This window comes from Equus quagga, chromosome 18 (genome assembly GCF_021613505.1).
Source record: "Equus quagga isolate Etosha38 chromosome 18, UCLA_HA_Equagga_1.0, whole genome shotgun sequence".
Classification (NCBI taxonomy): Eukaryota; Metazoa; Chordata; class Mammalia; order Perissodactyla; family Equidae; genus Equus; species Equus quagga.
The window spans coordinates 22376715-22448803 of NC_060284.1; the positions used below are offsets into that span (position 1 = coordinate 22376715).

Genomic DNA, 72089 nt, shown 5'->3' on the forward strand with positions numbered 1-72089 from the left:
ATTGTGGTGACCATTTAACAATGTATACAAATAGTGAATCACTATGTTGTACACTTAAAACTAATATAATGTTACATGTCAATTATACCTCAATTTTTTAAAACAGAAGATAAACGTGAGAAACAGTTTAGAGAAAAAAAAAAATTGCCAGGACCTGATCAATTGGACATGAGAAATAAGAAGAAATAATCAAAGGACTCATATTTCTAGCTTAGGCAACTTGTTGCATATAATTCAATTAACCATTATAGGAAACCCAAGAAAAGCAACTTTAAGGAAAAGCAAACTACAACAGGCTCACCACTGAAAATACTGACTCTGTAGTTGGAAATTTAGATTGGGAGAAAGAGTCACAACAAAAGTGTATACAGCTTAATTTGATTATTTTATTAATTTAGCAAATTATTTGAGGATCCACTATGTTGCCAGGAATGTAGACCAAAAAAATATAAAAATGGATAAGAAATGGTTGCTGCCCTTGAGGGTCTCAATCCAGTATGAGAAATGGAATCTATCTGTAGGCAAAGGGTAGAGACTGGTAAAGCAAGTTCTCAGAGGATGATGGGTTCATTCTTTTTTTTTTTTTTCTCCCCAAATCCCCCCAGTATATAGTTGTATATTTTTTTTAGTTGTGGATCCTTCTAGTTGTGGCATGTGGGACACCACCTCAACATGGCCTAATGAGTGGTGCCACACCCACGCCCAGGATCCGAACCCTGAGCCGCCAAAAGGGAGCACGTGAACTTCACCACTCAGCCACAGGGCCGGCCCCTGATGGGTTCATTCTCAACCATGGCCACATGTTAGAATCATCTGGGGTAACTTCTAAACATCCCAATGCCCAGTCCACACTCTGGGGGTGAGGTCTAGGCACCAGTGGTTGCTTAAACTCTCCAGGTGATGCCAATGTGCAGCCAAGATTAAGAAAGCAGGAGCTCAACTCAGAAAAGAACACCTGGGACATCTCTTCCTTTAAAACACTTGGCAATAATGGGGGGACGAGTGTGGATAACGATAAGAGGTAGAAATAAGGGAACTCCGTTGAAGGTGTTCCTGCTTGATGATTTACAGATTATCTGTAAAGAAAAAGTATCAAACGCTAAGAATAAGGGTGTATGAGAATAAGTAGGCATCTTAAGGTTAGTAGCAAATTTTTGCAGAAGGTTCTGGAGAGAGTGTGCAAAAGAGTTGATTAGGAAGAAGTAAAAGTATTTCTAGGCAGTTATAAAGGTCTAATGGAAGTAGGCAATCATGCATTGATAGAAGCATCCATTTACAAGGTTGTTCAATTTTCCCTAACAATGCTTGGCAGTCTGAGAGCTTGAACAGAGAAAACATTCACCCGAGAATGTAGATTGATGGGTCAGAAGGATGGAGGGAACTGAGAGTGCTGGTGAGAGTTAAAAATAGAATAAGAGTGAGGCGTGGGATTGCAGGCGTTGATGATGATTACACACTAAATGCATAAAGGAGTCAGAGAGATCAAAGGAGAGAGAATTTTGGTCAAAATGAGATTTCCAAATTTAAGATTTCAAGATAGCAGAATATACGGTGAGTTATGGCATAAGACTCCTAACTGGTCTTCCTAATCTGTCTTTGCCCTTCTCCAATCCATTATCCACACTGCCCAAAACGCAGTCTTTCTAAATTAAAAAGTCTGATCATCTCTCCCCACCCTCAAACCTCAATCGGCCAGATGAATTCAATCAAAAGCCAGCTCAAGAAGTCCTAATTATCACCTCCCCTATCCTGATAGTTAATACCCCATTCCTCTACACTCTCTCACTCTCGCCCAACCTTACACAAACTTTTCTACTTATAGTTCTCATACTAGACAGTATTTACAAGTCTGTTTCCTCCACTAGATTCTGAGTTCCTTGAAGGCTGGAACCAAGTTCTAATCATCTTTTAACCCATATTTAAACAGTCTTCCTGAAAATTCAACAAGTAAATGTATCAGCTCTGGCATTTCTTGCTTGCTTATGCATGTATTATTACCTTTAATAATGGTTTCTTTGGAGAAAACTCTTTAGGCTACTTGTCCACTTTTGTGAAGGCATATTTAGTTAAAACTAGACAGATAATATAACCTACAAATACACTCAACCAGTCACACTGTATTATGCGACCATATGCTGAAGCAAATAATCAAAGGAAAGTACTAATTTCAACTCTTCCAAGTGGTGCAATTCCCATTCTTCCCCTAGGACACTTCATTTACTGTCTGTGACATATGTCTATCTGATAAATGCAAAGTGAGGACATCAGTGTCCATTTTTTTTAATTAACGAAACAAAATTTCTTTTATATTTATTAGATAAAAATTAATACAAACCAAACTTCTAATATTTCTTTCTGCACCCCAGTGGATCATCTTGCACACGCCATGATGTATATATAGCTCCATTTTAGACATCGTTGGTCTAGATATGAGGTTACGACCACCTTGTCAGTCACTACCAAAAAAAAATTAATTAAAATACATATCACACTACCTAAAATGCCATTTTTATAAAGGTTTTTTTTAAGCTAAAAACTTTTCAGAGGACTTCAGATATTCAGCACTTTGTATGAGCTTAAAAAGATTGCTTTCCCAATACCTTGTACTATTGGAATAAGAAGGTAGTATAGGGGACGGAAAAAGAAAGCATTAAAAGGTAATTTGAAACCTTACAGAAATACTGAGCCTTCAAATCAGAATTCAGGTGATTAGATGCAGGCTGTAAGTGAACATTTCATAGTTCTCTGGATTCCTCCTTGGCATTTCATCACACTTTACTTATTCAATTTCTGTCTTACAGACTAGTTATGAGCTCCCATGTGAGGCTGTCTGTCTTGTTGCCTGCTGTATTCCTAGCCACAAGAACAATGTACAGTGTGCCACATGTGGATGCTCACTGTAGAGGTACACTGTATATGCTCAAAAAATATTTACTAAACAAACGAATTAAAGAATGAAGTGGTTTAACTGAAGTCGTGATTAAGAAACTAACCAAAGAAAAGAGAACAAAAAAAGTGCTAAACATTGAGCTTTGAGGATTACCTATAGCAAAGCCATCAGAAGTGCCAGCAAAATAGAATGGGAAAGTCAAGGAGGCAGCAGGAAAACCAGGAAACAATAAGGCCCTGGAAAGGGGTGTGCTGTTGGGAAGGGGCTGAGTAGAGTTGCTGTGGAAGTCTGAGAAAAGGCCATTCGATTTACCAAGAAGATAATTGGCAACCTCAAAAATGCTATTTAAGCATAGTTACAGAAGTGAAAGTCAACTGCATGGAAGCAGGCAGAAAACCAGTGCTAAAGAAATAGAGGCAATACACTAGTCTTATGAATTCAGCAGTGAAACAAGAAAAACAGTATTACAGCTATAGAGGCTCAACAGGAAGAAGTGAAGTTTTTTCAAATCAGGAAGATCTACACGTTTGAGGAAGAGGATCCAGAGTTTTTTCTTCTAACGGTGGACACAGTGTTGTGATCCTTCTGCAGAAATGGACATAAATTATGGCAAGTATACTTATTTGCTTTTCCACATAAAAATCTAAAAAGGACAATAAATGAAAAACAAGATTACTGATTATCTATTTCCTTTTCCATATTTCTGGGAAAAATAGGTTGAGATGAAAGATACATGGACTATTTTTGGTCTGGCAGACTCATTCTACTGGAGTTACCTTTGAAAGAAGTGGTTATTTCTGTCACCACCACAAAGAACAAAAGAACACAAATATTTACGTTATCTGCTGTTACTTATAATGCTTTTATTAACTAATTTTTCAGCCTTTAACAACTGCCACTGCTTTTGTGACTGCTGTTTCAGTAAAACACGGAAGCCTGAATGTGAGCTCATTTCATTGCCTGCTGGGCCTGCATTTTCCCAGCCCTAACGTAACAAAAGGGCACGGCGACACAAAAAAATACATAGGGCGTTTTCTTATTCTTGAAATAGTAATGTCTTTCCATCCGTGTTTGCACCTGTTTTAACTTAGTTCAAGCACAGTGTGTCATGAGACTGCTAAGAAGTTACTAGGAATTACCGTATAGGTTTTTGAACAGATTTCACATCATACAATCATTTGTCCTTAAAATTCGCCACGCTGAATCTTAAGGGTTATTCTGTCTCACTCACCATCTTAAACTTCTTTGTGTCCTCCATCGGGCACTTTGTGTCCCCGGCACCATGCTTTGCACCCAATAAGCACCTAGTGTTGATCCTGTAATCCAGTGTGTGCATGCTGCCAATCACAAAGTCCTTGCGGCAGCAGATAGTTACAGAGCTTTTGGTGGGGGTGGCTAAGTCCCCAAGAGATGTCAAGTAATCGAACTGAGAGCTTCTTGAGGGCAGGGACAGGGTCTTGTTCAGCATGTTATCTCCAGCGCCTAATTCAGTCCTCGTACACAGTCGATACTCAAAAATGCTGAATGAATGAACAACAGACTCGGTGCGGACATTAAATTCAACTCTATTCTGCAAACTTACGCCGAGCGCCATCCAGGCGTCAGGGACCACCCCGGCGCGGGTGCTACAAGATGCCTGGGAGCTGCTGGTTCTAATTTCACAGATGTTGTAATTCTATGCTATAACTTCCATATTTTCTCTTAAAACACAAAGGACATTTGAGTTGTCTCTGCTCTTGGTTTTCAGGGGCTTAACGGCAAACACGCCACGTCCCCGCGGCGGGCAGCTCTCCGCGAACGCGACCCTCCCTCGGGTGGGGTAGGCCGAGCTCCCGGCGCCCCCCGCGGCTGAGCCGCCGCGATCCTGAAGGGGTCGCTGTTCCCGCGATAACCTCTTTAAGGTTCCGCCCCGCGACCGGCGCTCGCTTCCTCCGTTGGGGACCCAGCCCCAGACGGCCTGAACGCCCGGCCGTTTGCGTCGTGCTCGCCCATCGCGGCCAGAGCCGCCGTTAGCGGCCGCAGTCCCAGCGGACAGGCGCTGCTCTCGGCCTCCGCCGCCGCCTGGGCACGCGGCCCGCTCCGAGTCGCTCGTTCTCGCCCCACCCTCTCTCTCCCCCTTCACGGAAACGACAGCTGCGGCGGCGGGGCTGGCGCCGCCTCCCTCCACCTACCACGTCTGCCCCCGCCACTGTCGCCCGGCGCCCCAGCCCGGCCGCGGCGCCCCTGCCTCCCCGCTAGGTCAGCCGGCAGCTCGGCCCGGCTGCAGCCCAGGATGAACATCATGGACTTCAACGTGAAGAAGCTGGCGGCCGACGCGGGCACCTTCCTCAGTCGTGCCGTGCAGGTACCGCGGTGGGGGAAGGGGTGGCGGCGCCGGGCAGGACCAGGGAGGGGCCGCCGCAGCGCCCGGCCTGAGGCGGCTGAGCCCTCCGCACCTGGCCTCGCCTGCCGCCCGGCGGGCCTGTGGCGGCCGGCGGCCCTGGTGATGGGCGCGGCCTGGTGCTCCTCTGCACCCGGCGGCCGTTTTCCTGCCCAGCCGCCACTCCACGGGAAGCGAGGCGGGATAGGGACGGGGCCCGGAGCCTACTCCCGCCCCTGGAGGACACCTTGAGTTCGGCCTCCGGTTTCTGACCTCACGGCGCCGGTGCTTGGGTGACCTCCACCCACCCCTACCCCGGCGGGCGGAGGCCTTGCGAGTCCCGCGCGGAGACAGACCATTCTTGCACCGCCCCCACCCTTGCCTTTCGTTTCTCTCACCCTCCTCGCCAAGTCCAAGAAGGAAGTTTCCTTTTCCTGCCCCTCAACCCAGAGAGCTGCCAACTCAGTTCCCTCCAGCCCTCCCTCTCCCTGAAAGGACCGTCCCTGGGCTTGGCAGTCCGTGGGAGAAATGGAGATCGCCAGTTGGCGTCCAAACTTTGCCAAGGCCATGAGAAACCTAGAGTTTGGGGGTTCCCACCCATTCTCGGAATGGGAAGCGCCGGCAGTAGGGTGAATCTCTCCTGGTTCATGCGTGCCTATAGTCGGTGGTATGTTTCAAATACACTTTAAGGGGAGAAGTTAACTATCTCGTAGTATTCCGCAGTCAGGGAAGCGTCAGTACGAGGCAACTGGGACGGTTTCCTACAGTCATCACCCACATTATGCGAGCTCAGTTAAATCTATGAACAGATGTAAATTTTGCCACAACATGGGTTATAAACAATCTGGTGTCTGAGTTAATGACATAGTCACGGTAGCAACAACATTCTCTTATGTAAAGTGAAAACAAAAATAGTTTTCCAGTATGCATACCAAATTGATACAGAAATGTAAATCAGTTGTTTTGCTTTACTACTTTCCTTGTCTCTTTCACCCCAATTTCATTGGCATAGTCCATCTTACATTGCACTATTCCTGGGAAAAGTGTGGTAGAACTAGAGCAAGGTAATAGCTGCCCATTGTGAAAAAACTGTGTCAAACATTTTGCTAGGCATTTGACGGATTATCTCCAGTCCTTTCTGTAACTTTGCCAGATCAATGTTATTAACCCCTTTGATGTATAAGGAAGCAGCCTCAGAGTGGTAAAGTAACTTGCTTAACTTGCAGTCTAGTAAATAGCCAAGTGCTGTTTGACCTACTACTGCAAGTTGCTTTTCTCTTCCTGGATAAGCATTGCGGGTTTAGGGCACACTGTAGAATAATAGAATGTTACAGCCTGGAGAGACCTTCTAGTACAATGTGAGCATTTCAGTAACACTTAAGCAAATAATACTTAAGAGATGGGAAATTCCTTCTAGGTTTTGATTTCCAAATTACAAAATCTACATGATGAGTAATAAGCTAGCTGCCTTAACCCTCTTCTCCCCCTCCTCCACTAAAATATAGGGTATATTGTAAAGACATTAAACTGTATAGTTAAAATAATTTCTTGATTTAAATTTAGCCTACTTCTAATACTTCAAAGACAAGGTGCAAGAAGAATGAGTGATTGAGGGTCTGAAATAAATTATGATTTGTGAGACTTAATGTTGACTGCAAAGGAGGCAGAACCTTTGGTATTATTTTTTTTAGGACTGATTTCCTGTGATTCTAAATGCTGAATGCAGATTTGACACTATATAATGCCACTCTTTTAAATACGGTTAGATTTGTTTTCAGGCGCATAATCCACAGTGCTTACTTAGGACACGTGTACTAGAATTTGATTTAAATTGTCTACAGACTGGATTTAAAAAATAAATGTGGCAAAACTCTCAAAACATGTACAGGTACTTCCCAAATGAATTTTAATTACTAATTGTTTCAGATTCTTTAGGAAAATGTTCTTAAGTTCTGTCCTAATCTGTTATCTATCAAATAATTTTCAGTCTTTAATACTTAAATGCCTACTCCATGTCTGCCTGTCACTACTACAGGCATCCCTCATTATAAGCAGGGTGTTGGTTCCAGACTCTTCGGTGGATGTGGATACCAAAATCTGCAGATAAAATGGCATAATATTTGCATATAACCTACACACATCTTCCCATATACTTTAAATCATCTCTAGATTATTTGTAATACCTAGTGAGATGTAAATGCTGTGGAAATAGTTATCATACTTGTATTGTTCAGGGAATAATGACAAGAAAAAAAGTCTGTACATGTTCGGTACAGATGAAACCATCATAGACTTTTTGATCTGCACTTGGTTGAGTGTACAGATTCAGAACCTGCGGATATGGACGGCCCACTGTATTTTGGATACTGGTGATAGAGCAACGAATAAAATCAAGAAAACCAGTGAATTAAATCAACTCCAAAATGTCTGCCCACCCAGACCTTACAGTCTAGCAAGAGACGACGAACTAGTAAATACATCAGATGGTGATGGAGAAAAAGACCATAGGGGATAGCTTAATGGCAGAGGTGGCAGGTGTTGCCATGTTGTCTAGATATGATGGTCAGGGCCAGCCTTTCTAATAGGATCAGATTTGAAGAGACCTCAAGGAAGTGACCGATTCCCAGTTTTTTGAAGGAAAAGCATTTCAGGCAGAGGGAACAAGTGCAAAGACTGTGGTTGCAGGGGTACTAGGGAGACCAGTTAGGGAGCTGTGGCCATAGGACAGGCAAAAGGTGATGTGACTGAGATAAGAGTTACAGCAGGGGAGGTTCAAAACCTGTCCAGTATTGCTTGTCAGATTGTCTGGGGTTCAAGAGAAAGGTGAGTCAAGGATGACTCTGAGGTTTTGCCTTGAGTCATTTACTAAGTGAAAAATTTCAGGAGGAATAGGCTCCTTTAATGTGTCTTTTTATATTGTCTGTTAGAGATATGTTCTGAAATACTTATGTATAAACTGTATCATATCTGAGAATTGCTTAAAAATATTTCAGAAGAAAAAAGGGATAGTTGAAACAACGTTGGCAGAATGTTGATAGTTATTGAACCTGGGTTATGGGTTCATGAGATTTCGTTATACTATTATGGTTTTGTGTTTGTCATTGCCACAATACTTTTTTAAAAATAAAATATGTGAGAAAGGAAAGATGGTTCCAAAATGTAACATATGAAATTTGGAATACATTATGGTAATTTTCAACAAAACACTACATCCTCATGTCAGTAACTGAGTTCCAACTCTAAATTGAGTTGACATCCGTATAGTGCCAAGTGTCGTCCTAAGAAGAGCATTAAGACCTATGCCAGTTATTCATTATAAGCAATAAGAACAGTAGGAATGGAGTTCATCTTCCACATTTCTAAATAATTTCTATTCAAATTATACCTTAAGGAAGGCCCTTCTCTGGCTGGCCAACTGCCATACATTTTTTCCATTTTACTTAAAAATTTTTAAGTTAGTGGCTGGCCCCTTAGCCAAGTGATTAAGTTCGTGCGCTCAGCTTTGGCGGCCCAGGGTTTGGCCAATTTGGATCCTGGGCGCAGACATGGCACCCCTCATCAGGCCATGCTGATGTGATGTCCCACATAGCACAACCAGAAGGACCTACAACTAGAATACAACTAGGTACTGGGGGGCTTTGAAGAGAAGAAGAAGAAGAAGCAAAAAAAAAAGATTGGCAACAGATGTTAGCTCAGGTGCCAATCTTTAAAAAAAAAAAATTTTAAGTTAAAAATTAAACATATTCTCTGTTTTAAAAAGTAAAATCAAACTATTAAAGCATATAAATGAGTCTCATCACTCCACTTTCACCCTTCAAAAATTTGTTTATATACCTTGGTACTTAAAAAGAATGTTAAGGTGAAATGTATAAGTGAAAATGAATATTCCTTTTCACATTCATTCATTAACAGTCCATTTGGGTGCTTTGTTCTTAATCCCTCAAAACAGAATACAGAAGCATCAGGTAATTTATCCTTGATAAATCGTTACTTTATTAGCGTCTTAAAAAGACATTTATTAGTTCTTAGAATCTGTCTTTTCCATCTAAACTCCTTAGTAGAAGTACTCCCTTCTGGGCTTGTCTTTTCTCTCATTCCTATATAAACTCTGTATTCTTACCAAATTATTTTTTTAATTTCCGAAGTACCTTGTACTTTTCTAGCTCTAGGCTTTTCTTCATACAGTTAAACTCATCTTGAATGCCCTCCACCCCATCTTGGTATAGTCTTTCCTTGCCTCAAGATACAGCTTCAAGTCCCATCTCAGAACACAGGAGCTTGATATGAAATCCTGTGTCATTTTTCAGTTCTGTATGATCATGTGGCATTTTTCTTCTAATGAACTGTTATGTAAGGTCCCTTGGAGCTCTAAAATTCTTGTTACTCCATAGCTTTCACATCTTCAATAAGATTGTCTGTCCTAAGGAATCAGCTGTTTCTTTTTTATTCTTCTCTCACAACGCCCAACTTGGTTCTTTTTAATTTTTTATATCATTTTAGGAAAGCAAGGTAGTATACATATGGAAAGTTTGCTCTTTGAATCATTTAGCCTATTGAATAATTTTGTTTTTATTAATACTTTTCTAGCATTGTATCTGCTGACCTTGAAGTTGATTAATGCCAGTCTAAAATATTAAACTATTTAGTTCAACCTATATTTATTGAGTAGCTCCTAGGTCTTTACATTGAAGGATACCGAGATGAATGAGACCCAGTTGCTACCCTCAAGGACTTCATAGTCTAGTTGCAATTTGTCATAATTTAGATATTTTATTCTTTGTGGTAAATACCCATTTTGTGAATTACTGTTCTCTTACTTTACTTGATAAATCTTTCAAGTGAGCACATTTTTAATTCAGAATTGATATTAAAGCAAAGTTTTGCTCACAATCTTTGAAATAAGAGCCTATACTTCCTTAAAAAAGTATTTTCAAACTAAATTAATTAGGGAAGGGGTTCATTTTAGCTTTCTGACATTTTCTTTGAACTGACTTCTAAAGTTACACCATGAACTTCATGAATGCCAGCTATTCTCTGAGGGACAAAAGGTCTTTAAAATTTAGTTGCAAGCTTGGCCTTGATCTGCTGTTTAATTCAGCAAGCATAGTAGTGTGTCTAAGCTGGAGATGTAAAGATGAATATGTTGCTGCCCTCAACTAGCTCGTGTCAAGAGTGGCAGATCCTGTCTGGATGGAATTCTAACTTGGCCAAACATTCTCTCTTAAGCCCTTCTCAAATCCCATTTCTTTTATAGAATTTAAACTGCAATAACTTCACTAGGTCTCTAAAATTCTAATAAACATAGCGTGTTCAAAGTCCCTATGTTTTTCTCATTATGTAAAAACTCTGCCTATTTAGTGTTTCCCAAAACTATGTTGGCATGCTTTGGTGCTCTTGGCATTAATTTAGTAAACTACTAGATAGAAGGTGGTTTGTTAACCTGATGTTGAAATAATTATGTATAAGCCTAGAACAGTGATGCTCAGTCTTAGCTGCACTTAAAATTACCTGAGGAATCTTTACAGGCTGCAGCCCAGTCCAGTTGAATTAGAATCCTTGGGGTTGGATTTGGCATCAGTGTTTTTGAAACCTCCCCCAAGTAATTGCAGAGAACAGCCAAAATTGGGAACCAGTTGAGAAGGATCTGCTTTACAGTTTACTAAAGAATATTCAGAATTTGTGTTATACATTTTCCCCCAAGAAGTTTAGACTACTTTTGAAATATTACTCTTACCCAGTCAGAGAACTGATGGTTTGAGTTTTTATTAAATAGATGTCTTTGATCACCCACCCTTTTCACTTAGAGTTCTTTTTTCTTTCTAGTAAAGCAGGGTATGGAATCCAGGCTACTATTTCTTACTGTAGGCTACATTCCTCTCTTGTAGTAAAGGAAGGATTACAGTGCCTGGCATAATGTGGCTGACTCAAAGACAATCCTTCCCTTAAAGGAGTGTTTAGAGAAAATATACAAGGAGGGGGATTAAGCTTTCTATTCTCATGTTGTTTTACTGTATTACTAATGAAATATTGTGAAAGAATTATACATCATATTACAGTTTACAGAACACTGGGTTTGGGTTTCTATGACTTATTTACATTCTGACTTTTATAGTACGTTGTTTTCACAAAAATTTTAATTATTAAATGCTACTGCTATACTTTCATTAAAATACATGCTTAAAATCAACTGTAGTTTCTCATTAACAGCTATTATCATCAAGAAACTACACAGTTAAAAACTAAAACTTTTTAAGGATAAAATATAAAATTTTTGGTTATTAGGAAAGGGATCTTTTTTAAAAGAAAATTAATATGTCTTTTTGTCCTTCTGAAAATGGTACCATTATTATAATTTTATGTTTGTGTTTAGGCAGTATTATTAAGATCATAAAATCTTTGAAGGCAAGAACCATGTCATATGCTGATTATACATCTTACATACAGTAGATGAAAATATATATACTCCATAAATATTTTTTATTAATAATTTAAACTTCCTTAATTTAGTTGCTATAATGCATTATTTTCAGTAGTAGATGCATTCTTAAAAGTGTTTTAGAGAAAAATGTTACGTATTACATATTGTACTATTGTAATATGTTGTACCTCCTGAATAACAATGGAAAAAATCCTTAAGCCCCCACAATGATAAAATATGGGAAATAGTATATCTTTTACAATTGTACATTTAAGTAATAAAATTTAACTTTATAATTTTAACTTAAATATATATAACATTAGCAAAGTTCTTATGTCCCCCCCGCCCCCTCCCCCCCGCTTTTTTTGGTTCGTTCTAGATAGGATTAAGGTTGCCCTTAATTTGATGATTATTGAATATTTTGTAAGAAGCAGAGGTGGACTATAGGATAAAGCTGACCAGAGTGCTATGAACAAAGACACAGAGACAGGGAAGCACAGCATATGTTTGGATAATGGCAGTAGAAAATATTAATTTACTGGAAGGGTAGAGTAGTGTACTAATACTGATTCAAACAGATGTGAGATTGAATCACAATGCCAACACCTTGGGCAAAATGTTTAACCACTGTGAGCCTCAACTTCTTCATCACTAAAATTATGATTCTTACCTATATAAGAAGATTTTTTTGAGTATTTTAGATAAAATGCACAACTGAGTGTATGGCACTTTCTAATGTATACTAAGCCCTAACACTGTTAAGGATACAGAAGTATAAAAAAGGTCTTATAAATGATCTTAATTGAGAAAAGAAAACACTAAAAAAAAAATTACAAGATAAAACAAGACCATATATAACATACTGAGATGTGAAACACAATGTAGTTAGAGTGAAAAAAAATAGTAACTCTTTTCACTCTCAGAGAATTCAAGTAAACGTCAGATAGAATTTATTATTGGTACTTCAGAACATTGTTCATGTGGGCCTTATTGCAGAACTGCTATTTTCTAAACAGGTTTTCTATAATCAGACTCTCTATCTCACTTATGCTTAGTGTTCCTTATATTGCTTTTTGTGTTTTTTTTTTATCCTTCTGAACTAAGAGTAAAAAACCTACTCATTGTGTTTGTAGAATCTTACTTTGTAAGTCAGTTTACATATTTTCTTTGTTTCTTGCTCAGACTTATACAAAAAAAATGACGTTGCAAATACTCATCTTTGGTCTATTACACTTTCACACACTGTCTTTTTCACTAAAAAATGTTTATTTAGGGGCCAGCCCGGTGGCACAGCAGTTAAGTTCACACGTTTCACTTTGGCGGCCTGGGGTTCACTGGTTTGGATCCCAGATGCGGACCTATGCACCACTTGTCAAGCCATGCTGTGGCAGGCATCCCACATATAAAGTGAGGAAGATGGGCATGGATGTTAGCTCAGGGCCAGTCTTCCTCAGCAAAAAGAGGAGGACTAGTGGCAGATGTTAGCTCAGGGCTAATCTTCCTCAAAAAAAAAAAAATGTTTATTTAGTGAGATACCTATAAGGAAGTGTCATGACAATCAGAAAATATTAGTTAATTAAGTGAGCAGGACTTTTGACCGGAACATTGAAGTGTTTTATTTTCCTAATAATTGCCTTTTTAATTGTTGGTTCTCTGAAATATTATTGGGAGAAACTTAGTCTAAAACATAATTTGTATCAGATAAACTCAGTGACTTTTTATTTAATTGCTATGTATAAACATTTTTTAGTAATTTCTAGCCTGTACCTTTAATTCCAGTGTGTTTCTAAAACATCTAAATCATTAACATGATTTTATGTACTGAAAAAAATAAGCATATAGGTTTATATCGTTTAGGTAATATTTGTCATTTAGCTCTTGTATAACCGAGAACTATGTCTTTAGTTCTTAGCAGAGTGCCTTGCACAAAGACTGACCTAATAAATACTGATTTTTAAATGTGGATCTGTTGATTGTTGTACTAATCTGTTCTTGGACGTTAAATATAAATTAAGGATTTATACCAAAAAATAATATTTAATATGCATGAAGGTAGTGCTAGTGATTGTGTAGTGTAGAGGAGGAAGAACATTTCCTCCACCCACTGGGTCTTTCTGGCTGGGCTGCAAATTAAATTGACATGAGACAGAATAACAGGAGAAAATCAAACAAAGCTCTATAACATTTATACATGGGAGAGACCCCCGAAAACTAAGTAACTCACCAGAATGGCAGAGGCTCTCATCTTAAATACCATCTTCAGCTAAAGACAAAGGAGGATGTTGGGGGGGAGTGTTTGGGGCCTCAAAGGGGAGGAACACAGTTCACATGGAAATGGAAAAGCAAATGTTTGTAAATAGAACTTTGATAAGAGTGGGCTTAGCAAGGGTCCTCCCAGTCCGCAGTTCTGTGGTGTTGGCCTGTCCTGGGGGCAGGCCTTTATTTTGAATTTCTTTTAGGCAGTTGGGGGGAGTTTCTTTCAGAGTGTTTTGTTCTTAAAAATAATCAAGGCAAGGCAAGAGACACATTTTGTGGTGGCCAATTCTGATCCCCCACACTAGCAATGCAATTGGAAGATAAATCTCTATACCCTCTCCCTAGATCTTTACATAGCTCATTTCTTACTGTTCAGTATCAGGTTGTTACCTGCTCAGAGAGGCTATTTCTCTAACCACCCCCATCTCACACTCCTCAAACTCCTACACCCCCTTCCAGTCCCTGATTGCATATCCCTCTCCCTTTGAAGCCTTCCCTGATTTTCCTGCTCCCCCAAGCCCCTGTGGAATGAATTCTTCCTTCCTCTGTGCTTGAATTCTGTAATTCGCTCAGTTAATCATTCACTCGCTCAAGAAACAATAGGACCACCTGTATTGGTCCTCTCTCCACCATCTTTTTTATCTATGTATCCTTATTATCAAATTATTTATTTACTTGTTTATTGTCTGTCTTCCCTATTAAAATATAAGCTTCCTAAGAGCAGAAAGCTTGTCTGTTTTTTGGCTGCTGAAACCCATGTGCTTAGAATGGTGCCTGGCACATATGTAGGTGCTTAATAAATATTTGTTGAAGTAATGAATAGAATGAACAAATAGATGTACTTGCTTATTAAGGTACTAAGTGAGTAATTTTTCTCTACTGGTAGATCATCCCCTGTGGATGATGTTCACCTGGGTGTGTTCCCTTTCTTTCCCTCCTATTGGTTGTTTTATCTGGGAAATAATCTATTTAACTGTTGGAGATAGGGCTTCGAACATGTAAAATTCTAATCTGTACCTCTGTAGGAGGTCTGTTGCTTAGAATCTTCAAGGATCTGTAGAGAATACCAGAATTCTCCCTTAAGAATGAGATTATGTAGTTACCAAACTGACCTTGGGATTAGGATTTTGATTTTTTGCCCAGTGCCTCTCCTATCCTCGGTTACAGTACACTGCAAGTTTATGGGCTTAGGCAATAGCTTTGGAACTGCTCTTCTCAGTTCCACCCAGTGGGTCAGGGCTTGGCTACAGACCAGTCTCAAAAAGACCTAAGTTTTTACAGAAGCTCGAGCTGTTATTTCTAGCCTCTGAACAAGACTTTCAGTGGGGGTTGTAACCAGAAGTCTAAGAATAACATTCTGGAGAACCTTTCAGCTAAAAGTACTAATTGATAATCAGTTGAAAGTATTAGGCCAAAAAGAAGGATGTTGAAACATACATAATAAAAGTAAGAAAAATGGAGCAGCAGAAGATATTTTAAGAAATGAAAGGGGGAAAAAGCAAGGTGAACATTATATTTTGGTAGGCAGAAATGAGTTATGACTAATAAGCATAGAATTAGTACTAGTGATATACGTGTGTTTTGATGGGAGAAAGCCACATGTTCTAGAGGAAAATTATATATAATAAATAGTCTGAGTCATCACCTTTAATATTTAATTGAAAGTATCCACAAGTCTCCATAAAATCTACATGAAAATCTTTTACCTCTTTGTTACTATATGGGCAGTGCTGCCTTTCTTCAAAAACCAACACACTCAAGATAATAAAAATTGATACGTTGAGTATATTTAACTACATTTTGTGATCTTTAAAACACACCTCCATATTGTGAATAGGATATATTCCAAAAGTTAGGGTATAAATCAATTGCTGGAACATAATCTGAAGAAGCAACTTAAATGATAGTTTCCCAGAGCATCCCATAAAAGTCTAACTCAGTGTGATTAAAGTGCTGATAATACAAAGCCACATTAAACATAAACAGCCCTTTTTAAATTCAAAATAATAATTACCAGGCACTGAAAAAAGTGATTTACATACATACTCTTACTTAATTCTCAAAGCACTGTGAGGTGTGTATTGTCTCTCTCTTACAATAGAGGATACCTAAGAAAAAAATATTCAAAAGCTCGCTCAGGTCACACAGTTAGCAGTGCAGCCAGGATTTGAATTCAGATCCAACTGACTCAAAGCTCTTACTCCTTACCACTATATTATCCTACCTTTCCATGTAAGAAACATTTGTATACTTTATATAACAGGCAATATGTTAGATTGTCTGTAGAATTCACACCATACATTTTAGCAGAACTAAGGATACGTGTTACATGTAAGATACAGTCATGGTAAGTGCCAAAAGAGGTATGAATAAACTACCACAGTGGCAAAACAAGTAGCATTCACATGCAGTGGTTTGCAAACAGTTATTTTGTATGTTCGGGATTATTTGGATTTGAGTTTTCTTCTTAAATATTGATGAAGGTTTCTAAAATGTATTTCAGATATGTTTAATTTTTTTTATAATCAATAACAGTTCACAGAAGAAAAGCTTGGCCAGGCAGAGAAGACAGAATTGGATGCTCACTTAGAGAACCTACTTAGTAAAGCTGAATGTACCAAAATATGGACAGAAAAAATAATGAAACAGACTGAAGTGTTATTGCAGCCAAATCCAAGTAAGAAACTTTTTACCTTTTGTCTACCTTACTGACTAATCTTATTAAAAGGTCCTGCTGGTAGGTGTTTTAAGTTTAAAAAAAAAAAGTTTTAGTGGCTGTTGGAAAACAGAATGTTTTCATTTCTGACTTTGAGGGTCAGTGATTATTTTTTGTATGTGCTTTTGGTGAAGAGGGTGATAAAACTTCTTCGTGTGCCCTCTAACAAGTTGACAGATAACGTTTCTCAGACCTTTGTAGAATCCTCATGAAAACTCAATTTCAGGCAATGACTTTGAATTTTAAGTTATGGAAGGCTGTGAAAATAAATTAATCTTCCTTTTTCATCCAGGGGACAGTTGTCCCTAAATAAGGGGAAATTATATAGAAACTTAGTTACCAATTCTTTATGTTAAGTTTTACATTTCTACATAAATTATTCTATTTGATTTTCAGACAACTCTGTGAGGTTTTTCAGGTCACCCAATTCAATAACCTTGCAAATAAGGTGCACAGTAATTGTTTCTTAATTCACACTCACAAGTTAGCATTTTGTCCAATGTAGCATAGCTAATTAGAAGTGAAACCTGAGTTAGAGCCAGGTGTATTGGCGCCTTGTATTCCCTACGAGCTTTACATATCAAAACTTGAAGGACAAAGGCAGCAACGCATGCTTTCCTTCCCCTTTTCCCCAGTGTTATTGTGACCATGTTGGGAAATGGCGTAAACTTATTTTTAAATACTAACTTAAAGTTCCAAGCTTTAAATTTTGTTGCTATTACATAAACCTCAAGCACTATACAAAATATTAGTAATTCTGTGCCATTTTAAAATGCAGTGACCTTTTAAAATAGGCCTTTTACACTTTGAGCAAGGTCCACTGTCTTTGACACCATGTGATATTTCTTATTTGTTTAGGTTACTGAAATTGTATACCATGGCACTTAAAAAAAAAAGTAGTGGACATTTTTCCTCTTATTCTTTACTCTTTCCAGAGTTCCTCACGTATATAGTCTGTTACACGACATGTTTTTCTGAATGGCAAATAAGCTCATATACAACTGGTAAACAAGGGAATGGTGTCAGTGTAAAGAAGTTACAGTGGCTCATGTAATACAATTTTAGTTTAGTGTTTTAAGTTGGAAGTAGTAACAGAATTGTTCTTGTTTTTTTTTGTGCTCTTGTTATAAAGTCACATAGATTTTGAGTGGTTAGACCCAACCCTCTTTTCCCTGTAAGCCCTGTTATTTTTAGCGTATGATTTTCCAGAACCCAGGGTTTTTCAGAAATATATATTGCATTATAGCAGAATTTCCTGCATATTTTGTTAAGATTTTATTATGACCTATTGATGCCTTACTGAAATGAAACATTTATTTATTAACATACCAAATATTTTATTAACTGAATGAAATCAACATAGGATTCAACTTTAAACTTTTGACCAAATAGGTAGAAAAGCAACAATGCTAAGAATCACTCTCACAGTCAGAAAATGAAATTCTGAAATTTGGTTAACATCTTCTAAATACTTAGTATGTTTCTAACTGACTCATTTTGGTTTTAACTAATTTAAAGCTTTCAAAATTCCTGCTTAAAAACTTTTCTAATGTTATAACAGAGTCTACCACAAAAGTGAGTATTATTCCAACAGCCTATTTTACTTATTGTAATTAATGCTTTTGCCAATTCCTGAACTGTTTCTGTTACTGTTTCAGCTCATTTTTGAAATTTTCAGTGCACTGTGTGAAACTTCCACTTGTGGAGGAATTATGTGAGATGCTTAGAAGGAACCTATTTTACTTAGCTTCTTTTTGGATTGTAATTTTAATTTATATCTAGTCATTATTTCTGGAAACTTTGACTTTTTTCTCATTTGTCTGTGAAATACCTTGCTGTTAGGCGGCAATGTAAATGTGAATTTCTTAAATGTTGTGCTAACCAAATGTTTATTCAGATTTTACTGGTGTTTTTTCCTTTCCATGTATCCTAATGTTATTGTTTTAACCTTTTGTATTTTAAACTTATTTTTAGTCATGAAATATTTTGAGTGAATGCATGCTCAGAGATATCTATATATCTCTACGCTTTAAACATAATTAAGTAAAATTAAACCAAGGCATCATATTGTTGATCTCTGTCAGTAGACTATTCCAAACCTGGATTGTTCTATGCCTTAAACTCCTGTGCCTAGATTTAGACTCTAGGAAAGAGAGAGGGTGTGTGAGCAAGTAAAAGCATGTTAAAGATGTCAGAAGCATGTAACTCTGGTTCTTCTAGGTACGTTATATCTATATTTTCATAGCTAGAAATCCCTGATTTTGAAATTATGAACATATATTCAAAGTTAAAAGTTAGACACCATATGAATGGGGCAAAGGCAGCTTCTTCACTAGGTATTAAGTGAATACCAACCCATTTCTGGAACTTAAAATCCTGTAAAATACTCATAAAATAGTTTATTTTAAAATATTTTTGTGCCAAATTGTCTTATCAAATTTCTTAGATATAGGTTTCTCAGAGCTATATAGTACTCTAACGTATAAATTAAAAACTATATATTAAGATATGTACTTCAAAGCATGCTGATTTCATATTTATTTTAAAAGATGATAAATGGCTAGTAGAGGAACAAAACAATCTTTTAGATAGTTTTTCTTTTTTGAAACCATTGGTAATTTTAAACCTTTCTCCTAGATGCCAGGATAGAAGAATTTGTTTATGAGAAATTGGATAGAAAAGCTCCAAGTCGTATAAACAACCCAGAACTTTTGGGACAATATATGATTGATGCAGGGACTGAGTTTGGCCCAGGAACAGCTTATGGTAAGCAAAAGGCAAAAAGGTCTCATAAGAAATATCTTTACTTCTAGACTTTTACTACTGAGAGGTCATTAACATTTATGTAATATTAGTAAAATCAATTTTAACTTCAAATTTTTTATGTTAAAATTTTAGATGAAGTGAGAAATATAGGTGACCAGTAAATATGTACAGTTCAGTTTAGTATTTTAAGCATCTATTCTGAAAACTCACATTCTTTTTAGTTTTAAAAAGTTATGGAGGGGCTGGCCTGGTGGCGCAGCGGTTAAGTTCACATGTTCCACTTCTCGGCGTCCCAGGGTTCTCCGGTTTGGATCCCAGGTGCAGACGTAGCACCACCACTTGGCAAAAAGCCATGCTGTGGTGGGCATCCCAGATATAAAGTAGAGGAAGATGGGCATAGATGTTAGCTCAGGGCCAGTCTTCCTCAGCAAAAAGAGGAGGATTGGCAGTAGTTAGCTCAGGGCTAATCTTCCTCAAAAAAAAAAAATGTTAAATGAATTCTTTGCTTGTACTCCCATTGGATCTTGCAATTCCTCTGTTGTAATACTTCTTGTGATATATTGTAATTTTTGTTTACATGTGTCTCCTGTACTTGATTTTTTTTTTTAAGCTTTATTGAGAGCTTGTTTATTTCTATGTTAAAGTACTTGGCACATAGTAAGTATTTGAACAAATCACTAGTTCTTTCATTACACAATAATGTTAGTACCAAAAAATTGTTAACAATAAATTATCTCTGGATGTTTGCATTACATTTCATTTCTGTTTTCCTCTTATATAATTCAAATTTTCTATAATCATGTTTTACAATTATGCCAGCTTTGTTAGTTGCTATACCAACTTTTATAATGGATAACTTTAAAGCTCAAAATTATGCATCTTTATTATCCCTCAAATCTAATCTCCTCCAAACATGATACTAATTCAGATTTCTATAGCTTCTTTTCCTATTGTTATGGCTGATAATTCTCTTTATTAAGACTTCTGCAAGAAATTGGTCCTTATTTGGATTTGAAATGGTAGGTAAATTAAATGATTTTCTACAGATAGTCCTGATTTATGAAATAGCTCATAAATTCTGGGACTAAATGAACTTAAAGTTTTGGTAGTTATCTTTATGTCGGACAGAATAGCCTAAACACTGTAATGAATGCCATTAATCCATTTACTGGCTTTTAGATGTACAACTTTGAAACTTTTACGTTGTGTTCTTCAAAATATAATTCTTTCAGAAATCTGAAAATGCTTAAAATTTCTATAGGTTTATTTCTAAATTTTAACTATTAATTTTAGAAAAACTTTATACGTTGAACAGATTTTTTATTACCTGCTTATGACAGACGCAGTTAGATGCTGAGGTCATAAAGATGCATGAAGGAGACTCAGCCCTTTCCTTCACCAAGCTGTAGGCCTAGTGGAGCATGAATACTGGAAAGGCTTCTAAATTTTTTCCTTTTTTAATCTGCACCTCTAGTAATTCCAGTGAATGTACCCTGATTATTGGAGTTGGGCTTTGTGAATCTACTTATTAGTAATTCATAATACTTAACAATTGAGTATTCCAGGCCTTGAGCTAAGTACTATACAATGCATATATTATTTCAGTAGATCCTCACTTATATCCTACTTATAATGTAAATTCTGCTGTCTCCATTTTAAAGACATGGAAACTGGGTCTTAGGTTACTAATTCATCCATGATCACACAGTTAGTAATTCAAACATAGATCTGTATCCAGAAACTGAGCTCTTAAATACTATGTCATATTATTACCTTCCTTACTGATCAGATCTCATCCTAACATGAAGGGATTAAGACCCACAGAACTAAAGCTTATTAGAGGTACAACTAGGAATAGAACCTTGGTCTTGTGGTTCCCTTTCTTTCATTCTGTTTTCCACTGTACTTGTTCTATTTAAATATTAGGGGTTGTATGTTGCAAAACATGCATTTTTTTTTAGCTTAAGATATAAATATTTATAGGTACTTGAGATAAGTGCATCAATATAGAAACAGAAGACAAATTTTGCCTTGATCTACTTATTAAACTGTTTTAAGCATTATATCTACACTATTTTGAGCTGTGACCATAAATACTTTTTAGTATCTCTATCCTCTCTTTTCCCATTGATAGAATTGGTACAATTAGGACATGGTAAAAAGTTCATTTTTGTCATTTTCATTTAGATATTTATAATTTTAAATTTATTCTTAAAATAAAACTACCTTAATTTCAATTAATTCTATTTGATTTTTACTTAAGTAAACAAGCGACAGCTAACTTTAAAGCAGGTTAAATTGCTGATTTAACATGATTTTCTGACAGTACCAGACAATGGTAAAAAGCTTTTTTCCTTTGCAGGCAATGCACTTATTAAATGTGGAGAAACACAAAAACGAATTGGAACAGCAGACAGAGAGCTGATTCAAACATCAGCCTTAAATTTTCTCACTCCATTAAGAAACTTTATAGAAGGAGATTACAAAACAATTTCTGTGAGTTGGAAAGTGTTTCATTTTCTTAGAAAAATAATTTAGATATATACTTAGAGGAGTTTTTTTGTTTTGCTTATAACGTGTAAATTTCAGGTGTACATCACTATGCTTCACTTTCTGTGTAGACTGCATTGTGTTCACCACCAACAGTCCAATATACTTTCAGTTTTAATGAATAACTTGCCCTCTTAATGACTGTGTAACATAGCAGATTAGAATATTTAAATAATTTGGCTACATACATATTTAACAGAACACAAAACTAAACCAAAATAAAGGACTGTTGATGACACTGCCTCCATTTTTGTGTCCCTGTAGTATTATGGAGATGACTTGACATCCATCTTGTTCATTACCGGCACATTTAAAATCTGTAGAGAGGTTCCTGGAATGATTATAAAATTATGGTACAAAATATCACATAGTATAGCCATGTGACTGCTTATTTAAACTGGGAGGCCGAAACCTCATTACTAGAAGCTGTATTTCTGGCTACTGTACTTCCTGTGGTTTTGCATCCCTAGATGTCTGTTACCTTCTTTTCACACGGCTATGTTTGATTGATGAAGTATGAGATAAACATTACATCTTTTTCTCTAACCTGATCTGTCTATTGTTTTTGAGTTTAATTTGTTTTATAAGTGAGGCAGAGTGGAGATCTAGGTGTATTTTTTCCCTAAGATTTTTGCAAGACTGCCCTTTATTGTAAATACTACTCCAAACTTTAATTTACAGGTTTCTTATTACAAAATATTTTAGAAACTTGATATGTTTACAATGAATTTGTCTCTTGGTAAACAAGTATCTGGGCTGACACAGAGGAAAAGCCACCAAGTTCAAATATTATTTAAAAGATATTAGATTATCAATAGGATGAAATTTGGTATATGAAATTTAAGAATAAAGCAAACATCTGAACTTACCTGTTATAGAAGCTTGAAGTTCCCATGAGGAATTCTAAGATACCATTTAATGCATATTCGTTATTCATTCTATAATTTAAAATTCCATTTTGGAGTAGTACAGTTGCTTTCAGTGCCATGGCACATTAATAGCAGCCTGCCCAATCCTTGAGGTAGATCACATAGGATATGAAGGAGCTTTGCCCTGAGCCCATACCTCCTTCACCACAGACACTTCATAGGTAATCTGTGATAGTTTGAAACAGTTGCTCAGCCTGGGCACTACTGACATTCTGGGACGAATGATTCTTTGTTGTGGGAGCTATACTGCATTGTAAGATGTTTAGCAGCATCCTTGGCTTCTATTCAGTAGATGCCAGTAACATCCATCTCCAAATTCGGACAACCAAGAAGACATTTCTGAATCTTTCCTGGGGAACAAAATGGCAAAATATTAAAACGAATATTTCTTTGAGCCAGCCCTGATAGCCTAGTGGTTAAAGTTCTGCACTCTCACTGCTTCAGTGGCCTGGGTTTGTTTCCCGGTTGCAGAACCACACCACCATTCTGTCAGTTGCCATGCTGTGGCAGCAGCTCACGTAGAAGGGGAATGACTTACAACTAAGATATACAACCATGTACTGGGGCTTTGGGGAGGGGGAGAAAAAGAACAAAGAGGAAGATTGACAACAGACGTTAGCTCCGGGCAAATCTTTCCCTGCAAAAAAAAAAAAAAAACAAGATAAAACCTATCAGTTTAAAAAATAACAATAATAATAATAACAATATTTGTTTCTATCATCACCTGATTTTTCCCAGATTTTTCAGACATCTAGAATGGCTTGATCTTTTTAAAGTTGAAAAGTTACAAAAGGGGGTCGGATTTTGTCATCATAGATCTTTGTTTTTCAGATGATACGTATAGTCAATGGAGAGTAATATTTTAAATGTGTATGCTCTTAGTGGATTTTAGCATAATTAGCTTTTATTTTTTTCTTTCCTGTATTTATAGAAAGAAAGGAAACTATTACAAAATAAGAGACTGGATTTGGATGCTGCGAAAACCAGACTAAAAAAGGCAAAAGCTGCAGAAACTAGAGCTTCAGTAAGTAGTGTTTTTTAATAGAAAAACATTTTAAGTTAATAATTTTTTGTAAAATATTTTATTCATATGCCATGCAAGCTACAGTCTATCATTAAGACTGAAATAGGACTTTTGGGTACATTTTTGTGTTTTTTAAACAAACTTATCAGAACTTAATACATCCAAATCAGTGAAAAGTAGTCATATCGAGGCAATATTATTTTAGTAATACACTTTTGCTAAAAAAACAAAAATTATAAGAGCTCCGAAAGCTATGTTGTGTTCTTCAAATATCCTCAGTGGTGGTGGCAAATATGTCTTTTGGAGATAGATTTACTATATTTGAAGTAGAAAAATAGTAATTAAGAGGAGAATGAATCAAGTTTGAGAATGCTTGTGTGTGGCTTAAAAATTAGATATGACTCTCTTTCCACATGTGACTCAAACTGACTAAACGAGTTGTCACCAAGAATAGTTCCAAAATCATTCATCAGTGACAGCATGGGCTCCCAGGTGGCTATTTTGAAGAGGAGGAAACCCATTTAATAAATAAGTACTCGTATGTTTTTCATAAACTCACCCTCAGAGTAGTCATCTAAAACTGAGTGGTTATATATTAAATATAATAAGTTAATGATTTTATATATATTTATATAACTTTCTTAAAAGATTTTATTTATAATATTTAATCTAATGTTTATACTGTTTATATCATCATTTCAAAGTTTGAAGAGATTAATCACATTTGAATTGGAACACCTTTAAGATAGTACAATATAAACAAATCTTAATTTATTAGAGGACACTAACAAGTTAATTCTTATTTTGAGCTAGGGATATGTTTTGTTAAGAGGCATAATATTCCCACTGCCTTCTGTTTTCAACTCACTATCACTACCACCATCAAGAATTCATTGCCTTACTGAGCATATTACCGCAGTGCTGGTAGAAGTCTTGTTGCTCTCTTGTTTGGGGAAAGAAAGGGTTGAGACTTGGTTTAGAGTGAAATTTAAAACTACTAACTTGGTGTTGGACAGTGATGTCTTATGAGATTATCCCGACACCTTATATGAGCAGAATAAATTATTTTCTTCTAGATGATTCCACTGTTGGAGAATCTGTATTAGCTACTGCTGGAGAAAAACTATCTTTAACAAAACATTAATTCCAAATTCATTGGCATTTTCACATCAGAGTGTATCATTACATCATCATCAAAACAGCCTAACTTCTCTAAGCAGGCTTTTTGCAGAATCAGAACTTTAAAATGAACACTATAGATGGCAAGAGACTCTAAATTAGCATATTAGTTTCTAGTTGCTAATAATAAATTTATATAGTAAAATATAAACTGGTTTTTAAGATACTAATTGCATAATCAGGAAAAATATTAAGATAAATAGGATCATTTAGAAATAAAAGTTTGAACTGGAACAGAATCTCTATTCAAAATGCCTGCGTGTGCTCAGTGATGATTTTGGGATAAGAATATTGTTGTCAACTGTCAGGACAAGACTTTCTTTAACGAGCACTATTAGAAGATAATAGTAGCCTACTTTTTTACCTGGAAAAGTGCCAGAAAGCTCATAGATTTAACAGTATACAAGGTCCTTTGATTATTCTGAATTATTTTACCACTGCTATTAAAATGTATAAGCACTAAATATAATAGTAGACAAATTTTGAGAGGTGTTTCCTTTTACTATATCCAGAAAAGATCTTGACAATTTTTCTGTGCCCTGTATTTTTAAGGACAAAATTTTTTCCATGAGAATTCATGTTTAAAATAAAAATGAAAGATTATACAAATGACTTTCTTCAACACTTTCATTTATACACAGTTTTTCTAGAATTTATATGTTGCATAAAACAAAATTTAACCATAGCCAAATATTTAAAATATTAATCTAAGCAAAAATTCACATTTCCTGTTTTTAGGGGTGTCTTACCCCTAGATAACCAACTCGTTTTTCTTCGAACTTTATAGCAGTAAGTCTGAAATACTTCAGAAAGGAAAAGTCCTCTTAGTTTATTACATAAAGCCTTGAGGCATGCCTATATTTTGTGATCTTTTTTTGTTTCTATTTTTTTCCTCTATCTTTTGTTTACCTGAAAAATAGAAACTAGTAGGAGTTTGGTTTTGCTTTTTTTTCTTCCTTGACACATTTCCTGGTTCCTAGTTGGCAGCTGAAGAGGTTACTCTAATCTCAAGAGTTTCTTTGGTTTCACTTCTTTATAAATTTCTATGGATTAATTGTTTGTGACTAGTTATTCTTCTGCAAGTAAGGTTTGGGACCTGTACATGTTACCGCTTTTTTTTTTTTTAATTCATTTACTGGTTTCTTGTGACCTCTTTTTAAATTCTGTATTTATTGAATGCTCATTTTGTGCAGAGTTCATAGATAAATAATGCAAAAGCTCTGCTGCCCTCACTTCACAATCTAGTACAGCAAATTGAACTCTTTTATGATTTAGCCCTATCAGTAAAAAATTTATGCCTGTATCTAATATTGATACATTACTAACTTGTATTTTATTAGTTAGCATTTTGAAGAATGGTAAGGCGACCTCAAAGGCATTTCTCAAAAATAAACCAATTGAGCAGAAAAGAGAAAACCTACTTTAGTGTTTCACAGTGAACTTTTGTGAACAGTTTTTAAAATAATATAAAATTTATGTCAGAGAAGCAAAAACAAATAGAACTTCTGCATTTAGATTATAAGGCACTGACTTTTACTGACCCTAGTCTTATGTAAACTTTAAAAAAAAAAATTTTAGAGTTAATGGGAAGGAAAAAGTGTGGTTTCAAAGCTCTGTAGGGGCCGGCCCAGTGCCACAATGGTTAAGTTCGCATGTTCCGCTTCAGCATCCTGGGGTTCGCCAGTTCAGATTCCTGGTGCAGACATGACACCACTTGGCAAGTCATTGCTGTGGCAGGCGTCTCACATAGAAAGTAGAGGAAGATGGGCATGGATGTGAGCTCAGGGCCAGTCTTCCTCAGCAAAAAGAGGAAGATTGGCAGCAGATGTTAGCTCAGGGCTAATCTTCCTCAAAAAAAAAAAAAAAAACTCTGTAATATTTAGATGTTTAGACCTCTGTTACTTTAGTGATTAAGTCCCTCTGTCCACTTAAACATCTTCGCAGTGGTCTAAATCTTTAATTTGTAAACTGAATGAATTTATAGCACCATCATATAACCTTAACTTTAATGTACACATATTAGAATTTAAAGTTTATTAAAAGTACAAGGGTTGGCATGCCTTTCGTATTTCTTCAGGGTATGCCAAGACCTGTCTGAGGCTGATTGAAAGAGAACGTGGTTGAAGGCAGCATACATTCATAAAGTAGAAATAATCTTTGAATAGGACAGTTGTGGGTAGGCAGAAGGTGAAAATATAATAAAAATTATGAGTAACTGTGGCAGTTACTACAGTTCTGAATGCTTCTGATTTAAAGCAAATGCTTTAAATTCTTCTAATTTAAAATCAATCATCAACCATGTTTTTTGTCTTTGAAAATTTGAGTCTTTTGGAAAAATTGAATAGGCACCACTATATGAAATTCTGTAGAACAATATAATTTTTTTTCCAAGTAGAAAACCATTTTATCAGCTCTTTTAATACTTGTTTGTGTGTTCTTTATTGTGCAGAAGCAACTTGTTTCACTGTGTTCATTGGTATAATGTGTTCTTTGTCTCTTACCTATGCACTTAAGCAACTAAACTCAGCTCGCCTTGAAGGAGATAACATTATGGTAAATTTCTCTTACATGCTCAACTTCCTGCATGTAAAATGGCTGAAGGTTTGTTGGCCTACTGTGTTTTCTACATCTTAAATAAAGTGCCTTCTCTTGCTATTATCTTCATGTAAAAGTCTAAAGTAGTTGAAGCCATGCATTCATATTATGTCGAACAAGAAATATAGGGAATACTAGCTGTAGTCATACTGGAACCTGAAGAAAGAAATTGTGTGTTCTAATTACCAAATATATTAGCTATGCCAAATTCAGACTTTAGAATCTGAATTTGTGCATAAATATATAATGCCTTTTATACTCAGTAAAAGGTGTTAATTTAGGTGGCACTTCATATTTTCACTTTTGCCAAAGAAAATTAACAAAATTTACCCAACTTAGAGAAAGGATTAAGGTACACAAATTGACTTTGCTTCTCCGTACCTTCACTGTTTACCTTATTTTCACCTGAACTCAACATAGAATTAATTTCTTCTGCAATTCCAGGCCAAGACAAACCCCAGTAGTTTAGGTATTTCTGTAGCAGTGAGGCCCATTCCCCACACAGTACTAATTCACTTTAGAAAGTTGCAGAACAGTCATAGCCTTGGGCAAGAATTGGGAATGAGAATTGTTCTATAGTATCTAGTGTATATATTGAGCTCTAATTGAGGAAATTTTTGCAATATTAGGAATTTTTTTTAAGAAAATAGAAATTCATAAATCTGAACATAGCCCCAGAATTCATAAATGTTAGCCAATAAAGATTTATAGAGATAGTGTTTGGTATTATACTCCTAGATACAGTACTTCCAGAGAAGTGGCGTAGAATCTTCAGTATAGTTAATAGTTGGCAATTAATTGACTGCTTTTATTCCATTAGCATTAACTTGAAAGCAGGGGGAAGCAGGGGCACGGAGGGGGAACATCCATGTAATAGGAAAGATTATAGTATAGAATATGTAAAGTGCATTTTTGGTTTTTTAAACTACGGTTATTATTGAAGCCCTGGCTAAATTAGGGCCTTCCTTAGATAGCAAGAGAATGCATTCATTTATTTCCATTGTCCTATTTGTAGGTAAATGAAAAGTGTGAGACTATTTCACTCATTGGTAATTTAGTATATAAATCATAGATTTTCTTTTATCTTAGGTGAAAATATCCTTCCAAACAGTTACTTTGTTTCATTTATTAGGCATTTGTTTTACTACTAATATCATCTACTTATAGTAACATGTATTTAACTCTAGTAATTTTAAAGTCATTATATCTCAAGTTTATTGTGCCCCCTCAAATAGCTATATCAACAGTGTCCATTTATCCTTGCCTTATTTTAATTTCCTAAAATTCTAGAATTTTAGAACTAAATGAAAAATTAGAAATCATTTAGTCCAAACCTTTGATTTTACAAATGAGTAAACTGGAACTAAGATGAGTTAAATATTCCCAATGTGGGAAAACTGTTATTCTTATTAATTTTATACAATTAGTATAAGATTCAAAAATTGATAGTATTGATACATGTAAAGGCATACTTTCACTCTATATTAAGCTGTGCTGATTTAGTTACTGGTGTGTTTAATCTGTCGTGATTCTAGAAAAGGAGAGTATGCCATTTAAATTAAAATATTTACATTTTTCTATACTAAGTTGTAGAAAATGTTAAATTCCAACTTTCTTTCATGCTCTGTATTTTTCTCTAATTTCTAATGCTGGCTAGATTTGGGCAGAGGAAGTGACAAAAGTAAGTAAATTCTTAAACTACAGAATTATGAAACAAGAATAAAATTGCCATTCATTCAGTAAAATATTTATTGAACAACAACTATGGGGCCAGTCACAGTCTTTGTTACTGAATCTTGTAAAATCTGAAAATTATTACAGAAAGCTCCGATCTGTTTGGCTAGTTGGAGCTTCACAGAGCAGTAGAACAATGCTGCAGAGATGTTGTTTGCACACCCTCTGATAAATACTAGATACCTGTTATATTAAGTGGTAATCTTTACAGTGCCTTGCCAGAAAACAGTTTAAATATTTGGTTTATTCATATGACAATTATGTAAAATATAGTTAACACCATGTTGTATATCTTTAGAGAATTGGATATATCATGTCACACAAATGGATCTTCTAAAGAACTGAAGCTTGTTCTCTTCAGCACCAAAGCTAATTTTTGGCAGTCAGTTTAGTTGAAAATATTTGTTAAAAAGCACTTTGCTGCTGCATTAAATTCAGGATGCAAATATTTAATTTCACTTAAAGTTAGGGTTATTCTTATGAATATCCATTATTGTACTGTGTAACAGTTGGATCGTTGTTTGTGTTTGAAGTGTGTGGTCTCCTCCCTCGTTGTCAGACTGTCACTTTTAGAGGCTCTCCATAGGACTGCTACTAGCAGTCCCTCTGCCTGTGTTGCCATTTCTAATTTTCTCTAGGCTGGGAAATCAAGTAACTAAGCAAGAATTTAAGGAAGAAAATTATGACTTTAATGCAGATTTGTTTCAAATGCTACTTGAGGTCTTCCAAAGCATTTTTCATTTACTCCTCATGTTCAGGCCCACCAAAATCTGACCTCCAGCTGAAAACAGTGCTGGGAATTGAGGGCAGGTAGTAATTGTGGCCCCTGACTGTTAATGGTTTTATAAATGTTAACTTTTTATTTTCTGGTTTCATAGGATTGCTGACTGTATAGCCTGTTCTCAGGCATGGGTTACAGAGCTATTGATTCTGTAACTTGGAAATCCAATGTGGAATTCTTGACTTAGTGCTCTCCCCCCGCCCTTCGTGGAATCTGTTCATCAACTTAGTTATGGTTCCACCCTGGCCTCTGATTCTTCCTGAACCTCTAGCATGAAAAGGGGGCAGAGTAACACAGAAGAGAATATAGATTGAACAAAAAAACCAGAGTTTCTGCCCTTTGGTTGGCATACAAGTACACCAAAAAATTTCTGATTTGGTTCTGCAGTCTCTACAAGTTTGGGAAATATTTGATATAATAAATGGAAAGAAACTCATGAAACAAATATTTACATTATTTATGTATATGTGAAAAAGACTTAAATATATCAGTGGATTTGGGGAGGTTTTTTTCTTCTGTACTTCTCATGTCTATCGTTTTTAGAATTTAAAATGTGTAATTTTAAAACTTCATGTTCCTAGAATATTTTAAGATTTAAGCCCATAGAAAAATTAGGTAACACTGACCAAGATTATCACAGCAAATGCCTCATAAGCATGGCCAAAATATCTGGTTTATAGTTATCCAGTCCTGATATCACAGAGCAATAAATTCTTGCCCTTTTTCCAAGTTACATCCTAAAAGAACTCTTCTTCCTTCCCTGACACAAGTTATGCTTATTATATACTCTAGATCAGTTAGCCCAGTAACAGTAAGTCTAAGCAATAGAAAGTCTTTTCCCGGGCTGGCCCCGTGGCCAAGTGGTTAAGTTCGCGCACTCCGCTGCAGGCGGCCCAGTGTTTCGTTGGTTCAGATCCTGGGCGCGGACATGGCACTGCTCATCAAAGCACGCTGAGGCAGCGTCCCACATGCCACAACTAGAAGGACCCACAGCAAAGAATATACAACTATGCACCGGGGGGCTTTGGGGAGAAAAAGGAAAAAATAAAATCTTTAAAAAAAAAAAAAAGAAAGAAAGAAAGTCTTTTCCCTAGAACTCTACGTCTTAATTGTAAAATTGTCAGGGAATGAGATCTTCTGGAGGACAGAATAAAAACCCTTTAAATTCATTGTCTTTCTTTAAACCTGTTGTCTCTGTCTTTCTAATATGGCTCATTTTCTTCTTAGGTACATTGATTATGCTGACCCTAATTTCAGTAACTTTAGCCTCTCAGATTAATTATTATGATCGGTTTTACATGTCAGAAGTATAGATTGTTTGGGACATTTGACTGTTTGCAGTCACCCCAGACATACACTGAGAAATTTGTTCAAGAAATGAGATTTCTTTCCTTCCTGTCATTTACCTTTTCTAAATATAAAGTCTAGATTGTGCAGAAGAATGACTTCTTAGTCTTTGTAACATGGTAACTTTCTTCACAATTAAATAATATTTTGTTCAAACATAGACTGATCCCTTGTCCTTAATGAGATCGTTTTACATTTTTTTATTCAGTGTTCTTAGCTTTAAAACATTATTTCCACTTCACATTCAGGTTTCCTGGTCACTTTTAATCTGCTACTTAGCTTACTTGCTTATACCTTGTACAGAAATATTGCCATTTAGTAGGTTTTTCTATCATTTCTACTAAAGGCTATTAAATTGTACTTTTATAATCAAAGACCTACATGGAACTACTCTTGTTTACTTCCAAGGTTCATTTTTTGGGGGTTTGCTGTGTTTACTTCTATTAATAAAACATTTTTGTATTTAACCAAGCAGAATAGTAAATAGTGCAGATGTAGCACTGAAGTGTTGGGCTTTCCTTATCACTTTCCTTAGGGTGAACCTTGGTTCATTTCTTCTCCTGAGACTTTTTCTGCTTCATACTAGCTTCCAGATGAAGCTTACTTCAGCCCCGTTATCAAAGCACCATCTGTTCTGGTTTTAGTCAAGTAAATTTAATTTTAACCCTTGACTTCTTGAGTAATTCAAGCTTATTTCCATAAATCCAGTCCCATGGTCCATTCTTAGCCCCCTCTGCCATGTCTGTTGCCAATGGGATGAGAATGACGATAGCAACTGGTTATCTATTTTGCTGCTGCTTCCTTATTGACTGGTTCACTAGTTTGTTGCCACCAAAGGATGAAGGATAGGGAGATGAGGTGTGAAAGGAAAAAGTTCAGACCTTGTTTTTATACTTACCACAGTCTCAGAAATATTGTAATTATTTGGATGGGGAGAAAGCTATTTTTCCTGGGAGAGATGGTAGAAAATATCATTATAATGAAATTATCACCAATAGAGATTCCCAATTTGGGATAAGCTATTTTCAGTGAGCTGTGAGATTTTATGTTCTCCTCTTCACTTATTACCAACCAACTCTGGCTAAAAGTTTGAGAGGATTTTTTTTTGTCAGTATTTACTATTTTTAGATAATGCTGATTATTTAGTGAACTATTTTGTCCCAGCACTAAACCTATATCAAATAGTTGAAGCCAGTAATGGTATGCTATTATACATACCTCTTCCCAACTCCAAGGTCAGTGACTTTACTTTGGTAGCTTGAAATCAGCTGTACTGGAAGTATTTGTACCATGAAAATCAGCACATTAGAGCTTTTTTTTCCTCGAGAGCCAGTTTACCAGCAAACCACTGATTGAAGGTCACCCATAAACTTGCAGAAAAATCCTAGCATATCTTGCAGAAAAATCCTAGATAATATTTCTGCTTGAGGCATATTTTATGCAAAGTTTGGAAGGAAAACTAAAAGGAAAGAAGACACTTTTGTAGGACAAAGAATCCTTGGAAGGAACCTAACAACTCTGTTTCTAGAAACCACTATATATTTGGTAACCAAACATAAGAGGTTAAAATGCTATGGCTTCACAAATCTGAAGTTTTTTCATTTGAGATTGAAGGCTATCTTTAACTTCAAAGTAAAGTAACTATAGTAATAATAGAGAATTTTTTGCAATATTATTTTATACATGTAAACTAGTAATCTTAAGATTTTGTAAAATGTTAAAGTTTAGCAATATTGATCCTATAAAATGTATGAAAATATATTGACTGTCTCAGTAGTTTTCTAGACTTTTATGTGTATGTTGTTAAGCTTTGGGATTAATAGATTCTTTTGAGTCAAGTACTGATAATGAGTTAGTTCTGTGTAGATTGAGTAATATAGAAAAGCCAAGGTCTAGAAACTTAGGACCAGTTTAGATACAAAGCAGAGAAAGGGAATTGCCAAATTATCATTTGGGGTTGGTTTGGGGGATTTTTTTAACTGTCTAAAAGAATGTACATAAAATGGACTAAGTCCTCTAATGAGATTCTAAAACTATGTTCCAATTTAAGTCTGAACAGGAATTAAGAATAACTCAGAGTGAATTTGATCGTCAAGCAGAGATTACCAGACTTCTGCTAGAGGGAATCAGCAGTACACATGTGAGTGTTCATTCATTGGAGATTCATTTGGAACAAAAGACTTTGATAGTCCTTAGGCAATTTTGAGAGGAAAAACTGAACTTCCTTTCCACTCACTTGTGAAGGAAATTTAAATTGTGGCCCTTTCCAAGATACATGAAATATTTTAAATTTTTGCTTACACCTCATCACCTAGTTCTCCCACCATCCTCACATCCAGTTGATGATTTTTGTTGACTGAACATTTTGTTACTATACTGTTGACCAAGGTCAGTAAGCCTTGGTCTTAATAAGCCTTGTAGTAAAATACTAGATACTGGTAATTCTCTCTGAATACAATGTTGTGCTCTGTGTCCCCTTAGCATTTGCCGCTTTAAGTAGATTCTAGATCTAAGAAGTGACTGTAGCTTTCCTTTACAGGCCCATCACCTCCGCTGTCTGAATGACTTTGTGGAAGCCCAGATGACTTACTATGCACAGTGTTACCAGTACATGTTAGACCTCCAGAAACAACTGGGAAGGTGGTAATTTCCTTTTCACACTTGAAACTCCTGATAAGGGAAGAAACTCATATTTTTGCATATGAACTAATGATTAGAGGTGAAGATTAAAAGAATTAAAGGCTTTTTTAGCCTGCTTAAAATCAGATTTTTTTTTTCTTTAAGGAAAACAATCAGACTTCTGCAGTAACAAATATTTTGAGCTCTTCTGGCACAGAAGACTGTTAACAGGAATAAGAAGATAATTTAAGTGAATACCTTTTTAGTACTATATAAAGAAAGTTTAAAAGTGAAGTTCACTTTTCTCTTGAATATCTTTGCAGTTGGTTGAGGAATATATAATTACGTTAACACTAGTTTCCCTTACAGATAAACTAATTTATATTATTCATTACTCACTTGTTCACTGTTTTTTTTTTTTTTAAATGGTTTTAGAATAGTCTGTAAGACCTCAAGCCCATTGTTGTTGTTGTTTTGAGTGTGGTAATATACTTTAAAGCAAAACAATAGCATGTAAAGCACATAGCTCAATCATTCATTCATCGGATATTTATTGAACACCTGCCAAATGTTAAGCACTCTTCTGTACTCTGGGATTACATCAGTGAACAGACTAGGCAAAAATGCTTACCCCTGTGGAACTCACATTGTAAGGTAACACTGGAAAGAAAATGATGCACAGGACAAACATGGTCTCCTTTCTCGCTACACGTAAGGTCTAGGTTAAAGTACAGGCCGTAGGTGGACAGGCCATGTGATATGTAGAAAGGAAGAAGAAGTGCAGGTTACTGTGAGGGACATCTGTGACTCAGGTGGGTCTAGCAAAGTTTCACAGATGAAACTATTTTAGTAGGAATCATCTAGATGAAGAAAAGGGCAGGGACAAGTATTCTAGGCAGAGGAAGAACATGTATATTAAAGGGCCAGAAGAAAAAGAGTGAGAGTTTCAGGAAACTGACAGTAGTTCATTCTGGTTTGAGCATAGTGTTCAAGTTAAGAGTAGGATGGTAGGTGAGACTAGAAGAGTGAAGCAGGGTCACGTCACGAATGCCCTTTAAAGTAAGTAATGGAAAGGAATTTGGGGTTTATATAGTGAGTAACCATTAAAGCAGGGGAGTGATATGTGATGTTTGAAGGAGGAATATCAAGAGAAGTTATTTCAAGGAATAAAGTGGGGGAAAAAATCATCACTTCAGCATTTCTTTGTGTTAATCCTTCAAAACTAGACCTAGAACAAAAATAGGCATATCTACAAAACCAATTGTAGATCTTAAAAATGAGATGTAGCTTAATACCACTGGTTATCCTAATAGGATTTACAGAAGGATTTATGCTTCCACATATTTGATGTTTTGTTAGTGGTATTAATATCTGAAAGCAGATCCCCACATCATTACAACCATTTTAAGCCCAAAAAGCCTTAGTACTTCCTTTTCGCCTTGGACTGGTACTCTGGGAGTGCAGCAGAGTGGTTGCTGTTGTTACCATTCATACTTGCGTTCTGCTTAAAACCACACAAATGTTTGGAACTCAGCCATTCAAACAAAATCTACTATTGCTGCACTTAAGGATAAGCTTAAATATTACAAAGGGAAACCAGTGCTATTGTTTTAGGGAAGAGGGTCTAGCTTGTCTCTCTGCCCTCAAAGAATTATATTACTGGTAAGGACCAATGATAGAGAGTGGAGAAAATTTTAGGCCTTTAATTTGCTGCAGGTTATGCTTTTTAAGACAGCATAAAGAAATAGTCACATGTAGAACTTGAAAAATCATCCAGACGCACACTTAAATTCAAAAGCTCTTTCTGAAGAGTAGAACGAGGAGATAATGTTAATGGTTGCAGCAGCAGTGTTGGCAGCAGTAGTAACTAACTCATAGCAATCAGTCAGGGCTTCAGTTGCCACCTGCCACTCTTCTAGACAGACACCTCATATGTAATAATATTATAATACTCACACCAAGTGAGTCAGGTACTATTATTATCCACATTTTACAGGAAACAGAAGCACTAGTCACAAGATTAGTAAATGTATTTTATTTTTAAATAATTGGGAGGCTTTAACATATCAAGCTACAGTAGCAGGAAGTCTACAGTTTTTTAACTGTGTCAGAAGTTTTTAGAAGGTGAAAATGGTCTTTCAGTTTTGGAGGTTTTTGGTTTTTGTTTTTTGTTGTTGTTTTGACCATTATTTTTTGTTTGTTTTTGAGAAACATTAGCCCTGAGCTAACATCTGCTGGCAATCGTCCTCTTTTTTGCTGAAGAAGACTGGCCCTGAGCTGACATCCTTGCCCATCTTCGTCCACTTTATATGTGGGACGCCTACCACAGCATGGCTTGCCAAGTGGTGCCATGTCCGCACCCGGGATCTGAACCAGCGAACCCCGGGCTACCAAAGCAGAATGTGCGCACTTAACCACTGCGCCACTGGGCCAGCCCCTGTTTTGACCATTATTAATTCCCCAAAATTGTCATAAATAAACCTGAGTGGCTAAACTAAGGCTAATTATAGTGGTAAATTTTAAAGTAAAATCCCGTGGTTAGAGACTTAAAAAACCACGTATGTGTGTATATACACACACATATGTTGGGGGAGAGGGCTTATTTTTTTTTTATCTTCAGAAATGTGTACATTTAATCACTGCTGAGGAGCTGAGTTTACTGAGGAAGGGACGCTAGGAAACATGTTCTTAACTTTAGAGTGAAACCTGTAGTAAGAATTAGTTCTTTTTATTATTAGGATCCTTCCTATCTATCAGAGAAACATTTACTTTTAATTTTTAAAAACGCACTATTGTAGGCACACAGGATACAGTGTAAGCAAAACAGACCAAATCCCTGCCTTCATGGAACCTACGTTCTGTTTGGGGGTAGAGGGGAATAGAAAATGAATATGTATGTGAATTATATATTAGAAGGTAATAAATAATATGGAGAAAAATACAGCAGGGCAGTTAGGGGTAGAGGTTTGCAGTAGTCAGGGAAGACAGAGACTTGAAAGATGTGAGAAAGCAAAGCCTGCAGGTGTCTGAGAGAAGATGCTCCAGGAGAAGGTACACAAGTACCAAAACCCTGAAGCAAGTACATAGCTGTTAAATTCAAGCAACAGCAAGGAGGGCTTGGCTGGAGAGGCATCAAGGAACAGGGAGCTGGAACATGTAGAGCTTTGGAAGCTACTGTTCAGACTTTGGCCTTTACTCAGAGATGAAGACCCTTTGGAGGGTTTTGAGCTGAGGAGTGACATGATTTGATTCGAGGCTTTAACAGGATCATTCTTGCTGCTCAGTTCAGGATGGATGTTAGGGTGGAAGCTGACAGACCTGTTTGGAACCTGTTGCAAAATTTAGTTAATAATCCAGTCAGGGGAGGATGGTAGCTTAGATCAGGGTGACTGTGGTAGATGTGATTGAAGTGGTCAAACCCTGGGCATATTTTAAAAGTAGAGCCAGCAGGATTTGCTGACAGACTTTATGTGTATGAGGCTTAGAGGAGTCAAGAAGTACTACAAGTTTTTGGCCTGAGCGACTGAAGGAATAGAGTGGAGTTAATTAAAATGGGGAATGCCTCAGGAGGAGCAAGTTGGGGTGGGGAGGGCATGTCAGGTATATTAGAAGCCCAGTTTTAGACATATTAAGTTTGAAGTGTCAATTAAACATCTAAGCGGAGATATCCAGTTTTAGGATATGCAAATCTAGAGTTTGGGGGATGAATTAGAGATATAAATTAGAGTCATCAGCATATCAAGATGAAGTCACCAAGGGAGTAAGTATAGGTAGAGAGCAAGAAGACTAAAGGCTCAGCCCTGAAGCCCTGCAGCCCTGCAACACTGAGAGCTGAGGAACCGCTAAGGAGGATGGGTAAGGAATGAGCAGTGAGGTAAGATGTAAACTGTGTGGCCTGGAAGTCAAATGAAGATGATGTAGGAAGGTGGAGGGGAGTGATCCACTGTGATCACTAGATAAAGTGAAATGAGAACTGTTAATGGACCACCAGATTTAGAACATTGAAGTCATTGCTGACCTTAACAAGAGTAGTTTTGATGGAACGGTAGGGGCAAAAGTTTGTTTGGAACGTAGAATGAAAGGAGAGGAACTGTGGTAATGAGTGTTTCAAGGAGCTCGAGTCTAAAGAGGAACAGAGAAATGAAGCAGTAGCCAGAGGACAAAATGGGGTCTAGTAGATTTTGGTTTGTTTTTTAAGATAGGAGAAATAAGAGAATGTTCATGAGCTGATGGGAATGATACAGTAAATGGAGAAAATATGATAACGTGGGAAAGAAAGGGAAGAATTGCTAGTGTGATATTCTTGGAAGGAGAAAGAAGATGAGATTTTGTGCACATGTGAAGAAATTAGCCTTAGGAGCATAGATGGCTTATCTGTAGTAAGAGGAGAGATGACCAAAAGCATGGAAATTTGCTGATTATTCTTTTTTCCTCTCAGTTAAAAAGGAAGTGACTCATCAGCTGAGAGTGAGTGTTAGGAGAGAATTGCTGGAATTTTGAGGATTGATGAAAGGGTATAAAAATAGTCATCAGGAGAATGAAAAGTGAATGAACTAGAGAAATGTAATGTAATTGCCAGGCAGCACTGTGGACCCATTTGAAGTTCCTGTTGAATGTAAGACAAGACAACATGTTTTTTTTTATTTTTCTCCTGTCACAGTAGACACATGGATACTGAGTAGGTAAATAGGGAGATTTTTACCGAATGAGTACAATGAAGTGAGGGGCAGAGGAGATGAAGGCATATGCAAGGGGGTGATTATAATAATTAACCGTGGATATGAAGGGAATGTTGGTAGGATCATAAAGGGTAGATCTGTGGTAGGACCATAGATCCAAGATAGGATTGTTGAAGTGAGAGTACCAGAAAGAAGAAAAATGATGGTCAGAGAATGGGATATTGGAAATTGTGCTTATTAGAAGGGTTATAGCTATTGGAATTGATAAGGTCTAGATGAGACAGTGGGAATGGTTGGTTGAACTAGGGTCCACAGAATCACTAGAAGAGAAGAGTTCATGGATCTGAGAGGCCAAAGTCTTGGAAAAATGATCTCTATGGATATTAAAATCACCAAGAATTAAGATACAATGTCAGTAAGCCAGGAGCTAAAATCTTCTAGAAATGAAAGGAAGGAAATGAGGCATCTGTAGGTGATTACAGCAAGAGATAGTGGGTAGTGTATAGTTGAACATCATGAAATACAAAGATTGGGTAGGAGGCCAGCCCAGTGGCCTAGTGGTTACATTCAGCATGCTCCACTTTGGCAGCCCGGGGTTCACAGGTTCAGATTCTGGGGGCATACCTACACTCATCAGCCATGTTGTGTCAGGCAACCTACATACAAATAGAGGAAGACTGGCACAGATGACAGCTCAGCAACAGTCTTCCTCAAGCAAAAAGAGGAGGATTGGCAACAAACGTTGGCTCAGAGCCAGTCTTCCTCACCAAAATAATAAATAAATAAAAATAAAGTAGATTTGAAAAAAAAGATTGGGTACAACGGGTTAGGGAGAAGAGTCTAGAGATGGTAATGAGGAATATAGAACTTCTATTCCATCCACCTGTAGGCTCAATGATAAAAGGAGTGTGGGAGATAAACACAAGCATGAGGGAGTGAAGGAAAGGTTTAAAGAAAAAGTTAAAGATAAAGGGAATTTTGCCGCTGGCTATGATTTCCAGATGGCACGATGGTCATAAACAGAAGAAGGAAATTGTATTTTATGGAGGGATGAATTTCACCTACCCTACCAGATGGGGCCTTTATGTTTTAACTAATAGATTTATTAAAATTTAAATATGACTTTTCGTAGATAGTTTTCAACTTTAGAAATGGTTGGATTAGAATGATTATAGGCCAGCCATTTTATACTATTTTCCATTTAGTAGTAGTATTAGATAAACAGTAGCCTTGCAATAAACTGAAAATTCTAATTATCTTTAAATTATTTATAAATTATAAATTTATTATAAATTATTAATCACAATTATTATTCACTGATTTCTAATAAAAATTTTATTTTTTTCCCCTAAAAAATAGAAGATAAGATAAACTTGTGACATCTGCCCTTTTCTCCCGTTAGGTCTACATCATGATAATCAGATTCATAGCATATTATTTGGATGTCAGTCTCTTCACTTGTCTATGTGTCCATAAAGGAATGGCATCATCTCATCTTTGTCTTCAGCTTGTGGTAGTGATGCTGGACATGTAGATACTCAATAAATATTTGTCATTTGAATGAATAGGAAAATGGGATTAGATCAGTTTTATAAAAAAGCTCAGTTATTCAACTATTTCTCAAAGAATTAACTTCAGAAAGTTTCACTCTTGTGGTATATCCAATATTTAAGTAGTTTTTCGTTGACATTTTTATTTAACAATTCACATAGGGAGGAAAATATTAATAAAACACGCTAATAGAAGTTTTTGTAAATGTTTTAAGGATAAACTCATTTTTTTCTGGGGAAAAAATAGCTATTGCCTTTTTTGAAAATTTTTTATAATTGTAACAACAGCTTTAAAACAAACTTTCAAGGATTTGTATTTGAAAGCCACCTGAATTTTCTCTAGTATAATTGGCCCAAGAGGGATAAAAGCTAGACAGCACACGGTGTCATTAAAATATTAACAGCTTTAAGTCTTTATCTAAAGTGGAGTTTGGTAGAAAGTAAACACTGCCACCAAGTGGTGGTATTCAGGAGCTTTGGTCACTTGGAAATAGATAATTGGCCGTTTTCTTTTCAACAGTTTTCCATCCAATTATCATTGTAACAACAATCAGACTTCTGTGGCACCTATGCCATCTGCTTCGTCAAATGTGATTGGTTCTTCTGCCTTGACTTCCACAAGTGGCCTAGTAATCGCGTCTCCTTCCAACCTTGTTGACCTTAAGGAGTGTAGTGGCAGCAGGAAGGCCAGGGTGCTCTATGATTATGATGCTGCAAACAGTAGTGAATTATCACTTCTGGCAGATGAGGTGGGTATAAGAAGAAGATTATATCATATATTGACATACCTTCTAGTATTATAACAAGATGCAAAATTCCTCGTTACTTATCTGGAAATTGTTTATCATGAAAGCTTTCACAGATTTCAAATTGTTACATTAACATTTTATAAAATTTTAACTACTATTCTTTAACAAAATAGTATATCACAGAAATATTTGAAACTTTTAACTGTTAAATAACTGGAAGATTTCTAAAGCTACTTCTACTAAAATTCTTTATCTTTCAGCAAAATTGGTAATAATGTTTAAAGTCCTTTGATAGTGAATAATTTAAACAAATACAAATCTGATTAGTTTTCTATGTGTTTATTTTTTAATACATTTAATAACTGGAAATGTTTTATTTTGTAGGTGATCACTGTGTTCAGTGTCGTTGGAATGGATTCAGACTGGCTAATGGGGGAGAGGGGAAATCAGAAGGGCAGGGTGCCAATTACCTACTTAGAACTGCTCAATTAAATAGGTGGACTGTGGAAAGATTGCCCAACATGACACCGTATTTATATACAATTAACTCTAAATATAGCAGGTTTAAGTATCTTCCATGTTAATGTCTTAAGAGACTAAAGAGAAAATATCAACCATCAGAAACTCGCCTTTCTGCCAATAAAGTTGCATGGTAAATATTTCATTACAAAATTTATGTTAGAGCTTTCATGCCAAGAATGTTTTCTTATAAAATTCTCTTTCTACTGAGGTTTCACTAATAAGCAGCTTCTACTTTTGAGCCCCAACTTAAAGCAGAAGAACTGTTTTCTACTGAATTTTTCATTAATGGCAAGCTTTTTCTTTTATGTACAATAAATTTATTGTGACTTGATATCAGTGACTCATTTATTAGGTATAATTAATAGCCAAAGAATAAAATTAAAATTTGTTTTAAACTTTTGGTTTAAAAAAGAGCTCTAGGATCTAAATCTCTTTTGTGAAGAATATAATGTTTCCGAATGTTCCCATAAACAGAAATGCAATTATACCATGTTTACCTTGTTTTCCAACAGAAATCGAATGATTTCAATACAGTCATGCATCACTTAATGATGGATACAATCTGAAAAATGCGTCGTTAGGCAGTTTCCTCATGCCAATGTCAGTGTACTTACACAAACCTAGATGGTATAGCCTACTGCACATGTAGGCTATATGGTACTAATCTTATGGGACCGCTGTCATATATGCAATCCATCATTGACCAAAACATCGTTATGTGGCATATGACTGTACTATATTTTGATGGATTATTTTGGGGTTTTTTGTATTATTAAACACTACTGAATGGTTTCTTTTAAATTTAAAAACACCTAGTCCTTGAAAAGTATTACCATATTTCTCTGGTATATTTGCAGTTAAGGTTCTGAAAAAATCTGGGATGAGTTCAATTCACTAAATGATATTTTTAAGATTAGAATTGGCACAATTAATGCGTAATCAGAATTGGATCTGTTAACATACTGTAGTGTAGTAAAGAGAATTTGTTCTTATTGAACAACAAATTCTTAGAAAAATATGGATTAGTGCAACTAACTACATTCATCAGAGAGTAGATTGTGAAGAAACAAACTTTTGGTTACTCTGAGCCTACTAAGAAAATTTTGAAAATTTATTAATGAATTTAAGTTATCTTGATCAGGGTCTCTATGAAAAACAGACTATAGAAATGATTAGTGACACTCTTGAGTCAGATAATTGCTATTTGGACCATTGCTATGACTTAGCTGATTATTTCCATGTTAGGATTAATGCTGTCATTCTCATTCATTCATTCATCAAACATTTGTTGAGGGCCAGGCATTAATTATGCTAATCAGCTGAGGATACTCCCCTGAACAAGGTGTCCACAGTCCTTCCCCCTGTAGACTTAAATACTAACGAAGGATACAGGAAAATAAGCAGTTGTCATGTAGCAGAATCAGTGTCATGATGGAAGAAATATAGGGTGCTGTGTTTGGGAGCTTTGGGGGTCACCTAAGTCAGATCTGGGGGAATGGGAGATAGTTTGGAGAGGAAGTGCTCCAGGCAAAGAGAAAAAAATGTGCCAGGCCTGGAGAGTGTAGCACATTCTGATAACTAAAAGTAGTGCAGTCTGGCTTAAGCATGAAGTCCAAAGATGTAGTTTATTTCTTTAGGGAATGTTAATGTATCAAAATGATATTGGTACTTTAAAAAATGATGAATACTTAAACACCATTTCAAAATATCCTTTTATGTTAAGAGCTCCTGATCAGAGCTTGGTAAACGTGGATAATTTAGTTCACAGTCCAAACTTTAACAGCAGTTGTTACCCTTTTATTTCTGTGCTATGAGACAAATTCCTCTGCAATTTTATAATTGTACAAGATGCTTTTATTCACACTATGAATTGCCATACTCCCAAAAGCTGCTCAAGCTGATTAGTTAGCTATAGAACCAAGAGAGTGAAGCTTTTTTCCCCCAGAAAGGAAGTTCTGCAGGCAGCCTAGAGTACCATCTATTGTGTTACGTAGGTCCAGATTTAGGCTTTAAAAGAGCATACGAAAATTCAGGTTAAGTTAAACAGCAGCTATAAATTAGGTTTATATGAAGTAGAAGAGTTAAGTAGAAAGATTGTGGGTAATGGAGTGGAATAGTCCTGGGTTCAAATCCGGTCTTCCTCACATACTGTGCTCTTGGAACTTCGACTCAGATGTTATGTAAACTGCCGTTTCCTTATTAGTAAAATGGGGATGATAATTATGCCACCTTTGGGTTATTTCGAGGATTACATAGCAAATGTTATCTTGTATTTAGGTAAGTTTTAGGGAAAGTCTTGGCACATAGTAGAAATGTTCTGTAATTAGCAGTTTCCCCTTGTCAGCCCTGTAGCTTCCTGACCCATGCAGACTGTAGGTCTTGTTTATGACTGTACCAGAGATACCTCTTTTGGATCCATGCTCCATTCTACTCCTTATCAGTCCTATCGTCTACCCTCTAAATCACACCCAGATCTAGGTTTACCCTCACCAGAGTCAGTGTAAATTTTTATCAGAACCTTCTGCTTTCCAGCAAATGAATGCTGATTACTGTAACCCAATAATGTACAGAAGCCTTCAATAATGTTAAAGTTCAAAGGCTTCTTGTACCTTTGTCTACCAAGATCCACCACAACATGTGGGCTTGTTTATATGTTTATTGCTTTTCTTTTTTTTTTTGAGGAAGAGCAGCCCTGAGCTAACATCAGCTGCCAGTCCTCCTCTTTTTGCTAAAGAAGACTGGCCCTGAGCTAACATCCGTGCCCAGCTTCCTCTACTTTCTATGTGGGACACCTACCACAGCATGGCTTGCCAAGCGGTGCCATGTCCGCACCCGGGATCCGAACCAGCGAACCCTGGGGCCGCCAAAGCGGAACGTGGGAACTTAACCGCTGCACCACCGGGCCGGCCCCTGTTGCTTTTTATTTTAATGGGGTTTTGGTTGGTTGCTTGGTTGGGGGTTTTTTGGTTTGTTTTATTTTGGTTTTGGCTTGTTTTATAAAGTCATAGGTTTAATTTTTACTCAGGTAAAGGCCTATAAAGCTTCTTAGGCATGGAAGAAAAGCTTGAGAAGCCTACTAATCTATGGTGCAATTTAGAGTGATTTAAAGAAGCCCCATGATCTTAATCTAAAGGCGTAGTAACGTGAAGAATGTACATATAAATGAAATAATAAACTTGGAAATAATTGTAGGCTCTTTTACAAACAGAAAACAGTGATTGGATTTTATATACATTTGTCCTCAAAGTAATGCAACCTAAAAGGTCATAGCGTTAAATCTTTTTTTATGGTGCTAATCAGAAAAAGTCCTACTGTAGGAGATTAGGTCCCCTGCCTCACTCTAACATGAGAAAGAAGAAACCTGAGGCCAGGGTCCCCAGTGGGTTAGAGTCCATCTTCATAGTCTTCTGTTATCCTCTACCAGAACAAAGGAACAGAACGTGAATGGAGGAGCTGGTGTGGGGAGGACATTTCTGAGATAAACTGTGGGGAAGATGATGGAGTGCAAGACAAGAAGCAGCAGCTTGCTTTACCCAGAGAAGCCCAGCTTACCTCCACCCTTTGTTGACAGGATTCCTCAAAAATCTCTTCTGTACCTCCCAAATGCCTGAAATTTTGAAATAGATTGCCCTAGTATGTAGCATTTCAAGCCTGGGTGAGGAGCCGTGATAGATAAGATGGCTTTGCAATTTGACCTACAGCCAACTTTGCCTCAGTCCCTTCTCCACGTAATTAAGTGGCTCTTACCTCATGATGAAACTCAAAAGGGGAGGAGGGAGTTCCATGAGCACACCTGCCCTTTCTCCATTATCCTAATTAGAAAGTCTGGTCAGAGGGCGAGACCTCAAGGTGGGCAATATCAGCATCACGTGGGAACTTGTTAAAAATGCTAATTCATAGTTCCAAGTACTTTCTACCTTTATTTGTACTTATTTTTTGCCTTCAAGGGGCTATAGAACTGGTCTTAGTTCTTCCATGTAACATTTTTAAAAATATTTTAAGACAAAAACTATCTTCTCATCTTATTTACTGTGTTCTAGAACTAATCATATAATTTTGTGTAACTTTTATGATTTTTTTATTTTATAATTTATTTGTTTTGTTTCATATTTATCTGTCACTCCAGAAAGTGGGCTCCCTGAGATAAAGACTAATTCTTTTGATCACAAATTCCGAACTCTTAACACGAGACCTAGCACATAGCATGTACTCAATAAATATTTGTCAAATGGAAGAAAAAAATGTAATTCCTAAGCCTTCCCCAAGGCCTACTGAATCAAACTCTGGGGTGGGCCCAGCAATCTGTTTTTACAAGCCATTTGAGTGATTCTGTTATGCTCTAAAGTTTGGGAACCACTTTAGTAGAACAAAGAAAACTTGCCTTACACCTTCAGGCCTACTATCTGACATCACTTGAGAAATTCTTCCTGCCTTCTATATGGTCACCAACACTGCTCTCTTAAGTTGGGCTTACTGGGCTGTATTACAAGTGGGTGTGAAGGTATAAGGATATGCTTAGTGTAAGTAAGGGAAATATTGCGTGGAATGCCAGTACATGTCTGCGGTGGAGGGTCCCTTAGTCTGAAGAAGGGTAGCACTACCACTACTCACATTTCCGCTCAGCACAATGACCCTTTGACATCAAAGCACCCTGACAAACCATTAACGTGATATCAGACAAACGTGTACATCCCTCTGCCTCAGGTCGCTAAACTCCATCTCATTCCTACTTCAAAGGAGACTTTTTAAGAATTTCTAATGCTTTTTTTACAGTACAAATCATCGATGTGTTAGTAAAAAGGAAAAAAATGGAAATATAGCTTAAAAGATAAAAATCACTTAATAATCCCACCATCCAGGAGACCTACTGTTCACTTCAATAGGTGTATAGCCTTCCAGACTCTTCTGTGCATTTATAGATTTTTTTAAATGGAATCAAGCTGTACATACTGTGTTGTAACTTTTTTTCACTTTGATAATACCATGATTATCCTGCCGTGTCAAATATATTTCTACATCTTTTTAAATGACTGCATGGTATTTCTTCATATGTGCCACACTTTATTAAACTACTGTTGGTATTTAGGTTGTTTTCAATTTTTCACTAATAAACTGCTTTAAAGAACATTGTATCGCTGAATCTTTTATGCCTTCATAATATTTCCTTAAGATGAATACTTGGAAGTGGAATTACTAGTGGAGAGAGTATGCCACTTTTTAAAAGCTTTTGTTACTGCCACTTTGCCCCCTAGAAAACTTATCAGTTTATGCTTTTATCAGCAGTATGTGAAAGAATACTGTTTCTTTTTGGAAGACTTCCAGTGGAATGTTCTTAGAGCCTTCAGTTTAAAAATAAAGGGTGAGAGGAAGACAAAAAGACCCTGCAAAATTAAGACCAAGATTAGTCTTAAATTATTCTGACATGACAGCATTCACTTTCTTCTATTGTGTATTTTGTGGCACTTGGGAAATCTTTGTAGTACTAGCTTGCCCCTTTTATTCAGTCTCCTGGAAGCACCGTCACTTTTCTGACTTTTGCTGAAATGGTAGGAGAACAGTCTTAAGTGGACTGGAATCTTGTGGTCATTTTGCTGCAGACTTACTGGTGATGATTTTAGGGAGCATGGCCGTAATAGGGAAAGTAGAAACTTTGGAAAGTAAGCAGAACATGAGCTCTTCCACTTGGTGGCCTGGCTTTGTTTCCGTCGACACACATCTCTAAAATGAGAGTAATATAAACCTACCTTGTAGGGTTGAAAGGATTAACCATATTATGAACAAAGTGCCCAGTACCTAGTAGATAATAATTTCCTAGGTTTTCCAGCTGAGTATATTAGAGCAGTTGCTGTTATCAACCTCTGGAGTAAATATCACTGCCGCGGTCAAATAAAATCTTCCTTGAAAGCTATCACAATAAATGGACATTGCCTCAAACATCCTACTCCACCTACAAAATCTAGTTCTTAAAGAATCTGTCTCATTTTTCCACAGGTATTCAAGTACCTAACCAGTTAAAGTTCCCAGACAAGCTGCCTAACGGAAGATTTCAAATACTATGCTTTTATGGCAGTGTATCAAAGTGGTAATTGTAGTATTCTAAAATGGTGATCTGAACATGTCAGCTGTGCCAAACGTCCCATTCTAACTGAAACCGCCCTCCCCTTGGCCCACAGCTGATCTTTGTGCGTTGGAGTGTTGGTCCTCCACCTGTGAGAGACTGACACAGCTCAGCTCCATATAGGGCATGGTAATTAGCTAAGTCCCAATAGCATCTCCAGGAGTAGAGAACACAGAATTGATTCATCCAAAATGAAAGAAATTCATTTAGAGAAGTGTCTGAATTCTAAAAATTGCTTAGCAATATTTCCAAAAGATGGATGTCCCAGGGTTAACAGCTACAGTAGTCAGAGCAAAGTCCCAGAGACCAACCCATTTTCACATTTGGATAAACCCTAGTAGGTTTAAATTAGCGTCCAGTCTGTTGGTATAACAAACTACTCAGCCAATAGGAAGTGAATAGTAAGAGAATTTGAGAGAGATGTAAGGAAGGAAGGCTATACAGGAACCCTCAGCTTTGTGAGAACAAAACAAATTAAATGACTGAGGTGAAAAGAAAATGGGCTACTATAAGAAGCTGCCTTTCTGGAAGCCTGAGGCACCAGCGGGTACGGCACATGCCTAGTCCCATGTTCAGGGTGGTTGTCTGAAATGAGCTCTGGTAGGTCCCCTACAACTGCAGACTTTGATGGCTGCTTGCCTTGCGTGTAGAGTTTCTTCTGTTCAACTCCACCTGAAGACCCTCGTTTGCTAAGAGTAAGCTCAAAGACTCCCTCCTCTGTGAAGATATTCTGGATCCCCTTAGGATTCCAGAATTAATTATTCATATATATATATGTAACTCAGCTATGGTGTTTAGCCTGGAGTGCAATTACTTGCAACCTAGCTGAGCTCAAGGACAGGGACTTTGTGTCCCCTAACACCTAGCACGCCCACAGCTCAGTTTCAGCAACCTCCATAGCTGCTTGCAGCATTCTAATTTCCACAAAGGATCTATTAATGATTCAGACTTGGTGCTATTATGTATGTTTGCCCTAAGAAACACTGCCCCTTTTGGACATCAATATCATAGAAAACACGGGTCTACCTTTCTTTGCGAGAAACCGAGAATCTATCTCTATTACTTCCCCTTGACTCCGGTTCGTTTTACACCATGCTCATCACTGACTTGTATTTTGCAAAACAGTAATTTATTAGGGAATGGACTGTTTTTGATGGTTACATCTATTACTTCAAGTTAATTTAGGATCAGTCACCTCACATAAGTCAGGATTGGGCTATTTACCTCATTAAAATTTTCTATGTAAATATCCTCTGTAAAATGGGTTAAATTTCCTTCCTTTCTCCTCTCCACCTTTCCTTTTTTCCATTTCTGTACGAACTCCCTCTCCCTTCTTTCAAAAAGGTTACATGGTTAGGAAAATGTATACCACATAACAGGAGAAAGGTAAATGTACAAAGGAAAAATTATAAAATAGTCAAAAAATGTATCTTGCTCAATTGTTATTCAAGAGTGGCAAATCTGACTCAGATTCTAGCTGCCAAAGCAAGAAGGAAGCATGATCAAACTATACACTGAGGATTCACAGAGAGAATCGCGCCGGTTGCTCAGGAGAAGGCCACTCCTACAGGGGGCCTGGAAGACGACATCAAACACCAAAGCAGAGGAAACATGGGGGCCAGAGCTCCTGCTCTGATGCAGGGATTCAGCGTGACATGGCTGCTGTATGGCAGTTTTCATCAACCTGGGAATATAAATGAGTACAAAATGATGCACTTTAACACCCTGAAATACAAGGACTGCAAGCCTTCACCTGTCAAATCATCAGGAAGTGGAGGATCCTCCTTCCTATGTGTTTCTGAGAATCTCCAGGGACACTTGTAACTGCAAATCAATTTTCTTCTCCTTCCTATCTTCTGGTGGTGAGGGGACTCAGGGGCCACTCTCCTGCCTCAGTCCAGAACACCTTTGGCCCTCCACTCCGTCTCACACTTCTAGGCCTCTTGATGTTTCTGTGGCCACTGCCAACGAAGCTGGGGTTTGGCAGGCTGAAAACTGGTAAAATTGGAAGGTCACCACTGGCCTCTGAGGTGGCATTCTACAGAAGTGGGCGTGGAATGCTGTTTTAATTAATACAGTTTAATTTTAGGCAATAAAGTTGCTCATCAGGACACAAAGTCTTAGAGCAGTTATGTGATCGAGTGCTTTTCCTCACCTATACAATGCACCGGGCCCACTGCCTGGGCAATCTCATGGTGACAAGGATCTTACTCAGACACCTGTGCTTCTGGCTAGCCCGTAACCTACCCTCTTCTTCAGTGCTGTCTACAGTTGCCCGCACCTGGCTCACCGCTCCCTCAGACTGAGATGCAAGTCAGAGCTCTACAGCATGAGGAGCAGCATCTCTTCCTTCCCTATCGTGCTCAACTCCTCAGGCACAGAGCCAATTCTTTCAGAAACAAGCCCCCACCAAGATGGCTGGTGAAGACAAATGCCATCATTGGACACTTTGCAGACCTGGAACCAAGACTCCCTTTTGTCCACAGCCTTTGGTGTGGGGGAGCTCCTCACCAGTCTAGTCTATTTCTACCCTCATGATAAATTCCTTCTTCGGAGCTATATCACTCTATCCAAACAGTCTGGCTTTGATTAGAACATTGTCACAACATCTCCACATGTTTCAATATATTTGAACCTCAGTGTTGGGAGCAATAGAGACCTATGCTATTGATAGGCTATAAAATGTTACCAATACTATTCTTCCCATACAGAATGTCTTACCGCATGCCACCTAGCACAGAAATTAAAACTGTAGACTTAAGCAAATTTCCAAATCCAACCTTTGCCAATTATTAGCTGTGTGTTGAGCAAGTTATATAATTTCAATTTCTGTTTCTTCATCTGTAAAATACAGATTGTAATATTTACCTCCTAGGTATGTGGCAAGCAGTAGTTCTCAAAACATGATCCTCAGGGGCTGGCCCCGTGGCCGAGTGGTTAAGTTCGCGTGCTCCACTGCAGGCGGCCCAGTGTTTCGTTGGTTCGAATCCTGGGCGTGGACATGGCACTGCTCATCAAACCACGCTGAGGTGGCATCCCACGTGCCACAACTAGAAGGACCCACAACGAAGACTATACAACTATGTACCGGGGGGCCTTTGGGGAGAAAAAGGAAAAAAATAAAATCTTTAAAAAAAATTAAAAAAATAAATAAAAAATAAATAAAAAAAAAACATGATCCTCAAACCAGCAGCAGCACCACCTAGGAATTTATTAGAAATGCAAATCTCAGACCCCTACTGAGTCAGAAACAATTTGTGTTTTAACAAGCCCTCAGGTGATTTGATAGATGTGACATTGGAGAGCCACAGGTTGTGAGCATTAAATGAAACGGCATGAAAGAGCTGGACTCAGTAACTGTACATAGTAAATACCTAACAATTTCTATTATTATTATTATAGCTATCAGAATTTCTAAAGTAATGAATGAACTACACACCCTTCAGACAAAGTTCTGTATATATATATTTCTCATTACCCAGCTTTTCATAAGAGTTTGGCAGCTGAAGGTTTGAAGTTCTCTGATGAGAGTACAGAGTACAAATCCCTATAATTTAATCAATCATGTGGAAAATGAATTGAAATTCTTTTTTACCAGAAATTAGCAAACTGAAATCTACAGGAAGTCAACCTACCACTGCAAAAAGGAGTACTTGGAGAAAGGGTCAAGATTTTTCTCAGAAAACAGTCCAGGGCATCCTTATTCACATGGAAAAATGAGACCTTGAAGCTCGAATGTTCTCTACCACAGAATACACTCATGATCATTGTGACCTGAACTTTTTCAAGGCATAGTTACCAATTGCATGTTGTGGTTATGAAACAATGTCAATTATACACTCATAAATTCACTAACTTTATTCCATGTAACTTCCTGATGAATGCCTCAAGATAAATTTGTTTCATAATGTACCCTAGGAAACTAAATCAATTTGCCTTCTACATAAGGGTGTTTGGATATAAACCAATTACATGTTGCAAGAAACTAAAACAATTGTGGTTTTAGAATAGTTCATCACAAGCCATTCTTTCTGAGAGCATTTAGATACCAAGTCCAGTAGAAATTAAATTTGTGGTTATGTGCCCCCACGCAAATTACTCACTTAACCTCGCAGGCCCACACATTTCTCATCTGTAAAATAAAAGGGTTAAAGCAGATGATCTTGAAGGTTTTTCTAGCTCTTGCATCCTAAGGTGGGCTAAACAAAGTAGTTGTTCATGTTTTAATAGTAACTATGACTAAACCCCAAATTATTAATTAACTTAAATGGCATGCATGATCTATTGGCAGGTAGTTGATGGAGTTGTTTTCTTTATATTTAATTTTAGAGTACAAAGCTCTTTGGTTTGAATTTTCTAGAAAAGAGTAAACGATAGCTTGTGAGAGATTCCTTTGGAAATCCCTCTCTACCCAAACTGACAAAGCCTAACTGACCTAGACCTCAGAGGGAAAGGATCCACTTTGTGCTTAGACTTTCTAAAGGGTTCTGTGAGCAAATGAGAACAGTGGCACTCATAGTCTTAGGCATTATTGAGTTTTTACAGCCTCTTGAAAAAAACTGCTAACATTTATGAGCACTTTATGTGCATTACCTTCTTTAAACCTAATGAGAAGGTAGGCATTCTTGACCTCATTTTACAGATGAGGAAACAGAATTTAGAGAGCCACAGAGCCAGAAAGTGGCAGAGCTAGGTCTCATTCCTTGTCTTCCCAGCTCCAAAGCCCAAGCTCTTAATCAGCGTCTAACGTGGGCATCAGTTTTTTATACGTGCCCCCAAATACGGTCTATGGCCCATTGTTTCCTGCACTCCTTCTGCGCTAGTAACTTTTCTTGGGGCAGAAAAAAATCTTGTTCTTAACAGTTTATAGCAGCAGCTATAAACTATTGCTTAGCCAACTAAAAAAAATCTACCAAAGTCATCAAGCCAAGTAGGGATATTCAGCCCCACTACCATTGCAGCTGAAAGTGTAGAGAAATCAGTCTTGGCTTAGATCAAGCCTTCTCAAAGTGCAGCCTCCAGAGTCTCTGGGGTGGGATCCAGCCATCTTGTGTTTCAACAAGCTCTCCAGGTGCTTCTGAAGCACATGTTTGAGAAGCACTTGTTTAAACAAAGCAGAGAGACAAGTACCTTTTTGTCCTTCGCTTTAAAGCTGACTTACCTGCAGAAACAATAAAAGAGAATAATGACAGGCCCCAATCTATTACTCCAAGCTACTAAATTAAGCTGAAACGTAATATCATTTTGTGGACTCTCTGTTAAATAGGCCATTACTAATGCACAATTTGGGGAGCAAGTGAAAATGCTTAGAATATAATTTTGCCGGGAAAAGGGAAAGAGCCGATGGATTGGAAGAGTTTATTCCAAAATTCAGCCGTAAGGGAATATGCTCTATAAATGGTGTCTTATCAGGGTAATAAATCTGTATAATCTTTATTGTTCTTTCTAGCCCAAGTCTTAGTTTCCATGGAGGAGCTTATATGCCCTGTTTGGCAGGACAAGAGCACATCATTAAAAAAAATAGGTGCCACCCATCAGCAGTTACAATGTGCCAGTCACTGTTTGGAGTGCTCTACATGCATTGTCTAAGTTCGTTCTTGCAACCACACTTATGAGGTAGAGATTGTTGTCTTCACTCCACAGATGAGAAAACCGAAGCTTAGGTGGAGATATTAAGTGTGAACCTGCTATGTTCATTTCAAGGTTCCAGAGTCTCTAGAAACAATAAATTCCCTAAACTGTATCTCCCTTTTCCCGTCCCTTCTCTTAACACTGATCCCTCCCATTCCTTTACTCCCAAGACCATCAGACAGAGGAAGCCATGCTCTGGGTCTTCCTTCACAGCCCATTCCCACTTTCCCTTTAACTCCCACATGATGCCCATTGTGGCTCATTTTAAGCCCAATTTCTCTTCTGTCTCCAGTCTACTCAACTCCGCTCAGTCACTGAGCTTCCCAAAGCATCTTTTGAAAGTCAGTTGCTTGAAGCTCAGAGCATATTTATATGTTATAAAGGGTGACGAGGCTCCCAGGTGAATGCACCAGAATCCATTTCATTTATAACATGGCTAAAATAGTATTAATAGTTAGAGCAGCCCAGAACAATATAAGGTTGATGAAGACCCCTAAATTTCTCTGAGCCCAGGCTTTTTCATGCCTCTCTAGTCCCAGGACAGTGACAAGTATGTAGAAGGAAATAAGAATAGCTAGTATTTATTGAGAATTTACTAAGTGCTTGACAGTGCTCTACATACATTGACCTTCATAGCAGCTCTAGTCAGTGGGCATGATTATTAGCCTCAAGAAACTGAGGCACAGGGAAGTTAAGTGACTTCTCAAGGTCACAGAGGGGACAAGCAATAGAGACAGGAATGGAGCCCAGGCCATCTGGATCCCAAAGCAATGTGACTACCCGGTGTGCTGTATTAACTCAGGGGGCCTTTGCTGTCTGAGGATTGGGAGAGACACAGGGAAATCGCTCAAGCAAGCAGGTGGGGAGGGGCTGCAAGGGAGCCCTGGTGAATCTCTCCACAGGGTGAGACAGAGTGGGACATCCACACAGGCTTCTGTGCCTCGGGGAGAGGAGGGCGTGAGTGGGGCAGCCCCAAGAGATGATGGAGCTGCTGGAGAACAAACAGGTAGCTCTTCTCTTCACAGTTTCTACTGCTGCTCTGAGCCATGACCTTGGGCAAGTTAGTTACTGTAAAATAAGCCCCGTAACAGTTCTCACCTGTAGGGTCTTCATGGGGATTAAGTGAAATAGTTCACCTAAAGTACTCTGCACGGTGCCTGGCACCCACTCACTGAACGTGTCCTTACAATTATGACCATCATCATTACAGAATGATGTTATTTGACTCTGAAAAAAACCAAAACCCACTGGGAAGCCGTTCTCAATAGATGTTGCTAAGGCAAGCTTGAGAGGATGGAGAGTTTGCCCCTGAACTGTGATACTGAACCGCAGCGGCAGGGCCCTCCCTCCCTGCCTCAGCTAATGAGGCCATAATTCCAGTCTCCCTTCCCAGCAAAGCTCTTACCAGCACCACCAACAAGCATAATGAATTGGCTTGATTCCCTCCTCTTCATTTCTGCTTCTGTGCTCTCAGAGGTTAGAGCTGAGAAGCTGTAGGATGGAGGAACACTGGCTGGCAGGAGGAAGAAGCCAAGAAGTCCCAGAATGATCGGGCTGGAGAACAGGCCATAATTTACTCCGAAATGTTCTCTAATTGTGACTGATGTGGGGTAGGGGCATGGGGTGGGCAGAGACACAAGAATAGAGAAGGCAAAACAGATGTCCCTTGAAGTTTTTCATCAAAAATCTAATGAACCATACTTTATGAATGCAGTGGTGTTTTACCATCAACTCTGCAATTTCTTACAATGTCAAGGGCCAGCTTTCTCTGCTTGTTTCCATTCTGCTGTCGAGAGAAACATCGCTATCTTTACATCCACTGCTGTTATTCTTTGATTGACAAAAAAAAAGGTAAAGCCAGGGTGGATGGATACTAAACCTTTGTTTTTGCCATCCCTTGTTATGTATTAGCTGATGAGGTTTTGGAAGACGCAACAGAGACACTATATGTAAATCAATAACAATTTGTCTTTTGTGTTCAAACCATGAATACCGACTAGCTAATTTTCATGGCATCTCTATAAGATAAGTGAGTTTTATTAGCCCATTCCAATTCAATTCTTCTTCAGCATTTTAATCAGCTTAGGCGATTTTGTTTTAATTTATCTCCACAAAATGATTTTTGCCAGCACCCTACATTTTCATCACATTTTCTTGTCATAGCCGGATACAGCTGGCACAGGCAGTTAAGCACTGCAGAATGGGGCAGACTGATGAGGATGGAGAATCAAGCAAAGCGTTGGTGTAGGCCACCGTGGATGATTGGAGGGGCCAGGTGAGGGGACACGACTCAGCTGTAAGCGTCAGGAAGAACAGTCTAGTTGGTGTCAGTACGATCTACAAAGGTATTAGCATAGATTAAAAGGGGGAACCCAGGCAATAGACATAATAGTTGAGGATACAGGACATTGAGAGATGTAGACGGTTGTCCCAAAGTGTGGTTGTACCCCTTTTCCTCATTTCCCTGGGAGCAGTATACTCCTCTGCCCCATTGATGTTGAGATTAGCCATGTGACCTGCTTTCTCCAATGGCATGCTAGCAGATGCATAAGCAGAGGCTTGTAAAGTGTTTACAACAGTTGGGCTTGCCTTCTTGGGCTTCTGCCAGCACCATGAGAAGAGCCTGCCTTGGTAGCACTAGTTCAAACAGGATGAGAGATCAGTGGAGCCGACCTAGACCACACCTAGAGCTCAGAGCAAGCCCAGTCAAACACACATGTGTTGAGTATATTACACATAGCAAGTTCTTTGAGGTTTCAAGGCCTTCACAAGTGCTATCTCCTACGCCTGCATTTCTCTAACCTCTGTTCTTCCTAAGGCTAATGCCTTCCCATCCTTCTGGTCTCAACTTAAATGGCACTATCTCAGAGACCCCTACCCTGACTCTCTTCCAGTCTAAATTATGCTCCTTGGTTAATTCTATCTAAACATACCTAATTCTTTTCCTTTATAGAACTTACCACAATTTGTTTGTTTAATATTTGTTTCTTCTGTTAGATTACATTCCTTGAGAGGAAGGCGCATACGTTAGACATCATTTAGTGCTAGCACAGTCCCTAGCATGTGGTCGCTACTTAGTAAATATGTGTAGAATGAAATATTCCAAGCGCTCTGCTTGAGGATGGAGCTGTAACTTCTACAGTGAGGAACACAGAATTCTTGTCTCAAGAAGCTTCGAATCTACAGGGCCAGAGCATCAGCCATGGCACAGTGGTAGACCAGGGCTATTTAACCGCTTTCGCCTATGGTCAGGATTGACCTGAGAGATTGAAGCAAGATGTCTGGTTAGCTATTGCTGTATAACAAATTGTGCGAAAATTTAGTGGCTTAAAAGGACAATTATTTTATTATCTCTTAAGGTTCCTGTGGCTCAGGAATTTAAGAAGAACCTGGCTAGCAGTTCTGGTTCAGAGTTTCTCACGTGATTGTGGTCAGATGGTGGTGGCTGGAGAAGCCGGGGTTGGCCAAGTATCTCTCTTCACTCATGGAATCTCAGAGCTGCTTCATCTCTACATAGGCAGGTTTGGGCTCGCTCACAGCATGGTGGCCTCGGTAGCTGGACCATTTCCATAGTGGCTCAGGACTCTAGTGCAAGTTTTCCAGCAAGCAAGGCACAAGCTGCGTCATTCTTTTTTTCCAACTGTGGTTAAAAATAAAAAACCATATAAAATTTTCCCTCTTAGCCATTTTTGAGCACACAATTTCATAATGTTAAGTACGTTCACATTGTTAGACAACCAGTCTCCAGAACATTTTCATCTTGCAAAAGTGAAACTCTACATTCACTACACAACTGCTCATTTCCCTTCCCCCCAGCCCCAGCAACCACCATTCTACTTTCTGTCCCTGTGAATTTGACTACTCTAGGTACCTCATGTAAGTGGAATCATAAATATTTGTCCTTTTGTCACTGGCTTATTTCACTTAGCATAATGTCCCCTCAAGATTCATTCATCTTGTAGCAAGTGTCAGAATTTCCTTTCTTTTTAAGGCTGAATAATATTCCATCGTATGTATATGCCACATTTTATTTATCCATTCATTAGTTGATGGACACTTGGGTTGCTTCCACCTCTTGGCTGTTGCGAATAGTGCCAGTATGAACGTGGGTATGCAAAGATCTTTTTGAGTTCCTGCTTGCTGCACCACCTTCTATGACTAAGCCTCAGAAGTCGAATAGCATCACTTTTTCCAATGTCATAAACCCACCCAGATTCAAAGGGAGGAGTATGGTCTCCATCTCTTTACGGGAGGAGTGTTAAAGTTGTGTTATAAGAAGAGCACGTGTAATGAAGATCTTGTTATAGCCATCTTTGGAAAATACAACCTGCCATACAAGGCTCCAGCTAGAAATAGAGGGTAAGTGTAGGAAGGATTGGGGAAGGGTCTTCAACTGTGGAAAGAGAAAAGTTACCAAAGTTGACAAGCAGACATCTCCCGCACTAATAAAGGTCATCAATGAAGACTCTACTGGCAACTAGCCTTCATCCTACAGAAAATAGTACCCCATTTTCTATCTCATTAGTCTGTTTTACTCTTCTTCACAGCATTTACCTCCCTCTCAGTACTGAATTGTTTAATTGTTTATTATATGTCCTTCTCCACTAGAACGTAAATTCCAAAAGGACAGGGACTTTGTCTTTTTGCTTGCTGCCAGTATCAGAGTCTAGCATGGTGCCTGACACACAGTAGGCACTCAATAAAATTTTATTGAATGAATGAATGGATTAAAGAAAGAGGGAAATATAACTTGAGTTCTATATTTTCAAGTGGAGTCATGAACAATTCTGGAAGCTGCTCTCGAGGCTTCGAAGGTCCCTGCAGAATCGACCCCCTGTAGCTTAAAGTAATAACTTCAGTCACGCACACTTTATTGTCCTTTTCCCTCGCCTATGTACTCTCTCTGTTCCCTCAGGGGATTATTTGGAATCACTTTCCAAATAACTACATTTCTCTTGAAATGCTTGACTTGGGCTGTGCTTTTGGAAAATTTTAAATTAAGAGATCAAGCTATTAGTGAGCAAAAAAATTGAATATATCTGAGTTACACAGAGATAGATCCTTCTGGGTAGGTGCTGAAGGTAGGGATTAAATGAGATAACATATAAATAGTGCCTGGCCCAAGCCCTAACCAGGACAGATGCTTACTCAATGTTCCTATATTTTATCTATTCTAAGACACACCTTTAACATTTTAACATTTCTAAAGACAAGATGTGTCTTAAAATCAATGATATCTTAAACTATAATTGGGAGCACGTCTTTCTTAGAGATACATAAATCTTGGGCGCACCTTGCAATCGTCATGTTAGAGCCTTTGTAATTTGGTGGTGCTCTCTCAGATTCTGCCTGTGGAATCTAGAAATGAATTGCCAAAAATACAAAGAAAACATGTGGAGCAGAGCTAGTCAAGAGACCCATACTCGTCTAAAGCCTGATGAACCTAAATATCTCCTAGCCAAAAGGGAAAGAGACAGGGAGAATCTGAAGGTCTTCCAGGTGGATGTTGGAACTCCAAGCTCATGAAAGTAGAGAGTGTGTTTCAGCCATCCACAGCTCGCAGGCACCTGCTCAAGGTAGAGGCCTGGTAAATGCTCATTTATAGAAACAAAGTGAGCAGCATGCTAAGGTGATCTCTCCTACCTGTCCTGGAAGCACAAATAAGAGTGGAGCAGGTAGGACCAACAGGGGCATCTTTGGAACTTCAGGCTCACTGAAGTGCTGGTCCGACTAAAGAGGGTGAACCAGCCCTTCAGTGTGAGCTCTCACTCCTGGGAGAGGCTCTCACTTGCTTGGGTATACACTGGGGGCTGCAGATCCTTCAGGAGTAGACAACTTGTATCCACTTCATCGCCTACCTCCTTGCCTTCACTTCCTGTGGCTCTGAGGGCTCCCCGTGCAGGGCTCTCAGTGCCTTCTCTTTCTCCTCCTAGCAGGCAGCTGTTTCCCCTCATAGGTCTATCTGACTCCCATAGCACTTCATAACATCGTCTTTACCTCCTTTTCCCTCCATCCAAACTGAACCACCTGCTGTCCCATCTCTTTGGGATCAGATCACTCTTCAACAAGCCAGACAGATACACTCGGCTTTCAGGGTTGATAATGAGTTACTCCATTTAAGGACCAATTATATCTTAACAGGGACTTTCTATGCCTTATACCCACAATGATAAACATATGCCCCGTGTTCCCTGGTGAACTCACAGGGGCACTGTGGGATATTTTAAATTACAGGGGGGGTGGGGGGTAGTGAAATAGAGAATTCTGTCAGACTCTGCATGAACTCCTACAAATTAAGTTATTTGGACTTAACTGCTTAAAAAACAAAACAGTTAGATGTTACTTTAGACCTAGGGGAGCCATGAAAAAAAATAAATGTGCCATGGACTGAAAAATTTTGGGAATTTCTGCCTTAAACCAAAGGAGTAGGTAAGGGTAGCATTTGGAGCTCCTTAGCAAGCTCTGGGAAGAAGTATTTGCGGGGAGAAACATCCCTTTAGGAGCCCTAAACCACACCACCTAGGTGGGTGTCCACTCTTCCAGTGGCTCAGGATGCCCAACTTTGTCACCAAATTTCTGGTCTCATTGTAAGTGGCATCTGACTGCAGGACCAACTGTCCTTAATGGTGTAGCCTGACCATGGCCCCATGGACAAAGAAGCATGTGCTTAGGCATTATGAGGTTCAGTAATCAGAGATGGGGAGAGCCTGCCCTTTTAGCCTTTCTGGTTGGGAGAAATGAGCAGAAAACAGCCAGGTCCGCATTCCATTTCCAGATAGCCTGGCCTTCCCACGTGATATTAAATGGCCTCTTCTCCCCTTCTAGTATCCAGATCCCATCCCTTTCTTCAAGATGCAGGTATATAGTATACATATCTTATCTGTCTATCTATCTATCTATCTATCTATCCATCCTGAATCTGAATCCTCCACTAGAGTGTAAGCTTCATAAGAGCAGAGATCTTGTTTGGTTCACTACTGTCTAACCAGTACCTATAAGAGTGCCTGGCACATAGTAGGAACCCAATAAATATATTGAATAAGTGAACCGTGATTCCATGAAAGAATTAGGTGCTAATACCCCGTCATCCACTGCATGAATTAACTTACCTCCCATGCATCAAGAAAGGCACTAGCTATGTAACATTCTTGGAATGAGAAAATAGTGGAGGAAACAGACACACAAATCACTTTCTGTGTGCTGTGATTCAGAAGAGAAACTCTGGTGGGGAAAGGCTGAGTTCATGAGTGAATGAATGATGAAAAGTCCCGCTTCCTCCACATTGCCTCCTCTGACCATCCCATTTCAGGATCTGTGAATGATATGTTAACAGAATTAACAGAACTTTTTATTTCCACACAGTTTTTGTAACTCTCTCTTCATCCATTAAGCATGTCTTGGGTTGGCAATGGTTAAGAGTGAAAGGCTCCTGCTTAATGACTGCTGAGCACTTAGGAGAGGAATGCTCAGCCATCCCTGTGAGGTGACTTTTGGAACCCTGTGGTTAATGGCTCTGTAAGCAGATCCAGCCTTTTAAAGGTCTCACAAAAGGGCACACACGCAATTGAGGCTGCAGTTCTGAGTATTGTCTGGTCCTGATAAGGCTGGCTGGGAATGGCCTGTTCTAGCCTTTCCCCAAATCAAATGCTCTTTGAGAGCCGGCCAAGCATTTGAGACCAACCAAGCAGTACTAAGTGCATTATCTTGTCTAAGCAAAGCATGAGAAATAAATTAAGATCCTTGCTGACCTCACTGGCTCAAAAAAAGAAAGTCTGCTTTTACCTAATGTCTAGTCAATGCCCTAAACAGAATCTTCTTCCTTCACTTAAAATTGTATTTAGGCAAAAGAGATTCGGTCCTCTCTGCAGCAAGTCTCACTCTACGAGGACACTTCTGTTTCAACTTTCTCCAGTCATTTCTAAACCAGTTACTAGCAAGAGGAGGGGGATTATCATAATTAGCTTAGACCTATAGGATCCATCCTAGGTGCTGGGGTGCAGGTCCCTAAGTCATACAGGGGAAGAGGAGAAGCCTGAAAAAAAATCAGGGTTCTCTGAGCAAGGAAGCAAGGGATGGATACAGGGTATGCAACCAGAACTGTCCGTTGTGAAGGATTTCCTAGATAGGACGGACCTTCAGGGTGAAGACAATTTAAGAACTAGTACAAAAAGAAAGAAACAAATTGTTATTTCTAAGGTTACACTTTCAGAAATTCTCTGTTAGCTGCAGTGACCCAGTGGTTAAAACAAAATAAATTTTTTTCTAAACCTAGTTGTTTCCTTGAAGTGTTGCTTTTTAACAACTGCATGCCATCTATGTGTGAGTTACATATTAGATTCCATATACCTAACAATACAGTGGAAATTAGTGGCAAATTGATTATACACCAAGTTGAAAGTGTAAAGCTATAGACAAAGTACAACAGCTGGTCAAAGGAGAAGGTGTTTGTTTCCAGCTGTTGATCTTGGGAGGACTAGCAAGGTCCCTGGTACCTAGGACCACACAGCTATTAGTCCTCTTTTCTTTCTTTCTTTTTCTTTCTTTCTTTCTTTTCTTTTCTTTTCTTTTTTTTTTTTTTTTTGGTGAGGAAGATTGGCCCTGAGCTACCATCTGTTACCAATCTTCCTCTTTTTTTTTTTTCCTCTCCAAAGCCCCAGTACATAGTTGTATATCCTAGTTGTTGGTCACTCTAGTTCTCCTATGTGGGATGCCACCATAGCATGGCTTGATGAGTGGTGTGTAGGTCCGCGCCCAGGATCCAAACTGGCAAACCCCAGGCCACCAAAGCAAAGTGCATGAACTTAACCACTCAGCCATGGGGCCAGCCCCCTCCTCTTTTCTATGTCATCTTCCTTCATCTTCCTTTTGGATTTCTTTTGTTTATTATTTCATTTATTTTTTTTTTAAGTTTATTAAGATCCTATCACTTGAAGGAAGATGTGCTAGGCACTAGGGTTAGAAAGATAAGTAAAATATAATCTGTGTTATTAATGAGTTCACAGACCAACAAGCAAGGAGGCCAACACGTACCTAAATCATTGCCTTAACAGGAGGGACATCTATGATAGAAGAATTGAAATAATTTTATAGGAATTCAGAAGAGCAACATACCCTGCTTAGAAAAGGTGAGAGATTAACATTGATTAAATCCTGCTTTGTTCACGTGGCTTAAAATCTGGATTCCTTCATGGGGCTTTCAAAGTCTTTCCCAGACTGCCCTACTGCCTGTCCACCTGTTTGGTCTCCCCTCTTTCTATTCCCCAGCAAGAAAGATATTAAATCTTTTCAGGCTGAGACAGTTGGGCAAAGTTATTGTCCCCACCACTCCGTTGGTTTCTGTCATGAGGTGGAGGCTGGTCCCATTACCACGTTGACACTGGACGTATTAGGTACAACCTCAAAGTCCGTGCACGTGCTGTCAACATTGAACAAATGACCAGATAACCTTTCTCTGCCTTTTCGCTTAGAGCATGCTCTAACACCCAGCCCAGTCCCACTTCAACGAACCTCCGCGAATTGCTCCGGCCCAGCCTCGCTCCGGATGCATCCCCAGAGCACTTATCTTCAAATTTTCTTGCACATTGCCTTACAATTTTTTAAAAAATCTATGTGCACTCTACATAATTTTAAACTGACATAGAAAAATCTTCATCATATGGTTAATTTCCAACATATTCCATGAAGCCTGTGGGCTCTGAATATATTTCTTGTCAAAATCTTGGAGATGCAAACTTAGTTCATCAACTTATAGACGATATCCACAACATAACTTGGCAAACCCAGTTATTGTCAAGCCAATCATCCCAATCAGAATCACTTGCTGTCAGAAAAAGCCTTACTTCATTTTTCAATTCAAATAAGCATGTTAATGCCACCCCTGTGACAAATATCTCACTTTTGAATTCTAACTAGAAGATGGATGGATGGATGGATGGGTGGATGGATGGATAGATGAATGGATACATGGATGGATAGATAAGCCCTCAGAGCCTTGCCAAGAGTTTGTCTCTCGATGAAATGAGGGGCTGCTCCCTTCAGTATTTCCTGCTGGGCTCATAGGACCTTCCTCAGGAGCAAGGCATCCTGGAATTTTCCCCCGTTTGATATCCTGGGGCAATGCACACTCAGAAGACTTAGGATGCGTGAGAGGTTTCTCTTTCATTTGTGAGGAAGGGGATTTAAAAGAAGAGGTGGGAAGAATCAGCAGACCACAGACTTGGCAGGTCAGTTTTAAGAAAGAGTACGATTGGAAATTGGGGATCTAAAATTTGACTCCCTTAAAATTAATTTAAGGGCCCTGTGGAAAGTCACTTATTCTCCTCCAATGGGTAGGCATTCCCTGGGTTGTACACTGCCGCCAAGGTCCCACGAGGTGGCCCAAAATCTAACTCCACGCATGGACTTAATGCTCATGGTGTATTAGAGCATTAGAGCTTGCCAGCCTTCCAATCCACATCTTGGTTTCAGGAAACTCTCTCATGGTTATACAGTGAATTCCTCTCAGTTTTCTGTTGCCCGTTAACTGTGACTTATTTTTATTTTGTTTCCTGAACAGAGGTCTATACTTTTTGAGTGAAGAGACTATGAAAACTTATTTTAGCTTCTACTCTCCTTCTCTCTGAAAAGAAAATCTTGCCCGGGCATCTCCTCCTTGGTTGAAAGTTTTCTGGGAAACCACCTTGGTAATTTAAGGGTGGGTTGGTGAATGTAGAAACTGAATTTGGAGTTGGATGGTCTTACTCAAGTTTTGAGGCAGCTGTGGAAAAGCCTGAGCTGCTTCCCCGGCCCCAACACAGATCACACACCCCTCAGTAGAGCTGGGAATATTTGTGTGGAAATATGCTTCTTGTTCCAGGGTGATTTTTGGCCTTCTATTTCATGAATGCTTCCTACTGGACTTGCTAGCTGAGTAGAAAATGTTGTATTTGCTATAGTCTACAGTAGTGGGTCGTGTCAAGCCATCCACGGGGTTCGATTGAGTTCAGCCACTTTTATTACACTCTGTGCACCTACTAAATAAAAGACACGGGATTTGTGCCCTCAAGGAGCTCACAGATTACAGGTGAGGTTCATACATAAAATAGCAGTTATGATGGCTGCTACTCTAACCACCCGCCCAATGACTGTCACATTTCCTAAAATTTAAAAGTGGTTTTCAAGAGGCATTGAGAGTTGACCAGTTGGCTCCGCTCTCTGGGTCTCGCCCAGTTCCACCCACCCTGACAAGCATCTGAGTGGACTTCTCCCTTGAAAAGCTACTGACTCCTTGAGGAACTTCTCAGTAGCCTTAGTGCTACTTCATGGCACATTCCTGGTAAGTTAAACTCTATACTAATCTATCTTGATAACAAGATATTTCTTTAAATTCCATAAAGAATTTTGGGAGAATTTTAAAGAGTCCAGATTTTTTATCCTGTTCAAGTATATATGCTGAATAAAGTATTCTAAGTGATTTGTGAAGCGTTTTCTCTTTTCTGAGGCCGTGAGAGAGGCAGCTTTGGAAGCCAGCTCCAGGTCTCCTGGGACAGGCAGGTGCTCCCAGACTTAGGTTTAAATCTAGTGACAGTTGCTTCGGTTTTCACTGTCCTGTGGCCAGCTGACAAGGAGGTTGCCATCCTTCCCACCGGGGCTGATTGGTTATCCTTTGAAAGGGAGGAAGGTTTGAGGACGTGAAATCTTCTTGTTTTAAGCACCTAATCAGGAACTGAATCAAAACACCATTTGGCAATCCCTTCATGCATGATTCTCTAAGACTAACAAAAAGGCATGAAGAATCGAGTGAATTGTTTGTATTTCCCATATAGATCAATTTTTTAAAAACTACTGGAGTCATAGTGCAAAGAGTAGAATACAAGTCCTTATGACCCTGAATGTCACATATAAAACAGGAAGGGACGTTTGTACCTTAAAGATCTGAAACATCAAATGAATAAGCCAGATCTTGGGCCTTCCTCCCAGCTGCCTTTTTTTTTTTTTTTCAATGTACGAATATCTTAGGCTAAATTTGATCTGATTCAAGCAAAGGGGAAAAAGTCAGGGGGAAGAGGAATCTCCCAGCAAGGATCTTAGCCTTCCACCAGATTAAAAGTCTGGAAACAAAAGTGATATTTTTCCCCATGTTTTTGAGAATAAACATGTGTATCTGAGTGGGGGGAAAATGAAAGCCTCCTCTTAACCAGCGCAACAGCTGAGAAAGGGCCAGGTGCAAGCTTCGGCTGACAAGACGAGCTTTATTTCTCTCCTCCTCTACCACCATCCTTTCCCAAAGCCTGCACCCCACCCTCCAGCCCAACGCTGTTCCCCCGCCCTCCCCATTATAAATCAGCAAAAGAATTGGCTGTGATTAACGGCTAAAGGATTAGAGCAGATGTACAATCTTCATACATTTTAGGTTTGGATCAAATTAACTCTTCTCAACTCTTCTTCTGAAAGCCCCAACGGTAATCCTTTGCCATCCGCCTCCCTCCTCCCTTTTCCTTTCAAAGGCATGCTAATTAAAGTTCCATGGCCAGGACTGAAGAAGGACTTGAGCTGGCTCTCTCCGATGGATCCTTAACTACGGCAAGCCCCCGCTTCTTAATAGGACAAGCCAGCAGAAATCAATGCAAAGCAACTTCTGTAGAAACAGCTGCCAAGGCCTGTTCCCCTCCCCACAACGCCCAACACCCCTCCTCGAAAGACGCTATTTTTCTGTTTCACATTCTTGGGCGGTATTTCAGAAGCTTGCTCATCCTGCCACTCACTTCCCCTGCCCCTCCACCTCTGCCCCGAAACAAGACATTAGGAAGGAAACATGAGAGGTTTTATTTTAGCCTAATTGAACAATAGCCCTCGTTTCATCTCGAGTAAGACAAATGGGCTGTCCAACTTCACTTCTCACTGTATCTGCAATGAGGTTCCTCTCTCAACTATTTACTAAAGTATTAAAAAGCTCTTTGTAGCACCTGCTGGTATATTCCATCAAAGAGAGCCAATGGGACAGATACAGACATAGGAGAAAGTCAGGGAGATGAGGTGCCTTTTGTGAAACTTCAAATTCCAGACCTATTGGAAAGACCTGCTTCCCCCTCTGTGAATTCGGTGGCCAAAAATGGTCTTTTTCACCTTGCCAGCAAAGTGGTTTCTCCAGGGCAGGTTTTCCAGGGTCAGACCAAGGTGCATGACCAACTGCAGCCATTAACATCCAGGTGGGAAGAATTTGCCTGAATTGCGAGATCCTGGTACGATATTAGCCTCTATACTAGATGCACTTTTGTGGACCCTTCTCTCACTCACAGTGAGGAAACTGTTCTTGCTCAGGCTCAGCTGCTCCTCAAATAAACAGGCACACTCAGATGCTCACTGCTACAAAGGTGAGCACCTGCGATTGGGAGCCAGGGGAGCAGATGCTCTGAGGGTTTGACACTGAGGCTGTGTGACCTTACGTGAGTCACTGAACTTCACTGCCACGTAATTTCTTCCCTTACAAAATACGGAGGAAACGTTTTACACAGATAAGTATTCTGATGTGGTAATGAACAACCATCTGTCTGATGTATTGAGATGTTTGTGTAAGAATTAAGTGTGGGTATTTGATTGCATTACAGCCACGGTCCTGTTCAAAGCTTTCATTCGACAATTTGAGGGCCTACTATGCACGCACACATAGAGGGGAGGAATATAAGACATATAAACACGAAAAGTGAAATAAAAGGCACGGCTGGGTTAGTCAAATTTCTACTCCTCAACTAAGACCCCATCACTGTCCCTTCCTGGCTGTTTCATTGAGTATCTCAGGTAAACTGTTCGTTCCATAGCAGACCAAAGCTTTTGTCGCCTTCTACTGTCATCTGCCTTTTCAGCCTCCTCTAATGATTGTTAGCTTGAAAAGAATAGTCTGTGCCCTGTTCATTTCTTTATCCCCAGTCCCTAGTGTAGCCCCTGAAATATGGTAGGCATGCAGTGTTTGTGTGTAAGTAAATGGGTGGAGTGAATAAATAAATGTACATCCAGAGCATACGTTCTAAGAGAGAGGCAGTTGTGCTACGGTGGGAACAGTCCTAGAATAGGCGCCAGTAGACTTGCTGCAAATCCCCCACCTGCCATCCCGTAAAAGTCCGTCTTCGCTGTCTCTGAGCCTAAGTGTCCACAACTGAAAAACGGGTATGCTAATCCTCAAACAAAACAGGGCTACTGTGGGAATGAAATGAGCTGACACAGGTAGAGCACTGCTAAATGAATTTTACTCTCTTACTCTGTGCCCCTGTTCCCTAAACAGTTGGAACACAGCACTGGAGTTCACAGGAGAGACCCAGGATCCGATGACAGATTTCCGGGCTATCGAAGAAGCAAGAAATTCTAAACCACAGGAGTAGATGAACTCTCAAAGACAAAGGGAAGAGAAAGAGGCTGATCACAACATTCAAAACAATGCCCACCATGATGGGGTGGGGGGTGTTAAAGAAAAATTATCTGACACGTTAAAATGATAAGGAAGACTATATTCAGGACTATTGCAATAGGTGTCAAGACTATCGCAATAGGGGAGAGGCTCAACTCCAAACACAGTAAAGGCATCTGGGGATTTAGAGTCAAGGAGCAGGGGCACGGGGAGCCCAGTGGATAGAAAATTACTGAAAGGAGACATCAAGGGTAGGGAGCTTCTTGCTAAACTGACTTAACAGGATTCTTTCTTTTGTGAGGAAGTTCTGTCCTGAGCTAACATCTGTTGCCAATCTTCCTCTATTTTATTTGGGATGCTGCCACAGCGTGGCTTGACAAGTGGTGCTAGGTCCACACCCAGGATCTGAACCAGCAAACCCTGGCCTGCCAAAGCGGAGTGCACAAACTTCACCACTCGTCTGTGGGGCTGGCCCCCAACAGGATTCTTGCTGAAGGCAGGGCAGGGTGATCAGAATCAAGGGTGAGGGGATTCTTGCTAAACTGACTTGGAAGGATTCTTGCTACAACTGGACAAGGCAGGCTGAAGACAGGGCCCAAGGACAAAGCCTAGTGGAGAAGAGGGCTCAGAGGAACCTAACTAAACTCTAGTCAAGGAGAGAGTCTTTGTCAGTGGGGAAATCACGAACTCAAGAAAAGACTAAAGAAACAGGATATTGCGTCACGGAGTCAATTCAAAAACAGAACAGTGAAATCTGTGGACTGTAATGACCGGGTCCAGGACAATGAAGACCAATATATACCCATGAGTATTTTGGCTTCTGGGCCCTAAGTCTGGGTTGTTATTTAAAACTCCTTTTGGTTGGGTGATTATAAACATTCTCCATGCATTTTCAACAGTCTACTTGCCAAAAATGAAAGACGTACTTTGTGGAGGAATAGGGAACATATGAATATATCTGTCTTAAAATGTGGTGCTCAAAACCACACACTATTCTTTCCAGGTAAGACTAGACGGGAACAGCCAACAGTGGTGGTATAACTTCCCTTGTTCCAGATGCGCTAACTTCTATGACTACATCTCTGGTTCCTTCATGTTTGTAGCAACCACATCTTGCTCCTGGCTCATGCTGAGTCTGAGGTTGACTAAAACGTTACTTCTTGTTTAAACGTAAATGAAGTCAAAGGTTGTTTAACAGTATACTTGCCTAATTAATTATTTCAAAACTAAGTTAAGGCTCGACTTGGACTTTGATTCTGATCTGTCAGAACTTTTTTCAACTATTGCTTCAGATATCCAAGCTTTTAGTTACTCTTCTCAGATTTTTGTCACCTAAAAATTCTATTGTCATGCCTTCTGTGTCTTCATACCTGTAAATTTGTTAAGTTGAATGGCAGTACACTAGAAATAGAAATCCAGTTAACTCTTCGTTAATCCACCTACCTTGTGATATTTTTGTTTAACTGCTTGAAACTAATCTGAACAAAACTCCACTAAATTGAGAGCTTCTGAGGGCAAGATCTGTGCTTGTTCCTTATTATATTCCCATCCTTGAGCCCAGGGACTGGCAGAGAGTTGTATCCAACCCACGTTTATCTTTCCATGTCCTTTGGGAAGTCTTCTCCAACTCTCTGAAATCCAGGCCTGCTGGGTCTGCAACTTCCCATGGCCTCTAAGTAAGTACCAACTTTTTATTAAAGGCACCATTTGTTCCTGCCATGTTCATGCTGGCTGTAAGAGGTACCACTTTCTTTCCTCAGTTTCCAGAAAACATCTGTTTAATAATGATACTGGAATCCTGCCAAACTTATAAGTAACCCAATACTCACAGACATAGACAACTAAGAAATATTTTGTAAGAACTAGGCTTACTTCTAGGCTTTGTACAATTGAGCCCAAGTTTTTCTGGGATTTCTTTACTTCGCTTTACTTATTTTCCCCTACATCACTCAGGGTGGGCCTAATCACAGCGTCCCTCACGGTTGCCTGCACATCCTGGGCTCACACCCCTGCGTCTCAGCAGAAGGCGGAGGACCATGGGCAGTTAGAACAGGGTGTGTGAAGGCAACAAATTTCACAGTGCTCACAGCACCCTCTTCTGCAGAGGCCTTGGTCTGTCCCTTGCAGTCCCCCCTGGGGTTAGGTGGCTCTGTGGATGAGTGGGGACAGTGCTTGCATAGTCCCTGTCCTTCCTACTCTCAGATTCTGTCCCAGCACAGTCCCCGTGCACTGCTTCATCCCTGGATTCAGCGTTGAGCATGCTGAGCCTCACGCCCCAAGTGGAGCTCACAAAGAGAGGGACAGCGGTGGCACTTCAGCCAGTTCCCCTCTCAGGCCTCTTTGGGCAGGTTCTTGTGGCCTAACTTAGAATTTCAGGCCTCCAGGAGAGGCATAGGCAGGGAGTGACTTTTTTCTGGACACGGACTCGACCTCGTTTCTCTCTTGGAAGGTGGAAAGAACCATGCTCCACTTACCCATCAGGTACAATAAACCATCATAACTGACATTTATACAGGAGTGCTGCTCATAACACAAAGTCACACATAGTCACAATAAATTCACACAATAATTTAATTCCAAGTTTTCAGATGCAAAAACTATTGCACCGAGAAGTCAATTGACCTATCCAAAATCACCTGATTGGCAAGTGGCCAAGTGACAAACTCTGGTCTATTTGACTCCCAATGCCTTGCTCTTCCCATCACACTACCTACATTACTGTTCATCCAGCAAATATTTGTTGGGCTCTGATGATACCAGGCCCTAGGCTAAGTGCCAGGATATACTAGTGGACAAGCTATGGAGCTTTCAGTTAAACCAGGGAGACAAATAGTAAATAAATACTTGCAATTGTTACACATGCTAAGAAAAACAACTGCCACATAGTGGTTAAAAGTTTAGGCTCTGAACCAGATACCTGTGTTTGAGTTTATACTAGCTGTGTGATCCTAGGCAAGTTAATTAATTTTTCTGTCCTGATTTCTTCATCATAAAATGGGGATGATAATATTACTCTCAATCTCATAGGTTCGGAGGACTAAATGAGTTTATACATGTTAAGAGCTCATAATTTGTGTCCAGTAAATATTAGCCATGATTACAGGGAGCTCTGAAATAAAAAGGATCTTAACCCATGGGGGTGGGTGTGGGGTAGGGGTTGATGAGGGTTAAGAAAATCTCCTGAAATAAACGAGTTTAATCTGAGGCCTGAAGGATGAGTAACAGAAAGGCTTGTAGGGCTGAGTGCATGTGAGAAGAAGAAAGAGAGAGAGAGAGAATGTGGAGGAGGGAGGGGGAAAGAGGAGGGACAGGAGGAGGGCAGGCAAAGAGAACAGCACGTGCATAGGATTCATCAGACCGCGGACTGAGCCAACAGTGGCCGTATCTCAGGACTGGCCCCATTCCCAGATCTTACTAAAATACTTGGCAGAGTAAAGGGTGGGAAGTTTATCAGGAAGAGAAAAGTTAAGGCTTTTAGCCCCTGCCCAATCAATCAATCAATCAATCGATTCCCCTCTCTATCAGCAACACAGAATGGAAAGAACACCAAACTCCAAAGTAAACACGGGGCTGGTGCTCTGGCTCAACCTCCTACACTCCGCAACCCAGCCGTTCCGCCTCATCCCCGGACCTCAGATTCCTTCTCTATAAAAAAATGGCAACAGTTCCTACCCCAAGTGCTGTAAATTCACTTTAATAAAATGTATAACTTGTGTGAACATACTCAGGTTGAATTCCAAGCTTTGCTATTGTGTGACCTAAAGTAAGCTACTTAACCACTCTGAACCTCAGTTTCCTCATCTGTAAAGTGGCGATGATAAGAATAATGTCTCATAGAGCTTTTCTCCCCAACTTTTTATTTTGAAAAGTAAATCTATCAAAAGCTAAAGAATACCTTTTTATTTTAATTTTTTAATTTTGAGGAAGATTAGGCCTGAGCTAACTGCTGCCAATCCTCCTCTTTTTGCTGAGGAAGACTGGCCTTGAGCTAACATCTGTGCCCATCTTCCTCTACTTTCTATGTGAGATGCCTACCACAGCATGGCTTTTGCCAAGAGATGCCATGTCTGCACCCGGGATCCGAACTGGCGAACCCCGGACTATCAAGAAGCGGAACGTGCATACTTAACTGCTGCACCACCCGGCTGGCCCCTAAAGAATACCTTTATAATCTTCATATAGATTTACTAACAATTATTTGTCATATGTTTGATCATTCTGTGCATGTGAATGTGTATTGCAGACATCATGGCACTTCCCCCTTAAATATTTTCACATGCATCTCTTCAGAACAAAG

General features: G+C 38.7%; 1 protein-coding gene across 1 annotated transcript; it reads left to right on the top strand.

Annotated features, from left to right (window-relative positions):
- Positions 1-4831: 4831 nt before the first annotated feature.
- On the top strand, positions 4832-41994 carry SH3GLB1 (SH3 domain containing GRB2 like, endophilin B1). The gene is made up of 9 exons (XM_046645135.1): positions 4832-5234; positions 16459-16600; positions 19277-19405; positions 21768-21901; positions 23816-23908; positions 33595-33684; positions 34084-34184; positions 40913-41141; positions 41526-41994. Exons 1-9 carry the CDS (start codon positions 5163-5165, stop codon positions 41631-41633), a joined length of 1098 nt encoding a protein of 365 aa, XP_046501091.1. The 5' UTR covers positions 4832-5162; the 3' UTR covers positions 41634-41994.
- The last annotated feature ends 30095 nt before the right edge of the window (positions 41995-72089 follow it).

Bases quoted from the DNA above. Each gene is read 5' to 3' on its own strand.
- SH3GLB1 (XM_046645135.1), top strand. From the start codon at position 5,163: ATGAACATCATGGACTTCAACGTGAAGAAGCTGGCGGCCGACGCGGGC. The intron at 5,235-16,458 runs GTACCGCGGTGG...AATCAATAACAG, and splicing joins TCCTCAGTCGTGCCGTGCAG to TTCACAGAAGAAAAGCTTGG. The intron at 34,185-40,912 runs GTGGTAATTTCC...TCTTTTCAACAG, and splicing joins CTCCAGAAACAACTGGGAAG to TTTTCCATCCAATTATCATT.